The sequence below is a fragment of the Rosa chinensis genome, chromosome 4, assembly GCF_002994745.2.
Source record: "Rosa chinensis cultivar Old Blush chromosome 4, RchiOBHm-V2, whole genome shotgun sequence".
NCBI lineage: Eukaryota > Viridiplantae > Streptophyta > Magnoliopsida > Rosales > Rosaceae > Rosa > Rosa chinensis.
In genome coordinates, this window is record NC_037091.1 from 57,225,151 (window position 1) to 57,297,239 (window position 72,089).

General features: G+C 38.7%; 3 protein-coding genes and 1 non-coding gene across 5 annotated transcripts; 3 read left to right on the forward strand and 1 right to left on the reverse strand.

The window, feature by feature from the left end:
- The first annotated feature begins 16,818 nt into the window (after nucleotides 1-16,818).
- LOC112201224 lies at nucleotides 16,819-16,910 on the forward strand. Its single transcript, XR_002936678.1, has one exon. It is a non-coding gene; the product is annotated as a small nucleolar RNA Z101 (small nucleolar RNA).
- A 3,273-nt stretch (nucleotides 16,911-20,183) lies between these two features.
- On the forward strand, nucleotides 20,184-21,470 carry LOC112199631 (ethylene-responsive transcription factor ESR1). The gene has a single exon (XM_024340612.1). The coding sequence runs from the start codon at nucleotides 20,184-20,186 to the stop codon at nucleotides 21,468-21,470; it is 1,287 nt and encodes a 428-aa protein (XP_024196380.1).
- A 10,336-nt stretch (nucleotides 21,471-31,806) lies between these two features.
- Nucleotides 31,807-34,104, forward strand: LOC121052876. The gene is made up of 2 exons (XM_040518808.1): nucleotides 31,807-31,986; nucleotides 32,136-34,104. The coding sequence occupies exon 2, from the start codon at nucleotides 33,361-33,363 to the stop codon at nucleotides 34,102-34,104; it is 744 nt and encodes a 247-aa protein (XP_040374742.1). The 5' UTR covers nucleotides 31,807-31,986; nucleotides 32,136-33,360.
- A 19,512-nt stretch (nucleotides 34,105-53,616) lies between these two features.
- On the reverse strand, nucleotides 53,617-57,725 carry LOC112197850 (BTB/POZ domain-containing protein At1g67900). Of its 2 annotated transcripts, XM_024338746.2 has the most exons (5): nucleotides 56,979-57,725; nucleotides 56,320-56,455; nucleotides 56,140-56,209; nucleotides 54,773-56,047; nucleotides 53,617-54,303 (listed from the first exon to the last, which is right to left on the reverse strand). In XM_024338746.2, the coding sequence occupies exons 2-5, from the start codon at nucleotides 56,376-56,378 to the stop codon at nucleotides 53,812-53,814; spliced, it is 1,896 nt and encodes a 631-aa protein (XP_024194514.1). In that variant the 5' UTR covers nucleotides 56,379-56,455; nucleotides 56,979-57,725; the 3' UTR covers nucleotides 53,617-53,811. The 2 variants fall into 2 exon arrangements, with proteins under 2 accessions (XP_024194514.1, XP_024194513.1); XM_024338745.2 differs by having other exon boundaries at nucleotides 56,320-57,724.
- Nucleotides 57,726-72,089: the final 14,364 nt, after the last annotated feature.

Here is a 72,089-nt window from a genome sequence, read left to right on the forward strand (position 1 = left end):
AAGTGCATTGAATCATGTTCTGCTATGACATGCAGGACATGCGTGAAATGAGTTGCATTTCTAAGACATTCATTCCCTTCTCGCAACCCCTTCAGAAATACAGAATAAATATTTCTCGCAAACCCATTAATGGATGTTCCGTTTATATTATATACACACTTATTGATATATATATATATATATATATATATATATTAATAAATGTAGAGTCATAAAGTCTCTGGGTTTTTCATTTGCCATCCTTCTGTGAAAAGCTGGTTTTCTCTTCGTCGATGTGATTCTATTGCCTCGCTCTGACAGTGGGGGATCTTCTTGTCGTTAAAATCTTGGCTGCTCAATGCCTCAATCTTCTGGTTTGCACCGGCGTCTCCCATCGTTCTCAAAACCCTCCCTGTAATTAATTAAAGCCTTCACTTCACCGTCGTTTTCTCTCCCTGTCGCAGATATGGGTATTAAATCTGATCCTCTGGGGTCAGTTTCTCATTATAGCCAAAACAAACACCGGATGCTCGTTTAATGAAGTGACCTAAAACAGACAAGGGGAGCCATATATGCATAGTCCCCACCGCTACAGAGTTCCTTGTGCATGAAGATCGATATTGAGTCTTTGATATGATAGCGTCATTGAATAATGAATATCGTGTAGTTTGATATGAACTGTGTGGACATGGATATGTTCATCTCTGGTGAGTTAATATACTTTTCTTTATTGATAACATGGAGAGAAGTAATTTTATTAACATATCTTTAATTTCTTAATACACACTAGCTTTCTTTATACATATTTTTGCTTGTGTATTTTTAAAAAAAAATAAAAAATAAATGAAATAAAACAGTTATTGTAGAGAAAAAATAGTGGGAGAGAAAAGTGGAGTTTGTGGGATATTTTTTTTTTAATTTTTGTAATGAAATTTCATTTTATAATTGTCATATTTATCCTTGTGATTTAATTTATTTTTAAAATTTTTTAATATTTCAGAGTTAAATCTATTAAAATTTTTAATTTTGATTAACAAAACATTTTCTCTTAAAAATAGTATAGATTCCTTAATTATTTTTTGGTCATTTTTGCATCAATTTTCTCTCTTTCTCTGTCCAACGGCGCCAAGCTCTCTTTTGTCAACTTTTCTCCCTTCTCTTCTTCTTTCTTCTTATACCACACCACAACCCTACAAGTCCACAACACCATCTAGATCTAGCGTCATTATTAATTATTAAATTGAAGATCATGAAAAGTACTCAACATGCCAATACAAATACTTGGAAGAAAAATAATACGACATCCAACAATCAGCGTTATACTACTCTCAAATTCTGACGCCTTTTTTCTTCATTGATTCGCACAATTGGGACTGCAACTAAAGCAACAAATCCGAAGGCAGTGGTGCCATAAACAATGTCTTGTTGACATTGGGAGGGCTCCTAGTTGAAGAGAAGCAAGGCCACAGGCCAGCGCTCCTGCTTTACAGGAAAGCTTTGATGATGTTTTCGACCTTTACTAGTTTGATCAATGAGTTCAATTGTTTGTTAAATTAAGTAGTAAATTGGCCAAGAGGATCATGAGCAAATATTTCATTGATATCTTGCCGTTGAGTTGTTAAAGACCTCTCCTCTTCGAGTTCCATCTTGATCTTTTATGTTTCTTCTTTTGAGATGGGGAAAGGGTACGTAGAAAAGGAATTTAAAATTTTACAAAAATGTGGCATGTGTATAATACACTTGGGATGTTCTCTACAGAGAGTTTGATATAGAATATAATTACTCAGTGCCAAGGTCAACAATATTGTGGATTGTATATATTTATCATTTGTTAATTGTAATAAAATCTGCCTTCTAAATCTCTATAGCTTTGTAGGTGGTTGGTTGTCTTCTAGGTGGTGGCGGTGTCTTCTTGAAGTGGGATGGCGGGGTTTGTGGCAAGTTGTGGCGGCGGAGGTGTGGAGGCAGCATGCGACGTTTTTGCACAGGATATGGAGACTGGAATGAGGTTGAGCTGTTGTTTGGGTCTAGGGTTTAGCTGTCCTCTAGGCCTTGGATTGCTAATTGTTTTTTATTTTTAATAATTTCCTACTTGTATGGAGAGATATGCTTGTTAGTTTTTAGTGAGCGTCAATAAGTTTTGGTTATTTTGTCTATTTGCTATGTTGTAGTGTTATCATAGTTTATAAATAGACCTACTCTTCATAAGTGAGCGTCCAATGATCAATGTGTGGACCTAATTCTATGTACCGCTATGGTACCACCACATTTTTCTTATATGTCCATAAACGGCATAGAAAGAATATTCAATGATCATTCTAGTTTGAGTTGAATAAAAAATAGATATGTGTTTAAGTAAATCCCTATTTTATGTTTGGCCAAAACTTTAGGTTACTTGACCTGGTGGTAATAGGGTTTAAAAGGATCTAGATTTTCCTATTTAATATATGATTACATTTCCTTGTATGATTCGGATTCTATGCATTGTAATCCTTTATATAAAGAGACCCCTATTATCAATGAGAATACACATCAATTTTCTCTCGATTTCTGATTCCCTAAAACACGTTATCAGCACGAAGTCCTAACCTTGAAAACCCTAATTTTGTAACGTTCAAAATCCTGCAACCACCGCCCTACATATCGAAACCCTAGTCCCAAGGAGCCCAGAATCGGCGGCGAAACCACCGGAACCAGCCGGAAAACACCTGAACCAACCGTCGGATAATCTGAACCAGCTCTTGCCTTGTGCCTGCCCTGAGCCTGCCTTGTGTCTACCCCTGCACATAGAGGTAGCAAACGGGCCGCTAAACACGAGCACTGTACTGGCCCTGCATGCTTAAAAGAGGCCCGGCACTGCCCAAACCCGTTAGTGGCCCGGCACGACTCGAGCACGTTAGAATAACGGGCCGGGTTGGGCCTAGGAATATTAGCCCATTGGCCTGGCCCGAGCCCGTAATGGGCCCGGCATGGCCCAAGCATGACATATTTGAGCCGGCCCATTTCAAATACAAAATTTCATTTTGTTTTTAAAAATATTAAAAAACCACAATGATGAGATTTGAATATTAGACCTCCTTATTTAAAATCTCATGACAATTCCACCAATGCTATTATTTTATGTTGTCAAAATAGTGAAAAAAATCATTATATCTTTGTTTTGACATAAAGTATTTTTTCTAAATATTAAATATATGTTTATGAATAAAGACTAATCTCATAATAATACAACTATAGAATGAAGGAAAGAATAATATGATACTAAATCTTCATTATATTAATAAAGATTAATCTCACAATAATATACTAAAAGCCATATATTTTGAGTTTTTTTCTTTCTTTCTTTCTTGTAGTGGAATATAAAAAATTATTAGAAAACTAATCTTAAAAAGCTAAGATTGAGAAAAACATTGTAGAACTTAATTTATTTGAATTTTCTAAATAGTTAAATAAAATTATATTTTATTTATTCAAATTAAGATTTTAAAATCGTGCTTTCTAGTGGGTAGGCACGAGCATGGCCCGTTTATTGGCCCTGCTTGAGCACGGCCCAGCAAATTATGGGCTCGGGCCATGGGCCTGACTGGGTTGGACCACGCTTAATGTTTAAGTAAATTGGCCGGCACGAGCCTGGAACGATAATAAATAGACCGGCCCAAACACAGCACGAAGCACGACTAGACCTGCTTAAAATGGGCCGGGCCAACCCGTTTACCACCTCTACCTGCGCATCTGCTGAGCAGCTGTTGAGATCTGCTAAGTCCTGTGCCTGCATCTGCCTAGCATCTGTCGACAGCCCCTGCGAGCCTCTTGCCGAGTCCTGCCGAGCCCCTGCACACACCTGCCGAGAGCTGCCGACAGCCCCGCAACACCTGCCGAGTAGCTGCCGCACGCATGCCGACCCCCTACAGAGATCTGCCGACAGCTTGTGCACCAGCCCCGTAAGCCTCCGCAACTGGCTTGCACCACCCTGCCTAGCTCCGGCCACCACTTCCGGCTACCAATTTCAGGACACTTTTCCGGTGACCATTTTTTTGGCAATCTACAGTAACTTTTTCGGTCAAAATTTCCGGCCACTTTTCAAGGTAAATTTTTCTAAAAGTTCCCCTTTTTGAAGTTCTTTTTTTCATTATTTTTTTCTTTTCTAGTAGACTTGCAACCTCCCTTCTTCTACCCCCATTTTCTTCTCCATAGGGGAGACCAAATAGCTGAACTGTGGGGGTTCGTGCTCACTCAAAGTTTGAAAGTTTGGAGCTTGTAGAGTCCTCCAAACTTAGAGTTTGTTGAGATAAAAAGATCGACTACAAACATCATTGTTTCGATCTAATCCAACCCCTCTTGGAATTGAATTTCTTAAAAGCGAATACGCTCGGAAATTCCTAATTTCTTGGAAGCGACTATGCTTGGAAATTCCTAATTTCTTGGAAGCGACTACGCTCAGAAATTTTTATTGCTTTCGTGGTAGCCTATTTCGCTCGGAAACTAACCCTATTTTCTTGTTGTTTTTCAAGATGAGTAACCTGAACAAGTTGAGCTTCATTCCACTAGAGACAACAGGCGCAGGATACCACAAGTGGGTCCGTGACGTGCGTCAGCATCTTAAGGCTGATGGGATCCTGAGTACGATCCAAGAGCCAAGTCAGGACGTGCTTACTCCTCAACAAGCTGCTGTTTTTGAAGAAAATAGAGTTACGAGAGAGGCGAATGAAGCTAAAGCCATCATTCTCATGACAAGGCACATGAATGACGCGCTCCAAAATGAGTATCTCAATGAGGAAGACCCAAGAAAACTATGGGTAGAACTCGAGCAGCGTTTTGGCAACGTCCGTGACTCCCTGCTTCCAGACTTAGAAGTAAGATGGCATAGCCTCCGCTTCTGTGATTTCAAGTCCGTACTTGACTACAATTCGAAAGCACTTCATATCAAGTCTTTAATGGAATTCTGTGGGTAGAAAATCACTTATACGATGTTGATCGAGAAAACTCTCTCTACCTTCCCCGTCTCTGCATTGATGGTAGCCAAGAACTATCGGATTGATGTCAATGCTAGATGCATCACAAGATTTCATGAGCTCATTAGTGCCATTAATGTGGCTGAAAGGCACAATAACATACTTGTGAAGAACTATAATTCTAGACCTGTGGGAGCCAAGTCAATTCCGGAGTCTAATTATAGTCGCGCCCCTAAGAGAGGTCGCAAGGAGCGAAACCCTAAGGATAGGGATAATTCTCGCCCTAAAGAGGAAGGAAACCGCCAAGATAAGCGTGCACAGAACCGTGGTGGTAAACTTGTGAAGAGAGAGAGAGAGGCCAAGCCTCCGGTTATGGTGGTGACGCCACCAAGGAAAGAAATCGTCCCCAAAACGCTTCCAAATCCCCTCAATCAAGGGAATCTGACCATAAAGATGCTTGTCTTAGATGTGGACTACCTGGACATTAGGCAAGAGCATGTAAAGTATCCCAGAATATTGCAAACGCATACAAGATGTATCGTGAAGCAAGGGAGGCAAATTACATGGAACAAGAAGATCAAGATGGCGATCTCGATCTAAGGGTGGAAGACTACAAGGATCAAGACCCAGAAACTGGAGATTTTGATTAAGTCTTTTCATTTTCCAAGAGATGTAGGCAATTGCCATATTATTTTTGTAGTAGATGCCAATGGTTTAATCTTTCTTCAAAGTAGGCGTATTCAATGTAAATGTGATGTCTAGGAAGGTTTTGAGATTAGTGGTACTTAAGCGAGCCTTGCTCCACCGACATCTCTCTACTCACCTGGTCACATTTGCATTGGAATTACCGAAAGAAGTTAGACGACTGCCATTGTTTTGCATTAGCTAGTTTATTGGATTAGATTTTCTTTGGTCAAAAAAATAATGATGTAATCCCATTAGCTTATTAATAAAAGTAGAGTTCTTTTTTTTATGACTCATTTTTAATTACGAGCTTTTCTTTTAGGAATGGATTCTAGAGAACTACAATGTCTTGCGGATAGTGCAACTACGCACACCATTCTACGCCATAGGTAATTATTCTTAGAGATGTTGCCTGCACATTCCTCTGTGACTACGATGGCTGGGCCATCACGTTTAGTTCAAGGACATGGAATTGCCCAATTCCTATTGCCTAATGGCACCTTGATTAGAGTCGCAGAAGCTCTCTACGCTCCTAAGGCAAATCAAACCTTATTGAGCTTCAAAGATATTAGAGCCAACGGATTCTATGTGGAAACCCATACTGAGAATGGAAAAGAGTTCCTTTGCATTATCTCTAATGATTGCGGACGTAAGCGCATCTTAGAGAAGCTTATGTGTCAATCTAGTGGACTTTATGTCACTACAATTCGACCAATTGAATCCAATAATGTCATAAGAGAATATCTCTTGGATTCTGACACATACTGGCTTTGGCATGACCGACCAGGGCATCTGTATACTAAAGAATTCACACGGACATCCATTCTTCAGAGTGAGAAGAAGTAAGAATCGAAAATTGATTCTCGGACTTAGTAAGACAGCAGTCACTGCAGCATCTGGCGCTGTAACTGTCTAGGGACGTCCAAGTCCCTTGTGACAACGCCATAAATGGCGCTACCCATGGCCATGATGCCATAGATGTCCCTCCCCATGGTCATGACGCCATGGATGATTCTCCCCATGGCCAAGGCGTCATGGATGCCACTTTCCATGGTTCCAACACCATGATGGGTGATGTAGTCACACATTTTTCTTCTACGAGCGCTACAAACAATCAGGCCCAACTAAAATCCTCATTGGTTGCTTCTAAGGCCCCTCGTTCATTTTGCAAAGCCTGTTCATTCGGAAAATTAGGACCGAGACCATCCTCTACGCAAAGGATCCCAAAATACTCATTCCGTTCTTACAAAGAATCCAAGGGGATATATGCGGACCAATTCAACCATCATGCGGACCTTTTAAATATTTTATGGTATTGGTTGATGTGTCGACACGCTGGTCACATGTCGCGCTGTTGTCCACTTGAAATGCTGCTTATGCTAAACTCCTCGCCCAGATTATCTGTCTGCGGGCTCACTACCTTGACCATCCTATTAAGTCAATTTGACTTGATAATGTTGGGGAGTTTACATTGAAAACATTCGCTGACTATTGCTTGTCACTGGGGATTGATGTAGAGCATCCAGTTCCCCATGTTCATACCTAAAATGGTCTAGCAGAAGCCGTTATCAAACGACTACAAATGATAGCACGAACATTGGTTATGCGCACCAATCTTCCCGTTTCTGCTTGGGGATATGCAATATTGCATGCAGCCACGCTAATTCGTCTACGACCCACTGCAACCCAATCTTACTCTGCGTTACAGCTAGTGACTGGGTACGAGCCTGATATCTCGCACTTACGCATTTTTGGGTGTGCCATTTATGTGCCTATTACGCTGCCACAGCGTACTAAGATGGGTCCAAAATGTCGAATTGGCATCTATGTTGGCTATGAATCTCCAACTATCGTCCGCTATCTTGAACCCTTGACAGACAATCTCTTTACCGCTAGATTTGCGGATTGTCACTTTGATGAGACATTCTTCAAAATCGTTTGGGGGAGATAAGAACACAGATGTTCAACAGGAACGACATGAATTGTCGTGGTCTGTCCCCACTATGTCTCATCTCGATCCCAGTACCGCACAGTCCTAACTTGAAGTACGAAGAATAATCCAGCTTCAGAACTTAGCAGACACTCTGCCTGATGGGTTTTCTGATGTTTCCAAAGTGACAAGATCACACATACCTACTGCAAACGTGCCTGCAACGATTGATGTCCTGAATACTGGACATAATGCCACTCCTGTGACACCAGGAGATGGCGCCATTATCCAGAATGGTAATGATGTGGCGTCTATGGCCGCAGGTCCCTCAAGGAAGCGCGGTAGACCGATTGGTTCGAAGGATACTCGCCCTAGAAAGAGAGCGAATGAGGCACAAACAAACCCTTTGATCATCGATACTAAAAATCAGTCCCATGAGAATGTTCCGGATTATGGTTATGTCCAAGAGACAACATTGGGGGACGCTTCAATGTCAGAACCTATCCCTGAGAACGTGGAGATCTTTGTAAATTACACTAGTGTACATGGGACATGGGAAAGAAGCCCATCATCATTGATGATGTATTCGTGTATTCAGTGGCGTGTGAGATTATTGAGACCGATGACATTGAACCACGCTCTGTTAATGAATGTCAACGTAGAGCCGATTGGCCAAAATGGAAAGATACGATTCAGGCAGAACTTGATTCTCTAGCGAAAAGAAAGATATTCGGACCAGTTGTGCCAATATCGCCTAACACCAAACTAGTTAGTCACAAATGGGTATTTGTTAGAAAGCGTAATGAGAGAAATGAGATTGTAAGGTACAAAGCTCGCCTTGTGGCGTAAGGCTTCTCACAATACCTTGGAATCGACTACGAGGAGACTTATTCTCCCGTAATGGAAGTCATAACGTTCCGCTACCTTATCAGTTTGGTAATTTCTGAAAAACTAAACATGCAGCTTATGGATGTGGTTACTGCGTATCTATATGGGGATCTAGATATAGAAATATACATGAATGTCCTAGATGGACTTCAGTTACTCAAATCAAGTGGCTCTAAACCACGGAGTGCGTTTTCGATTAGATTGAAACGCTCACTATATGGATTGAAATAATACGGACGAATGTGGTATAACCGTCTAAGTGACTACTTGATTGGTAAGGGATATGTCAATAATGAACTATGCCCATGTGTGTTAATAAAAAGGACAAGTTCCGGATTTGCAATAGTAGCGGTTTATGTCGATGACATGAATATAATTAGCACCCTTAAAGAGTTGAGGGAAATCGCTGAACACTTGAAATCCGAGTTTGAGATAAAAGATCTTGGGAAAACAAGGTTTTTCCTTGGTTTGGAACTTGAGCACCGTAGAGAAGGTATCCTGATTCATCAATCAGCTTATACCTAAAAAATGCTTAGGCATTTCAACACTGACAAGATTAAGCCTTCAAGCACCCCAATGGTCGTCTGTAGTCTTGATCCAAAAAAGGATCCATTTCATCCAAAAGATGACGATGAAGAAGTGCTGGAGGCAGAAGTGCCCTACCTAAGTGCAATAGGCGCATTATTGTACTTAGCACAATGCACAAGACCGGACATCTCATTCGCTGTGAACTTGCTAGTTAGATATAGCTCTGCGTCAACTGACGCCTTTGGACTGGTATTAAAGATATCTTTCGATACCTAAGTGGTACGATTGATATGAGCTTGTTCTATCCCTACAAAGAGAAGATGGATTCGGACCCATCCAGTGCCAGGGACGCCATACATGGTGGACTGCGTTCCCTCTCCCTATCCCAAAACGATATAAGTGTTTTGGAAGGTTTTGCTGATGTTGGGTACCTCTCTGACCAACACAAAGGTCGCTCCCAAACTGGCTATGTATTCACCATGGGAAAGACCGCAAATCTTGGAGGTCTACAAAGCAGACCTTAGTCGCTACCTCTTCTAATCATGCAGAGATTATTGCTCTTCACGAAGCGGTTCGTGAATGTATATGGCTACGATCCATAGTTATGCATGTTCGAAGCAATTGTGGTTTGAAGTCTACCACAGATGAGCCTACTAGTATTTATGAGGATAATGCTGCTTGCATTGAACAAATGAAGCAAGGCTACATCAAAGGCCACAACACGAAGCATATATAGCCTAAATTCTTCTACAATCAGCAACAACAGAAGTTTCTCAAGATCAAGGTCAACCAAGTTCGATCTGAGGACAATGTGGCAGACTTGTTTACTAAGTCATTGCCCAAATCCACGTTCGAGAAACAAGTAGCAAGAATTGGCTTGCGAAAATTATCCGAACTCCCATGATTGTAGTCATCAGGGGGAGACACAGATATCAGGAGGAGATGTCTACATGTTCGTCTCGAAGCATGAAAGGTGTGTTGTGGTCTTTTCCCCTTCGACCGAGGTTATTTTTGTCCCACTGGGTTTTTGTTACTTGACAAGGTTTTTAGCGAGGCAACGAGAGAAACACCGCGTTTGGGCAACACAAGGGGGAGTGTTTAAGTAAATCTCTATTTTGTGTTTGGCCCAAACTCTAGGTTACTTGACCTAGTGGTAATAGGGTTTAGAAGGATCTAGATTTTCCTATTCAATGTATGATTACATTTCCTTGTATGATTCGGATTCTATGCATTGTAATCCTCTATATAAAGAGGCCCCTATTATCAATGAGAATACATAACAATTTTCTCTCGATTTCTGATTCCTTAAAATAATATGTTTTTATTTTTTTTTAAATAGCACTTCTCGATTTTGCACATTTAAAATTATATTTATTGGTTACCAAATAAACATGTCAAATAAAGATCTTATACTAATTGGTTACCATATCTCTCTCTCTCTCTCTCTCTCAAACCCTAGCCGCGCCATCTCTTATTCGAATAGACGAGTATGGAGTAGGCACATTTTTCTGCCCTCATCTTGGTGATCAACCTTATTTGCGTGCCCTTCAAGGTCTCCTCACAGCATCATGCTTGGGACTTCGGCTTTTGTTCCTCTTTTTGGTCATGGCTGGCTTTGTCCATCACCATCATAAACCATGGCCTGCGACTTTGAGTCTCATCCATTCACTCTCTTCCATGACCGTTGTTTATGGAGTCATTGTGACCATTTTTTTGTTTTTTATTTTTTTTTGAAATTGGCCATTTTTTAGTAGGGTGGTTCTAGTTTGACCTCCAAATTTGATATTTGGACCTCCATCTTTTTTCAATTATTAGTAGACTTTGTCAACTCATGCGAAAAGACAAAGAAAGAAAAAATACTCTTCTTACCTCCCATATTAGTATAAAAAAATTCCTTATATTACTTATATAACTTCATAATTTACCTAAAATAATTAAATAAAAATAATTAAATTTCTATACATGGCCCCATTATTTAATACAAAATTAAATTTAAAATAATCTAATTTAGAATTTTCATAAATTAAATATATTAAATAATGTTATTACTTACTTATTTGAGAACCAAAGTCTTGTCTAGAACCAACTATATTGCAAAACAAACACAAAAACTATGATCTATTATAAACTAGAGAAAAATATAGAGATAGAATAGAAAAACAAATGTAGGAGGAGGTAGAAGTGTGTATTTCATTCTCATTATACCCCTTTATATAGGAGTAGTGTTTACATCATAAGGACATAACTAATGAGTATTTACAGTGGACAGCCACATATATATAATATTTATAACACTCCCCCTTGGATGTCCACCACTAAATGATATGATGTTGGACGCGCTTAATGTTGCCTCGTCAAAAACCTTGCCAGGTAACAAAAATCCAGTGGGACAAAAACAACCCTGGTCGAAGGAAAAAAAAAGTACAACGCGCATATGTCCTAGGTAGCATAATTTTGAATGCTCCCCCTGATGAGAATCTCCCTCTGATTGTTGCAAGCTTCAATCATGTATATAATAAAATACATGCACCATATATATTAGATATGGTGTGTCGATCACATAGGTGAGACTATGTGTGCTTTGCATAAAGGGGACTCATCATGAATTGCAATTCCTGCAAAAGTTAGGGCATTACCAATAAACTATGATAATAATTCTTACCTCAAGTAAAACGAATTTCATATGCTCAAATTATAGATAAAGATATTAGCAAAGAATAACAATATAAAGGAACAACAATTGACACATTTACCTTTATCCGAGCATTGAAATTTAAGTATGACATACTTAGCCATAAATATCAATTTGTGTAATTGATAATTTCATATAGGCTCAATATGAGCTCTAGATAAATTCATAACTTCGCGAAAGTTATAATATGTTGCAACATTATGAGTATGATTCGAATTCGATTTTCTTAGTCTTGTCATAGTACTTATTGAGGCAATAAGTCACTTTGACCGTAATTGAATGAGTATGTATGAGCTTTAGACTTTTGATTCCATGAGTGAGCTTTAAGCTCATTCATTCATGGACTTGCCTTTGGCAATATGAATCGGTCAAGGATTTGATTAAGCAATATGCTTATAATGACACATAGGATTTGGGGATTTGCTTTTAACAATTTTCCTTTAAGATCTTCATATTAGCCAAGATAACATGCCATAAGTCTCTCATCAATATAACACTGTACTTATAGAAAAGTCGTCGCTTGGAAAAGAATGCCCATGTCTCTATACAGAGAATTGTGTCATAGTGATTTCAATTCACTTTAGTACACCCTTTGTAATTTTTTAGGGTAGATAAAGTCCAAGTAAATCATCACGTTTACAATATTTAAATTCATTGGAATTGCTTCTTTCCAATTTGGCCAATAGTATGATTTCTCGACACAATGAAACGTGGTAGTATATAGCCCTTGATGATATTTAGTTGCAACTACAGATGATATATCATCAATGATCATCAATTAGAGATCTATCACACATTCAAAATATATGCATGCATTAGCTATAATAAGCTAATTCATATCCGGTACCTATGCCTCTTTTAGGGCATTTATTGTCTCTCAAAGACAAATTAATTAAAGAATGTGGATCTTTGTATAACCTCATGAAGAGTGTTATATAGGGCTTGTATAATCTTCCCTTATAGGGAGATTAAAACATTGGACTTGGTGGATATATCCCACATAATGCATGCCGTTGCAATAGTATTTCCTCCCCCTAACGGCGGGAAGACCATCTAGTTTGACCATTCGCAAAATATGCGTGCAAAAAATTTGGATTGAAAATCCATTGGTGGGTGGCGAGCCCAAACCAATTTTTAGGTCAAAAACTTGTCTTTAATAAGTGTCACTTTCTCAATTTCTCATAATTGATTGAAACTTTTTCTTAAGATAATAATAAGACATGGTGGATAAATATCACACACCAATTCATATTGTTTTTCATAATATTTCTCCCCCTAATGACTGGAGAATTGTCTTATTAAAGTGACAACTCGCAACTATGCGATAAATTATAATGCCTTTATTAGGAAGGTATGCAACTGTTCTTGTATTATACAACAGTAAAGTATGTATGTATATGAGTCTACATGACATAGTAGATAAAATAAAGACACATTGGTCACGCCAAAATAATTTTTATTTGGCTTAATAAAATTTTTAGTTCATGATACAGTATACAGTAGTATACTCATAGTTGATTAATACAACATAAAGTAGGTGGAAATTTCATCACCAATATATGCAGTGGTATTCCATATATGTAACATAATATGAGCTCAATTGGAGTCGGCCATCAATCAAGATCTGCAGCTCTTGAGATGATTGTTACTTTAGTTTTTTTTTAAGCATCAATTGTGGAAAACTATCAACAATTGCAATGGATCATGTCCATAGTTGCATTATATGCATGCAAGACAACTATGTTTGTCATTATATTTATCATGAACATTCATGGTTCAAATTGAATTTATTAATGAACAGGTTGTTCATATTATTGTTTGACACTGAAAACAAATGTCAAAATTATATACTCAAATTTGAGTCTGGGATAGTAGTCCATATGGGTATAAGCATATACTCCAATAATATTAGATTTATGGACCATAGCCCTCATACTCAAAACATTTGGTTTGAGTCTTCACAATTAGAAGCATGTTCTAAAAGTGGAGTGAACAGAGGTTCATATGTACTCATAAAGAGAATGGACAAATGTCCTGACATAATTGGAGATTAAGAAACAAGGGGTTTCGATCTATTTGATTGTATAACAATCAGTGGAGGAATTTTAAGTCCATATGTAATTGGATCAAAAAACATGTAGTTTCGATCTCATTATAAAATGACAATTTTATATTAAATTATCAGATAAGATAATAAGAGGAAATTAAATTGAAGTTGTCAAACTCATGAAAATACATACCTTGATTCTGTTGAAAATATAATTGATATTTTTGATACCAATATGTGAGTACCATATGCCAAAATAGAGGTTGATTCATTTAGAGTCAGTAATTGAAATATGCATTAATATAACATTATAACAAAATAATCAATAAAACTGTTGTAGTCTAATTGGTTAGAATATTTGGTTCGCATCCAAAAAGACCTTGGGTTCAAGTCCCAGCGATGGAAAAATAATTTTGTTATTTTTCACAAACGACATAATCATATGAGGTAAATATAATCATAAGTAATAAATGTTCATTATGATCGCATAAAATAAATAACTATAGTAAGTATCAAATAATGGTAATAGGATGAGTTACTTAACAATAATTACCGGAGAATGGTAATAAAATTGATAACAAAATGAGTTATTAATAACAATAACTACAAGATAATGGCAATTAAAAATATTATCATGAAAATTGTAACTCTTGCAACAAATTCTCATGACAAATTCAGTTATGAAAGAATTGTAATAAATGTAATTTAAACGTAATAAATATGATTAAACATATAAAGATAAGAAAATGTAATTACGTTTAATAGGTCCCAGAACATAGGCTTAAAATGACTAAACAAAATAAATAGAGACAAAAAAAACGCCTAAACATAGGCTTAAAATTTATCGGTGTCAAGAAAATTGGCGCTGATCATGTCATCAACATGTTCTTCCATTGTCGACAAAAAAATCAGAGACTTTGAGCTTGTTATCTTCACTGACAGATTCTCCACATAATTTTAGTTGGGATGTAATCATATGTATAGCGGAATTGAAAATCAGTGACAGATTTAAAATTCTGAAGGCGCAAAATGCGTCCATTCATATCGTGCTCTAGATAGAACAATGGTTTTCTGGTGAGCAAATCGATCAGCCACTGCTTGCCAAATCTCAAGTGGATCTTTCACCGTAAGGTAATCATCTTTTAGGATCTTATCAAGATGATAACGCAAGAAAATCATACGCTTGGCGGGATCTTACACAGATGACTTATTGTCAACTTTGATGGCATTTTTAGCATCAAATAGTTCTTGCCAGAAATTTTAAGAGGATCAAAGTCCAATTTTGCTAAATGCGTCATCTTTCTACAAAGAGAAAAGATGAGATACATCAAGATCCATAATTATTAGAACAGTATGTTCTATGAAAAATTCATATACGAAACAAAGGTTTCGAAGAGTTCATAAATATGAATAATGGATCCCATAGGGAACACACGAGAAAAACATTCGTGTGATGTCTATAGAACCATAGGTTCTAAGACTACTCAGTCAGAGGACTCGAGTCTTGAGCAATGAAACATGTTGTTCTCATTGTCGTATATGAAATATAAATTTTCAACAATTATATTGTATAAAAGATACATACAAATATGTAAATGATCACATAAAGAAAATTGATATTCATCTAGGAGAGAAAGAAGAAAAACTCATAGATCATTAGCCTTGGTCATAAGCAACTATATTGCACCATAAGGCTTGCGGATCATCATGGAGTTCAAAGAAGAAGAAGAAGAAGAAGAAAAATAAGAGCAAATTCGTGCTGATAACGTATTATAAACTAGAGAAAAATATAGAGATAGAATAGAAAAACAAATGTAGGAGGAGGTAGAAGTGTGTATTTCATTCTCATTATACCCCTTTATATAGGAGTAGTGTTTACATCATAAGGACATAACTAATGAGTATTTATAGTGGACAGCCACATATATATAATATTTATAACATGATCTGGATTAATAGAAAAATCGTTGTAATTGTCCACTTGTTCAGCCCCTCCAAGAATCACTTTCTAATTCCTTCATTGAAAGTACACCAAAAATGTAGGCAGCTCACTCACAAAATTTTTTGTCATTGAATTGATAGAGATAGAAAAATAAAAATAAAACATTGAATTAATAGAGATATAAAAAAAAAATTAGGGCTGGGCAGGTAAAACCGAAATACCGCACCCGTCCCGAACCCGTACCGAAAATAAGCGGGACGGGATGGTATCAAAAATATAAAAATTACTATTCGGCCCGGCCCGTACCGTACCGAACAAGGACGGGCTTCGGTACTAATGTTTGAAATCCCGAACGGGCCCAGCCCGTACCGATTTAGATACATATATGTTTTTTTTATACAAATAAGATCTATATCACTATATGTAGCTTTCTTATCTTGTTATGCGGTCCCCCACTCCCCTCCCTCACTCTGTCTCTTACAACTCTCTCTCTCTCTCTCTCTCTCTCTCTTTGTTCTTCACCTCTTTCTCCCTCTCTCCCTCTTTGTTCACTCTCCTCCCTCCCTTTCTAACCCTATATTCAACCTCTTTTACAGTTTGCATGTCTTGGCACTCTAGACATCACCACCGCACCATCTTCAGTCTACCGAGGAAGCAGCTCCGTCGCCACACTACCCACATGAAACGCTGCCCAGACTTGTTCTCATCAATTTTGATGACCTTTTTGAAGATCTGGGTTTGTCAATTTATGTATGTTCAATGAGGAAAATAGTATTTGTAGGGTAATTTTATATTTTCTTTCTTTTCTTGAGACTTAGGTTTGTAAAAGTTGAATGGAAAAATTGGAATATTTGGTTTATAATTGGATTGTGATGGTTTATGTCTTTCTATATTTTTTCGATTGATCTATGCCTTTGGTGATTCTGGGTTTTGGTTCATCTGCTGTGATTTTGGTCCAATTCCCCCCACTTTCATGTTTCTGTATTTGGTTGTAGTTGAATTGGTTTTAGGAATTTGTGGATCGATGAAAGAAAGTGAAGTGACGATAAAAATTCATATCTTCAATTCACTGACTTACTTTGAATTGGCTGTGCTTATGATCACTTTCTTTCTCATTTTTCCATCTCATTCACGCACACATATGGATCTCAAATTTCTGTCTTCTTTTTCTTTCAATCTGGGCAGCTGATGAGTTTCATGGTATTGTGGGTATTTGCGTCTGAATATTCAATGATGTTTTACTTTCACCTTGGTGATTACTACCCAAGTTTTTTATTTTTTGGTTTCCAAGTTCTATCGAGTTTCTGTTATTTTTGGCTCAATTTTGTGGGATTATCTTTGTTGTAGTGCTCAATTTTGATTTATCAAGTCATTATCTAGCTAACAAAGCAAAGTTTTGATCGTCATAGCTGCATCTCATTCCATTGAAGATCTGGAAATTTTGAATACCTGTTACTTGAGTACTTAAGTGTGGGCAAAAAAAAAAAAGAGAGAGAGAGAGAGTCGGGTATCCCGAATTGGGCCCGGGCTCGACCCGATCCCGTTAGGTTTCGGTACCTTCGGTACCAACTTTGAAAACACATAATCCCGTCTCGGCTCATCCCGAATAATATTTTCGGTACCGGGCTCGATATCACTCAATAACCGGCCCGTCCCGGCCCGTGCCCAGCCCTAAAAAAAATTGTTGAAGATACATATTTAATTATTTAAGGGTGTTTTGGTAAAATTATGGAGTTAGCTTTTTAAGTATTCAAAAAAGTGAATTGGAGATTTCATAAGTAGAAGAGGTTCAAATATATATATATATATATATATATATATTTTTTGAATCAAACCCAAATCGGGTGCCAATATATATATTCATCGCAAGCCAAAATAGGCCGTTATATACCCTTCCGTAGTAGACAAGAAGATAGTGGTAGTATCCACAGTGGTACATACATATAGACCCACACAAATAAATACGTAGACCTAGCGAAAATCCTCCTTTGGTACTACTCCAGAGGCGCTAGAGAGGTAATAGAGTGCACATAAATGTTTACCTTCCTAATACAAGGAAATTATTGTAAATAGATAATCTAAAAACATAGGGATGGGCCTAGGGCAAAACACCCCAGCCCAAATTAGAAAGCCCTAGAGGTCTTAGAGAAGAGGCCCAACTCAAGGCCCATCTAGAAATGGTTGACCCAAGTCCAGACACCATCTCCATCAGCCATTTGCTGCCTGTACATGCCAATGCAGTTCCTCCGCACGACCTCCACCACGAAACCGGAATCACGCTGCCGAGCTCCGCCAAGAGACAAACCAACGCCGCCACGAGCCATCGTCGAAGCAGCACCCTGACATAAGCCTCCCACGAGCCCACTCCGCCGATTCAGCACCGCGCACCGCAGCCAAGAAGCTCCAAAAGCCGCGTCGTCGCTGCATCTGGAAGACTTCCATGAGTGCATCGTCCCTGTATAGAAAAACAACATCCACTCCCAGAGATGCCGCCTGAAACCTTCCACCATCCAACCTGCCAATACCTCGAGCCACAGCCTCTCTCCTGACCTCCCAAGCACTAGCATTCAAGAACCCGTCCGGCAGCGACTCGTTAGCCGCAAGGCGAACCCAAACGGACCTCAAGCCGCCACCGGACGAGTAGAAATTTCTTCAAACCCTAGACCAAGAGATCCGGAAAGTTACATAATCACGCAATTACAAGAGGTTCAAATATATGAATTGACACCCATCTTCCTTTAAATAAAAAAGAAAATATTTTGATCCTTTTTTTGTACATTTTGTACCTTAACCATATTGTATAGCTTTGTACTATGTTTAATTGATAATATGCTCGACGTAGAATAATTATACATGTTGTGGGACTGACAGATATTTACATGTTAATGTATAAGCCAATTTTTATTAAAATTTCGATGGCGTCACTGATTAATATGTAGAGGTTAATTGTAGACAATAATTATCGCACATATAAAATTGCACTGTACAAATAAAAATCCTGTTTACATTGTTATTTGTAACCTCTTAAAGTTTGTACAACTTTACATACATACTATAGTCCTTCGATGTTCCAGAATGGTCTTGAACTTAGAAGTTGCACAACTTGTTTGTTGTGCATGCATGAGCTGGCCTAATTGACATATGTTTCTAGGTTTATTTGTGGGACTGACGGGTTCTTTGGTGCGATCTTATGATATCCTTCTTTAGCAAAAAAGGTTAAAGGATAGACTTCGTATTTTTAATGGAGCAATCCCTATAAGTAAAATTTTCAGAGATATAAACCCATGCTCTTCCCTAATTGGAACGAGGATTTGTTACCATATATCTTTGTGGTTCTTGTTTGAGCTCCAGTTTTGTTATTGGGTTGAAGCTTGGCTAGTCCTCAATTAAAATTGTCTAATTAACTGTTAAACCAAAAAGAGGACAAGCTCTGACTCAAGGAGTACAATCCACAAACAACTTTTAGTCTGCATCTCTCACAACCAACAGAAGCTAAAGGGTCTAGAACCGAAGCCTTTAAAGAGCCTATTAAACCCTCTATATCAGACAGGTCCACGTGACCCTTAAATCCTTGGTTTTTGAAACCCTAACCCGTTTGTAATGCAAAATTAGCAGAATAGCAGCTCCCAGTATCCAAAAAATGGCATATACAGATAAAATTGGCTTGCGTAAATGAAAGCCAGAAGTTATGGCATAACCCAAAGTGGGAGGAACAACTTCTGAGTGCCGGCAGTGTAATCATGCAGATTTATAAACCACAATGCGACAGAGGAAGAAAGAGTTGGAGGCTTGGAGCCCTTCTTCTTCTTCAACTCCCTATAAACACTATTATAATGCTTGTTTATTTTGTTTCTCAATTAACTAAAACAACAAAGCTAACTAGGAAGTCTACCTCATATTCTTGTCCAAAACTCCAGGCTCTTTCCGTAGTTTTACATGTTAGATGGAGAGGTCGTGTGGATTATCTACTATTTTCAGAAATATGGTCACTGTGGTATTTTTTGGTTCTTTGACAATAAGGGAAAAAGGGAAGGTGGAGGTTGAAAAGGAACATGCAATTTTCTACAATGCCCCATAAAATCTTCAATCTACATCAGTCCGTCATGTTTTTTCTTGCTTGCTCTTCGAAATAGTCGAAGGTAATTACTATCCTCCTGAGCTGGCATAGCAAATGCAAACCTACCACACATTTCAGAAACTATGTGATTGAGAGAATTATGTATTAAAAGCCACGCACTTATAATCTTGTTTTTTTTTTTCAGAATAAAAAAAAATGACCACGTACGGTGGGGGCTATGTGATAATGATATGTATGCAGCATTAGGATTACCATTGCCATGTAAACCATGCATGCATGGATGGAATAAATCAATCACTTCAACCTCCTTCATCACTTCGATCCCTTCGCCTATAAATACACCCACAATGCGTTTTATGGACAACAACCGACCTCCATTAGCAGACCCTGCCCTTCCTCCAAAGCAAATATACTTTCAGTTTCTCACTTCGTTCAACCCCTTGAAACCCACAACCAAACAGAAATGGAAGAAGCATTCAGAAAGCTCAACGGCTTCACCCCCACGTCCCAACCCGACCCCACTCCCGTCCCCTCCAAAAAGTCAACCGCCACCGCCTCAACCACCACCAACAAGCGCACCCTCAAGGACGCCCCCGCCGGCTCTGCCTCCACAATGCGATACCGCGGCGTTCGGCGCCGCCCATGGGGACGGTACGCTGCGGAGATCAGGGACCCGCACTCCAAGGAAAGACGGTGGCTCGGAACCTTCGACACCGCCGAGGAGGCTGCATGTGCCTACGACTACGCCGCCCGAACCATGCGCGGCGTCAAGGCCCGCACCAACTTCGTTTACCCCGCCACAACGCACGACCATCTCGTTCCGGCATTCACTTTCCACCACCCGAAGCAATCTCAGCCGTCGTTTAAGAACCAGAGCAACGCTCGCGGCTACGGTCAGTACGTTCCCAACTGGCCACCGTTTGCGACGTATCCAAATGATTTTTCCGGGTCTGGTTCCGACAGGAGTGGCACCACTACTAATACTGCTAACAGTACTGCTGCTTCTTTAAACATGCTTTTCTTGAGGAATTTCATCAATAGTTCTTCTCCATCCCAAAACTCTTCTTCGGTTGTCTCGCCAAACCCTCCTCACTCTCAAGCTCAGTGCTTTAGCCAAAACCAGTTTCAGTACACAAATGGCAGCTCTTCTTCACCTAATTTTTCTTCTGGTGGTTGCAGTTCTTTTGTCAACAACAATACCACTACCTCTGGTACTACGACTAGTCATGGACGCTCATCTTCATCTTTGATGATGAATAGTACTAGTAGTGGTTGTGCTACTCACCATGAGCTTCCAGTCATGGAGAGCTCAAAAAATGCAACCACCACCGCTACTAGTTTTGTTGACTCGGACTTCTTTCCTGTAGAGTCATCAGATACCGGGTTGTTAGAGGAGGTGATTCACCAGTTCTTCCCAAAGCCCTTTTCCAAGGAATCCAACCCTCCGAAATCTGTGGAGTATTATACTCCTACCTCCTTTAATTCAACGTTGGAGGTAAAAGAAGAGCAGCAGCCACATGTGTGTCCCGTTGATTTTGATTACCAGCAACAGCAGCAGCATCAACAACACCAACAACTTGGAAGTTTCAATGGAGTTCAGGAAGTGGCTGAGCAGACCGGACCGTTCTATAATGATCTGCCAGTGAACTTCCAGATGAACAGCGCAGATCACTCAATGGTGGTTATGGATCACAGCATGTTCCAGCAGTACTACTATCCTGACTTTGTGGGTAGCTTGCAGAATGCCTGATCGAGATCTTATGCAACTACTTAATTAATTATACTCTCCAGCTTAAGCCTTGGTTTTGAGGTAGATAACGATCCATCACCTAGAGTTCGTATGTATGCTGCTTCAGTCTTCCGATTAAGAATTTTAACACTAGTATCATTTTATTACGAGAGTATTTATTATGAACTTTTAGTTTTTCTTGTAATCTAGTGATGGGCAAAAAGTTCGAAACTGTCTTGTCCATATTTATTAGAAGAATATTATCTGATATATTATAGAAATTTCAAGTTCATAACCCCTAATACTGTTGCTCAACTGGGTTTGTGGTTCACTTTTCAAATATTGTGAAGGCTAGGACCGTCTTTGACTTTTCAGTACCATGTTCCTTTTGAAAACGATTCTATTTTCGGACAGTTATTCTCCTATCTTCAGTTTTCTGCAATCCATGTAAAACCTCAGCACCCAAGGCGATTTTGATCCTCTCTGAGGGAAGGGATAGGATGGGAGAAAAATTGTGAGTAAAAGTGAACCAGTCGAACTTGGCTAAGTTAGTTACCAGGGTGTTTGGGAAAAGTAACAGTAGAGATCAGGAACGTGGTTGCATTTATCGATCAGGCATGCCTACAATTAAATTTTCTAACAGTCTACAGGAAATTATTGCTTGCCTTTTTGCTTTTGTTCCCATATTCTGAACCAGAACTTACCCAACCCAGGATTTTTACTCAAATTTTGATCCTATTCGATCCCACGAGGCATGAAATGATGCTCAATATACCCGAGTATGCATCTTGGATTTTCAACCATTGAGTTTTTTTTGTTTGTTTGATACGGGATTTTCAACTATTGAGTTTTTTTTTTGTGTGGCTGAAATCAAAGGTTAAGAGAGGCAAAAGAGCCCCCTTAACCATTGAGATTTTATTGGAGAAGGAAAAATACAAGAGGAGGGGAACCAAAAACCCAAAATTTCCCAAACAAAACATAAATAAGCTATAGAAAAAACTAACTAACTAACGAAAACGCAGCATTTCCAAACGGTCACTTTTAGAATGTCTGTCAATAAGGAGTTAAGTCCAACCAAATCAAATCACTAAAAGTCGCACCATAATTCGTCAATGCATCTGCAACTTGAATAAAGATATGTGAATATTGGAATTGCATTTGAGAAATACGATATAAGAAACTACTGAGTTCTTTGTGTCTGCTCTAAGAAAAAATAAATGCAAATCTAATGGTATGATTTACCCAAGTATACAACTTGGATTTTCAACAACTACAAGTAGTCGCCACTATTAATCACCCCCGTTGAAGTTGCTGTGAGTACCTTCAACTGCGTCTCCACCTCTGAAGGTTCTAAATGAATTTATCTCGTTTAATAGGCAGCCGCAATAAGAGGATTATTGTGCACGAAACCAATCTGGTTGCCTCCAGGATCCCATAGTGTGTTCCGTATCTAAGACATGTGAAAACACTCGCGAGCGACGAAACCAATCTGGCTGCCTCCAGGATGGGAGTGTATTCCATGCACTGTCAATGCATGGGTACTTGTAATATGAATGAATGTAATTTTTTTTATATTAAAATATATAAAGAGTGCACAGTCGTTGCATACAATCCTCCCCACTCCAGGATCCCTTAGTGTGTTCCGTATCTAAGACATGCGAAAACACTCGCGAGCGACAAAACCAATAGCCAAACAGCGATACCGCAATCAAAAGATCATCAAAGAAGAATAGGTAGACCACCAGAACCACCAGAAGCACTAAATAATCTCCGTTGCGGCCTAGAAAGCTAGACGCTCAAAATCATAGTGCTAAGGTTTATGATCCCTGGTTAAGGAAGAGCATGCTTGAGCTAAGCGGCAAGGCGGAGCTACCCATTCCCAAAGATTCTAAAAAAATGTTTGTTTACTGTGTTGTTAATAGGATTGAAGGGGTTAGCTATAATAATTATAAAGGTTTGGCTCCCCTTTTCCAAATTCATGACACGTTACAACTTACAATTAGTTTGATTTTGAATTATACAATTCTCTTCTCTCGACTGCCATATTCATCATCAAAATTTAATGAATTCTAGCTTTTGTGAATTTTATTTGCTTTATTAACTATTAGTTCTACATACATTTTTATTTAGTCACGTGCTTATACATAATCTTAAATGAAATTTTATAACAGATAGACAACTTTAGAGTTCAAAATTATGCATAAACAAGAAGTTCAGTATCAATTGATACATAATGCTGTCAATCGATTTGAAATTGTTACATTTTTTTCTTACTTTAAATCTCGACCCCCTTAAACCTACAGTCCTGGCTCTGCCCCTGCTAAGCGGAGTTAAGGTTTATGATCCCTGATTGAGCAAGGCATGCTTAAACTAAGCTGTGTTGAATTAAAAAAATAAAAAAATAACTCAAGGACTTTCGCTCTTTGTACGTGATACTCATAACATTTTACTCATTTAGAACTTCATAACCGTAGTTATTTTTTTATAAGCACCTTAATATTGGCACTATAACCAACCCTATTACATTGTTTAGAGCATCTTTAGTAATGTTAGCTAATTTTTAGTCAAAGTAGCTAAAAAAACTATTTTAACTTTTAACTTTTAACTTTTAAACTATGTCTCCATTAGTTGTTTATATTTTAGCTAGTTTTGAATTTACATTTATTTTTCTAATAAATAAATTTTTTTAAATGTATTTATAAATTACATACAACAACTCAAATAGAAAATTTTAAATTACCAAAACTAATAGAAAGTCACATTTCAGTGATTTCACTCTCTATATATATTGAAATTAAAATAAAACAAAATTTTAGGTAAAAAAATATGCGGGATTACTCTCTCGAGGGGTGGAGAGTTCTGTAGAGTTTTTCTAGCGGCGCTCGAGCAAAATCGGAGAGGTAAGGAATCTTCTACTCTAATGATATCAATTTCTTTTTAAAAAAAATACAAATGAGCTAGGTATATGAGTGAGTCAGTGAGAGAATCACACTGAAGCCCAACTCACCGAATGTGCCCTTGTCTTCAACTAACTAATCTCTTGGTTTAAAGACCTTTTTTAAGTACGTCTTCAGAAAGTAAATATCAATAATTGAGATACATAGATGGTGGACCAGTATTTAATAGAGGAGATGACTTCTACGGTGCATATCAAAGTTCATCAAAACGATGTGGGGAGGGGCTACAATACAATAATTAGTAACTTAACTTTTCAATGAGCTAATGACTTCTTTAATAATGGGGTTAATAACTACCCTTCTTAGAAGCTCCTAGTCATTAGCAATCAAACCGATAGCAGATGCCAGCAATCAGATAGATTAAGATGGAACAAAATCACTTCATAAAATTTGAGTTTAGTTTCATGCACTTTTTTATTTTCTCGATTGATTTGTGTATATATGCAAGTATTCTATAGGTGCATGATTGGTCTGGCCCACTTGGCTACTCCTCAAACCTTAGAATCAATTTAGGCAAAAATATTTGTAAGATAGGGTTTTTTTTTTTTTTTTTTTATTTTTTTTTTATCGAGATTACACGGTTCCTCAAAGGCTTCTTAGGCCTAGAGATTGATCCATGCCGAGAGATCATGTCAGAACGCTTCTTCCCCTCTAGCCACCAAGAATTTATTGAGATTTAACTCTAATAAGCGTTGGCGAAATTCGAATCCAGGTGTGGGAGTTCCACACCTGAAGACTCTTTTTACCAACTTGACCACCTATAATAGTTATCTTTGAGATAGAGTTGATCGACAGAAATTAAATAGATTGATCAATCATCATTATAGAGCAAAATGAATAAGAATCGCGTATGCAAAGAAATTCAAGTGATATCAGAAAACATCGGCGTAATGTTGGACAAATACAAGTGTGAAATTTCAATACAAATGGCTTTGATACTATCAAAAGCGAAGACTTATTCGATCTGTTAATGACTGTTGTGTTCTTTTTCTTATATATATGTACGTGACTATATGAGACTTCTCTTTACACAGTCTTATTTTGCATTCAACTACATAATTATAACAATTTTCATCTCAACTCGAGTCATATTATGGTCTTTTACAATTCTGCTTAGCTTTCTGGTCACTCCACCTATCAAGCCCATTTAAACATGCGAGTTTTCTATGCGCTCCACATTATTTATAATTCTCTACAAATTGGCTATACCTATCCCAAATTTGAGTTGTCGTTCACATGACCTATACGGCATACTCCACCTTGAAATATGTGTTTCAACTAAAGGTGTCTCTGATATCAAGTCTTATGTAACATGTACTTTTATAATATGTACGTTTATCATTAGTAATAGGAAGAAAATGACGATATAAATTGGTTTAGGTGATAAGATTTTTTTTTGGAGGGATAACTTCTTGGGCGGATCCATTAATGATTTCTTCGGTGTCTGTGTTGCATTACAAGACAATCTTCCCGATATGGTTTCGGGTTTTATTAGTAATGGCTCATGGGATTTGCCATAGCTTCTACACTTTTATTTTCCAGCCTTGTGTGATTGGATTAGTCAAGTTCCAATTGCTGTAGATCCTTCAGCAAAAGACAAACTCATTTGGACCGCTTCCTCTTCTGGTAAGTTAACTGCAAAGCATGCTTACATATTTTTGCGGCAGCCTTCTCCTTCAGTAGCATGGGGCAAATCATTATGGTCTAAATTTATCTTGCCTCGAATGTCTCTGCTAGCTTGGAAGGTTCTAAGAGGTAAAGTAATTTCTGATGATTTTTTACAACGAAGGGGAGTAGCTTTGGTCTCTCATTGTGATCTTTGTGGTATCAATTCTGAATCTCTTGATCAATTTTTCTTAATTGCTCTTTTACGGCTACAATATGGAGTCATTTTACTTCTCTCTTTGAGTTGGGTGGCATTCCTCCCTCAATTTTAGAGGGTTTACAAGTGGGTATGGCTTTAGGAAGAGGTTCCCAGCTCAAAGACTTATGGTTGATTTGTTTCACTTCAATATTGTGGTTTGTATGGAATGCTAGAAACAAAATGAGACATGAGGACAAGGTATTTTCAGTTGCTACTATTTGTAGACTTATCTCTTGTCATATTCAAGCAGCTAGTCGTTTGACAACAGGTACCATGCACAATTCCATCCATGATCTTCGCATTTTGAAAGCCTTTGGGGCCCAATGCATATTGCGTCGTGCCCCTAGAGTGATAGAGGTGAATTGGCATCCCCTATTGATTGGTTGGGTTAAGATTAATTCTGATGGAGCTTGGAAACATGATGTGGGGGTTGGAGGTTATGGAGCTGTGTTTAGGGATCATATGGGACGTTTTCTTGGAGCTTTTGGTTCTAATCTTGAGATTCCTAGTTTCATTGCGGCAGAGGTGATGGTTATGATTAAGGCAATGGAGCTGGCCTAGGTTCGTGATTGGAAGCACATATGGTTAGAAGTTGACTTTTTTCTTATTCTGGATTTTATTAAGTCTCCTTTGTTGGTCCCCTGACAATTTCATATTAGCTGGCTCAATTGTTTGTACAAGATTTCTCAAATGATTTTTCGTGTATCACATATTTTTCGTGAAGGTAATAAGGTAGATGATGCTTTGGCGAATTATGGTACGACTTCTCCTAATATGGTGTGGTGGGATGTTCTACCATCTTTTATTTTATTGCATTGTCAGAGTGACCAATTGGGTATTCTCCAATTTCGGTTACGGTAGCTTGTTTCTTTTTCGTTGCTTTTGTAGGAGGTTTGGTTTGGTCCCCCTCCTAAGTTCCTTCTTTTCTTTTTACTTTTTTAATAAATTTAAGTAAGGAGAAGGCCCCCTTATTTGCTTCTGCAAAAAAAAAAAAATTAAAGAAAAAAATGTTATACTCAATACTCTTAATCACTAAAATTATAAACAAATGCCACCTTATAAAGTATAGACCAAACCTTAGTTACTGTTAAACACGGATATGTAAGAAGTTCCGAGCTCAACTCACGCACAACTAATCATTGTGTAATAATAATTGAAAAAAGAGAAAAATTCAGTGTCAGTGCCAAAACTCTAGTGCTAAGGGCAATTTAATATCCAAACTCTCAACTATACCAAAGTGATACCTGAAGTCTTATTTTGATATCAACGTGATGTCTCCGTTCAATTTCCGCGACGGCTCCGTCAAATTGATGACATGACAAACACATGTCACACCTTATTAAGGGCAAAATTATCTTTCTTTACTAACTAATTTAAAAAAAATATTCTTTTCTTTTTAATTTTTTTCCTTTCTTCTTCTTCTCGTTTACTTTGTTCTACTCCTGTCCTCATCTTTTCTCTTGGTCTTCAACCCCTAAAACTAGGGCTGAGATTGGGCCTGGCCTGTGTAAAATTTATAGAGCCCGGACTCGGACCAGAATTTTTGGGCCGGGCCTAAATAACATTTTTTCATTTTTGGAATCGAGTTGGGCCTGAACCATTTTTTTGGGGTAGGGTTTTCCTGCTTTTCGGGCCCAAAAGGTTTAAAAAAAAAACAGTAGATCTCAGATCTGCTCCAAACCCAAATTCGTCCCCCCCAAAAGCCGCCTAACAACCACCATCCAAAGTCTGGGTTTATCTGTACTGATCATTAATTAGTATACAAAATAATCAGTTTATTGCTTGATGTGAACAAGGGTTCTGAGACTACTTAAGGAGGAGAATCCAAAAGCTGGGAGCAAGAAGATACATGGATGAAACCAGTTGAAAGGGAATCTTAGCATATGCAGAGAGAAGGTGGCAAACCAAGTGAAAAAATCAGCTAAGAACCGTTCAATTACAAAGGGAGGGAGCGCGAGAGGGATACTGAGGTGCTAGGAATCTCTCTAATAATCTACAATTGATCTGATGGGAAGGAGGAATAGGAAGAGAAGGGAAAAGAAAAGAAAGAGAAAGGAGGCGTATGGGAAGAAGAAGAAGATAAGAAGAGAGCAGAAAAAAAAAAAAAAAAAAAGAAGGAGAAAATGAATCTCTTGAAAGAAGAGGAGAATGTGTGAATGGAGAACAAAGAAGAGAGAAAAGAGTAAAATAGTTGTAACAGAAAAAAAAAAAAAAAAATTAGAGAATAAAACACTATTACATGATTCGGGCCTTTAGGCTTTTTTTTCCTTCTAATTCTAAGGCCCGAGTTCGGCCTGTTATATAATGATTTTGGACTGGGTTTTATAAAACTGACAAATTTTTTTAAATGGCCCGGACCGTTCGGGTCAGTCCTGGGCTGGATCCGGGCTAGGTTTCGAGTTTTCGGGCTAAATGTCCAGCCCTACCTAAAACCAAACCAAAAACCCACAATCGAAATCCAAATCCCTAAAACCTCTTTTCCACAAGTTAAACCCAAGACATTACACCAATCAATTATTCAATAAATCCAATTGTTCATCGATAATTATGTGTTCAAACGATGAATTTCAACAGTCAAAGATATGAACCATATGATCTCTTTTTCTGACCATGAAGCTTTTGATCATTTTGTGGCATGTCTTATTGTGGTTTCTTCAAAAGATGATCAACCCATCAACAGATTTTTCAACCACTCTAACTTGAACAAGTTGCCCTGCTCCCTGCTGAACAGTTGGGCAATGGATCCAAATATTTTGAAGCATTACTTATTGGTGCATGATAGTCAAGATGGTTCTTCAGACTTTCAGAGAAGGCAACTAAAACATTAACTGAAATGAGGAGCACCAAATAAAAAATTTGGAGAAAAGGAAAAGAAGACGTGGTGGATTCACCCATGGCCCTACGTATACCTTTAGCTCCATTGAATCTCAGATTATTTGTTCTCATACTGCACTTGGTTGCTTAAATGATGCTTCGATTGTTTACAATGAAATGGAGTTGTCTAATGTGAAGGGAATGCAAGATGCCGGGTTCAAAACACGTATCAACCAAGTTTGCGACTTCCTTTGGTTTCAAGTGAAATCAGAGATGGGTTTGACTGAATATAGGTCAATTGATTGGAAGCATGAAGCTTACCTAGAATACCAAGACTTCTCAGTTCTTCCTTTCTTCTGTACCATGGAGTCGCCGAGAAAGTCCTCGAGCTTCGGAATCGGCTGGTTCTGGGTTTGTGGGTCGATGAAGCTCGTAAGCGAATCAGAGTGGGTCTGAGGAGAGAGAAAACAAATCGGCGTAGCGTACCCAGATCGATATTTTTCTTTTTGTAGAGGAAGAGCGAAAAAATCCCAGAAGAAGAAGAAGAAAACAAAGAAGAAGAAGAAGAAAAGAAAAAAAAATGAATTAACAAGCCGATTCTGAAGAAAAAAAATGAAAAGGGTAAATTGGTCATTTTTTTAAATATTTTTTTTATCTCCACTCTCCCCGTGCTTGCCATGTCATCAATTTGACGGAGACGTTATGGAAATTGAACGGATGTATCACGTCGATATCAAAATAAGACTTTAGGATCTTTTTTTCTTTTTTTTTCTCTGAAAAAAAAGACCAAAAAATCTTCTTATTGGTCTAAATCTTAGGTGTCTGGTCTTCCCGTAAGAGTGCATGCCCGATCCGACGGCACACCCTCGCGGTGGCGTCGTCGAACGGGCCAGAAGGGACACTATTTCCTATGATGTGTGGTGCAGTCGAAGGTAGGTTGGCGGGGTGACGGCGCCGCTGCTATGGGCTCGTGAAGACTCTAACAGAGAGAGGCGGCTGCGAATCCAAGGCCGGATGGTGGGGCTGGTGTCGCAGAACCCTAGGGAGGAGTGCGGACAATCTGTTTGGTGGGATCAGAGATCGTCGAACGGTCTGTTTGGCGCGGATCCGGATCCGGATGGCGTTGTCTGCTGGTCAGGTGGCTACGATCGGTTCAGACGGATCAGATTTCGTCTGGGTGGTCCAGATCTTGTCTGGGGAGGGACGGCAGTTCAAGTGGGAGGGTGTTAGGGGACGATGATGGTGCTGCCGGTGGTGGCACGACGTGGGAGCTTCTCGCTTGCGCGTGGCGTCGTGGTTTCTGTGCTGTAAACCTGGGGCTTGGGCCGTTTGATAATGTGGTCTGGGCTTTGCCCCTTGGCCTACTTTACTTTTACTTTTCTGTTTTGTCTAATTATTTTGTACTTTTAGTAAGACGTGGCTTTATGCCAGCAATAAGTCCCAACCTTTTGTGGGTAGGGCGACGTGGGCTTTATCCTGGACTACGCACCTTGTGTGCCTTGTCTACTCTGGTTAGGCGGCGAGTTCCTTGCTTGGTCAAATAGTTGCAATCTCCCAGTGGCAGGGTGAGACTAAGTGTCGCCAGATCTATTCTCTGGTGGCAACATAGGAGGAAAGCTGTGCTAAAGCTGGTAATTATGCTATGTTGTAATCGGGTTACATATCGAGTTATCTTTCCGCTGTGTCACTGCTATGTTAAAGCAAATTGAGTAGCTAATTGTGCACTTTTTGCTAGTTGGTGCTTGTTAGAATACAAGTCTCCTGTAGAGATTTCTGATATTATTTCAGAACATACTTTAGACGCTTATTGTAATCAGGGGTTTAGACTCAATGTCCCCCCTTGTATTCGATAGTTTTATTAATCAAGGTTTGAGGGCAGTCGCACCAGCCCTTTATTCAAAAAAAAAAAAAAAACTTCAGGTATCACATTGGTATAGTTGAGAGTTTGGATATCAAATTGGCATTGGCACTAGAGTTTGGATACTGACATTGAATTTTTTTCTTAAAAAAATGACGAAGAAAAAACCTGAATCACACTGAAAAATTAATATTGAAGAATGAATCAAGTTGTGGGTTGGTGATTTTTGACAAGCCCAATGGAGCCACAATTTCAAACAGATCGTTTCCAAAGTTCAGTGGGCCACTTGAAGCCCCAGCTAGACAGGCTTACAATTACAGATATTTGTCCAGCTTAGTATCCAATAATTACCAAAATGAGGAGTCATGAGGTTCTTAAATGTCTAACATTGCATCAAAGAAGTTTCCACTGGTCACAACTTGCAGTGTCACAGTGTTTCTGTGAATCCCATACTTTTTCCTAACAAGCTGGCATTTGATGGCTCATCTCCCAAAGCAAAAAGATAAAAAAAAAAGACAAGCACCCACGAGAATGTGTATCATGAATTTGTGGGCATACCCCGAATAGAGGTATCTTTCAGATCATACCATCTATCTCCATTTAATGCAATTATACGGAATTAAGGACGTGATTCACTGTTGTAAAAACTGAGGTCGTTTGAGATAGAACTCGGCAAACATTTATGGAAGTATTGGGCTTATTGTAATCTTTCTTTTTCACAGGCTACAACTTTCGGCTCCGAAGTATTGCCCGGTTTTGGTCCTTTAACATTCTCATTGACCATGTCCTTGCTGCATCCCAAATACCGGGGATGGATCCGGATTAGTAGTAGATTTATCCTGGTCTTTTGGACAATAACAGTTCTCCATCTTATGGATGATGATGATAGTAGAAAGTGGTTAGAGCATTACCAAAAGTGATAGAGATGTAAGTGGGACGTTAATGGATTTGAATATCACACCCGTGAGAAAAAAAGAGATAGAGAAACAAATAATTAAAAGTTACTGCATCCCCATTGCCCCATCATCAAGGTTTTAAATCACAGTGAGTATCAAGTGCCTCACCCTTTTGCCATCTTTATCTATCTTGTCTAGCTCTTTCTTTCTTTCTTTCTATCCATACCTAAAAAGCAAGAAGCTTTTGGTATCATGTATTTGCATGTAGAAGCTGTTTTTATGAAATGAAAAACGCAGGGAACTGAAGAGGAAGAGTAGAAGATTGATATAATGGAAGATCCTCAGAACGAGACCAGCAACAAGGATTTCATCATGGAGGTGGAGATTCCGGTGGATGATCCGTCGAGTACTCCACGTGAAATGGCATGTGGTCATCACCATGGGCTTACAAGGCAGCAGAGTATGTCTAGGACGCCGAGTGCTAGCTGCCTTTGCTCCCCAACCACTCACGTAGGTTCATTCCGGTGCCGGCTCCACCGTTCTCCCAGCCTCAATAAGTCTTCGAGCTTCCAGAACAGACCGAGCCTCCAGAGAACAAAGAGCAGCATGGAATATGGATCATCATCGCCGCGCCAAGGAAGAATCGAGGCCACATCCAAGCCTGCTGCAGGCTAGCAAGCTAATACTTGCTCATTTACAAACTTCATGAGCATGATCATAATAATGTCAAAAATAAGAATACTATAATTCAGTTTTTAATTATGAGCAAAATAAGTACCCTGTCGTTGTTACTATTCTCATATTCACATCTCTATGGTTTTTTAGGTAGAGTTTCTGAGACATTGCATTCTCTTTAATTGTATTCATCATCCATAATTTTTATTGAGCAATTAAGCTGGAAATGTAATTCATGGTCCGGGGTCCTGATATGAGACCAATACATTAGTTTTGCATGCAGCAGCTACCAGCTTGGTAGCAATGCTTTCAGACACTCAAAGCAAACGCAACTTTTGGCCGGAATAATATAAATGTGCTCTTCGAGTTATGAAAGCATTTTTTAAGAGTATTCTGAGAAACCGAAGTGTTAAAGATAATCAATCTTCCTCAATCACTAGCCATTGATATTGTTGAGCATTAATCTAGGATCAGTTTTGCTATTGTTACAAATATCGATAGATGTAGCCTATACTGCTGTGCATCAATCTAGGATTAATAGTTTTGATATTGTTTTAAATGTAGTTATTATAGCATTGCAAAACTGATGCTATTTCTCCTATATATTGTAAACATTGTATATGTACAAATCAATGAATTACAATTTCTACATGGTATCAATAGTCTAAGGTGTCAAATTTACCTCCTGTGTCTTCTTCCTCCTTCCCTATCTCCATGGCCTCTTCCTCGTCCAACCCTCCCTCCCAAAATACTGCTTAGTTCACCAAACTTACAGAAACAAATTATCTTGTATGGCTTCGTCAGCTAAAACCATATCTTCATGGTGCGAAACTCTGGGGATATATAGATGGGTCTATCCCTGAACCTTCTGCCACCAAAACACAACCTGCTAGTGAATAAGGCACACCTGCTGCAACCATTCCCAATCCTGAGCATGAAACCTGCTTCACTACTGACCATCAAATCGTTAGCATCCTCACCACTTCCCTTTCTGAAAATGTGGCGCGTCTCACCATTGGCTTTGATACATCAAAAGGGATATGGGACTACCTCGCCCGCCATTTCTCCCAAAAATCTGTCGCCAGTGCCACAACCCTCAAACTTCGGGTCTTTGATCTTCAAAAGGGTTATCAATCTGTTGTTTCACCTCCAACAAGCCAAGTCCATTGATGATTCCCTAGCCTCTATTAATCAACCTGTCTCTGATGCTGATCTGGTTGTGGCCACACTTCATGGACTTGGACCAGATTACCTGATGCTTCGTACTGCCCTTGCTCAGTCTTCCTCTCTTCCAGATTTCTCTGACCTTCGAGCCCGGATCCTCGCTTTTGAGGCTCAGCAAACCCAATCACTAGATTCTACTACTACCGCGGACTTGTTTCACCATGGCTCCAACCCAGCTGCACTGCCTCGTGCCCTAACCCAGGATGCAACTGCACAGCCCCGTGGCCCTTCTCCTCGCCGTGAATGCCGCCGGCCCTCATATGGCGGTCGCAACAACCAGCGCTACCGTCGTGGTGGTGGAGCACGTTCCCAGTTCCAAAACTTTGCGTTTAATCCAAATGCAAATTTTGAGAAAAGGGAATATTGATTAAATGATGATTGATATTTACTGATAATAATACAGAATATTTATACAAGAGAAGCCTAACGTGCTACAATACTACTACTACAATCTAGGAGTACAAACAAGGTAGGTGATCATATTACATCTCCGGGTAATCCTACGACATCTCCTAATTGAATTACAATTATGAAACATGATATTCTCTACACTCCCCCTCAAGTTGGAGAGTGAATGTCTCGAGCTCCCAACTTGCGGATCAAAGGAATGAATACGTCCTTTCCCAATGCCTTCGTGAAAACATCAGCCAATTGGTATGAAGAGCTCACATACTTTGTAGCTACTGAACCATCTTGAATCTTATCCCTGATATAATGACAATCCATTTCTATATGTCTAGTCCTTTCATGAAAGACAGGGTTAGCGGCAATGTGCAAAGCTGCTTTATTGTCACAATACAACAAAGCAGGCTTTGAATGAAGAATATTTAAATCTCTGAGAAGATTCTTTAACCATGTCAACTCACAACAAGTACCTGTCATTGCTCTATATTCAGCCTCAGCTGAAGAGAGTGAAACCGTCTTTTGTCTCTTTGACTTCCAAGAAATTAGCGAAGAACCAAAGAAGACACAATAGCCCGTAGTGGACCTCCGAGTCATGGGACAACCAGCCCAATCTGAATCACAATAAGCTCGAAGTCTAAAATCACTTTGTGAAGAAAAGAACAAACCTTGCCCTGGCGTGTTCTTGAGATAGCGAACAACTCGTAACGCTGCCTCCATATGAGGTTTACGTGGCTCATGCATAAACCTGCTCAACACATGCACTGAGTAGGTTATATCAGGCCTTGAGATGGTGAGATAGATCAATCTGCCAACTAATCTCCTGTAGCATGAAGCATCCTTAAGAAGATCTCCTTTATCTGATAATTTCAATCCACGCTCCATAGGAGTATCAATGGGAGCTGCTCCCAATAAACCTGCATCACTGATGATTTCCAATGCATACTTTCTCTGAGAAATATAAATCCCACTGGTGGAACGAGAAACTTCTATGCCAAGAAAGTACTTTAAATCACCAAGATCCTTAATACGAAAGCGACTGTTGAGAAAATTCTTTAAACCAGAAATAGTGATAGGATCATTACCGGTGATTAATATATCATCGACATATATCAATAAAGCAGTGAATGACTTCCCCTGTTTGCGAGTGAACAATGAGTAATCTGCTTTAGATTGAACATACCCTGCTGATTGAATAGCATCAGAGAATTTTGCAAACCATTGCCGAGAGGCTTGTTTTAAACCATATAAAGACTTGTTAAGGCGACAAACTAAGTTCTCCCCCTGTCGCCGAAGACCAGGAGGAGGTGACATGAAAATTTCCTCATCAAGGTCACCATGTAAGAAAGCATTATTGACATCTAACTGATGAATGGACCAATTTTGAGCAGCAGCCAAGGATAATAAACAACGAACAGAAATAATCTTTGCAGTAGGGGAGAAAGTCTCATGATAATCGATACCTTCCATCTGAGTGAAGCCCTTGGCAACCAAACGGGCTTTGTACCGTTCAATAGAACCATCTGAGCGATGCTTGATCTTGTAAACCCAACGACAAGCAATAGGTGTTTTCCCAGCCGGCAAAGAAGTGAGAGTCCAAGTATGATTGTCCTCCAATGCTCGCAATTCAGAACGCATGGCGTCCTGCCATTCTGGGTGGGATGCAGCTTCAGCATAACTGCTGGGTTCTGTGGCCTGGGTAATCTGAGCAATAAAGGAGCGATGCGAAGGAGTGCAACGATGATATGAGAGATAATTACACAGAGGATAGCGCATACCTTTGACAGAACCTGGAGAAGAAGAAGACGACGAGTTTGGGAAGGCAGAGGTAACCTGGGAACACACATAATCACGTAATCGAACGGAAGGCTGAGTAGGCCGGGCAGAGCGACGGAGAGGTTGTGGATTGGGGTCAGGCGGCTGGAGGTCTGGTATAGGAGGTTGCGGGTCGGGTTGGGGTGGCGGAAACTCCTGAATGGGTGGGGGCGGCACAACCGCAGACGATGGTGGCGTTTGGGAGGCAGCGACGCAATCTGGAGCAGCAGCAGGACCAACTGGTTGTGGGTGTGGTAGGGACGGGGAGACACCAGGTTGCAGGGGTGGTAAACGAGGGGAAGTCGGACTAGAAGGAGAAGGAGGGTTGACGCGGCGCGGTGATTGAGTGGAGGGCGAACTGGAACCGTGAGGTGGGTCAACGGGGTGGACGATGGGATTAGACTGAGCATGGGTGGGCTGATGAGTAGGGCCTGTTATTTGGGCCAAAGGGTGGACGTGAAGGGAGTGCAGCTCCGGGTCAGAACGATCAGCAAGTTTAAAGGGGAAAAAAGTTTCATGGAAAACAACATCACGACTAGTAAAAATCTTGTGACTAGAGAGATCATAGAGTTTATAGGCCTTCTGACCAGTAGGATAACCGATGAATATGCACTTGACCGCTCTAGGAGCAAATTTATGGGTGACATTAACATTGGTAGCATAAGCTAAACAACCAAAAACACGGAGGTGACGAAAGGAAGGAGGTGAGGAATAAAGACGCTCAAAAGGAGTTTTAAAAGAAAGAATTGGAGTGGGTAAACGATTAATAACATGAACAGCAGTGAGTACACATTCACCCCAAAATTTGGAAGGAAGATTAGCTTGAAATTTAAAAGCGCGTGCAACTTGGAGGATGTGACGATGCTTGCGTTCGACTACCCCATTTTGTTGAGGCGTATAAACACAAGAACGTTGAAAAAGCACACCATTTTCCTGGAAAAAATTTTGAAGAGAAAGGAACTCAGCCCCATTATCACTGCGTACACTTTTAATAGGAGATGAAAACTGAGTAGATACAAAAGCAAAAAAACGCTTGACCAAAGAGTGAGTTTCATGTTTATGTTGCATCAAAAAAATCCAAGTGAAGCGGGAATAGTCATCCACAATAGTAAGAAAGTAATGAGCACCAGAAAGAGAAGGATGCTTATAAGGGCCCCAAATATCACAATGAATAAGATCAAAAGGTTTAACAGATGAAATATAACTAGTACCAAAAGAAAGACGACTTTGCTTTGCCGCTGCATTGAATTACAATTATGAAACATGATATTCTCTACAAATTCCTCCTTTTCTCCTACTTCATGGTCAGCTCGCCTAGCATGGTCAAATGGGTTTCTTGGCCCAGACCCACAATGGTGTTTTAATTGCAACACTAATCAGCATGGATTGAATCAGTGTCCCCATCGTTATTCCGGTCCAACCACTGCTACTCCATTCGCAGGTGCACATTTCCTTGGTGATACAAATTGGTATCCCAATACCGGAGCTACCCATTACACGACCTCCATGCCTCTTCAAAATTCTCAGCCTTATGGTGGTCCACACAATGTCTATATGGGTAACGGTGATTCAATGCCAGTTTCCCATTATGGTAACTTTCCTTTTTCCTTAGGCAACTCAAAATTCTTCCTTGAAAATGTCTTAAGAATTCCCTCCATTCGTAAAAACTTATTGTCTGTTGCCCGTTTCAATAAAGATAATCTTGTCTATTTTATATTTGCTCCTGACTTTTATCAAATTCGTTGCTTACGCATTGGTTGTCTATTGTTTCAGGGCCCCTGTAAAGATGGCCTCTACCCCCTTTTTTGTTGCCCGTTCCCACCATTCCTCAAGCTCTTACCACCGTTCACTCCTCACTTTGGCATAATCGGTTGGGTCACCCTTCTTCTTTTGTCTTAGCTCGATTAGGATCAACTCTTGGTTCTCACGTTTCTTCTCAAGAATTCTGTAATAATTGTGCGTTGAGTAAATCGCATCAATTACCTTTCTATTCAAATAATGATCCTGCTACTTCTCTTTTCCATATAATTCATAGTGATGTGTGGCTTCCAATCCGGTGTTCCATGCCCGCACCAAGCACATTGAGCTTGACTACCACTATGTGCGTGAAAAGGTTGCTCGTGGCAGTCACAGAGTTTGCTTCATTCCTTCCCAAGATCAACTTGCTGACTTATTCACAAAGCTGCTTCACAAGTCTCGACATCTTCTTTTCACTGGCAAACTTGTCCATCCAAGCCGGTCAAATTTGAGGGGGGATGTTAATGATAATCAATCTTCCCCAATCACTAGCCATTGATATTGTTGTGCATTAATCTAGGATCAGTTTTGCTCACTACAACAATACTAGGCAACAACCACTTACCCATTGCCACATAATGAATGAACTGTGGGAATTAGGGTCATACCCATTGCTCTTCAACATGTTGGTGTCCATATCTCTCACGTACATGCATGAAGTGTGGCTGATGTATTATTTTATATATTTGTTCAACTGTTCTTTCCTGGAAATAGGTACGACAGGGCCCATCACTACTACAAATTTTGCTTAAGGCTCGGTTTACGATGGAAACTCTATCTCATTTTATTTTTATTGCTTATATATATATATATATATATAGGAAAGAGAAACCCTTTGTCTCCCTTGCTTCTCTCTCCGTAGCAAGAGGGCCGACTCTTTTTTCTTCTCCATCTGAACCACCAAATTGATGGCCACTATGATTCTTGTTTCTCTAATTCTCAGCACTACTAGAAAAACATGATATAAGGACATTGAAACAGAGTCCTCTAATACATACAAGGACTCTTTAAAAAAGAGTCCTCTATCTGGGAGTCATTATAAGTCTCAAAAAAGGATACTGGAAACGTGTCTTCTTTTCTATACAAGGACACAGTTTATGTGTCCTAAAAGCTCTGGATGTGATGTCCTTAAATCCATAAGAGGACACCTAAATTGCATTCTCATATCATCTAATATGTGTCCTCTTTTCCATACTAGGACATACAAACTGTGTCCTAAAAGGTCTAGAAATGGAGTCCTTAAATCCATGAGAGGACACAAAAAAAAAAAACTCATATGTGTCCTTAAAACTAAAACAAGACACTTAAAAAGAGTCATGTATACTCAAACACAATGTCCTTGAATATAATAGAGGACATTCAAAAAGTGTCCTTAAAACTTATAAAGAATCCAAAAAAAAAAAAAATTAATAAAAGTAATCTTCCTCCAATTATACACTGCTCAAAATACAACACCAAATGCATTATTAACTGAACCAGAATATCATATTCATACATATACAAACAAATTTTTAAAGTGTAACAAATTACAATTCAACTCTAGTCAAGTAATTCAATCTACTGCACCTTGTAGGTTTATAGTTGCTTAATCTGATTCCCAATATCTTTAATCACAACCTGATAAATATAGCACAGAACCAATTGTTTAACAAATTTCATAGGACATGGTTATGAAGTTGCAGATCAAATTAAGGTAGTTAATCTAATAATAAGATCAAACATATGACATGGAAATGAATTCTAAGAGATGTATAGTTACCTTCTGTAGATAGAAATTTGTCCAGGCACGACATGACATTCATGAAATTCACATTTCTAACAAGTATTGCAATCTGTTCAGAGTAAGATCTTCAAGATCAGAAATACTTCCTTCCAATTTGTTGAAATTGAGATTTCTGTAAAACAATAAGAGGATATTATAAGAACCCAAAGCTTACTATTTGGAGGCTTAACTGAGTAGATGAACCTCGTTAATCAAACTACTATTGAGAAAGTATTAATTAACTGTGCCTTATGTACTTTAAATAAAAATAGTAGAAAGAAAGATAGAAAGTAATGAAATAGCATTATTACATGATATTCAATGCTGTCATTGCTGATAAATTAGGAATACATCAAGATAAATTACAGCTCCTCAGCATTCTGCAACATGACTCCATATTAGCATTCTTGAGGATAAGCAAGGATTAGTCTAAAACTATGATGAACAAAAATACAACATCTTTCGGACTTACAATCTCAGCAAGCTTGTCATATTACTTAAGTTTGGAAACACTGAACCCCTCCATTTAAGTCGCTGATCCTTCTACATAAATGGCATCAGAAATTATTGATAATCCAAAAAAAAAAAAATCCCTGTGATATAAAGCTATAGTGTAAAAATTGTTAACTGTAGATTACAGTTTCTAATGTCAATGCAACTGAGAGTTGGATGCGGAACTCACAGTTCTATTAAATTATTCAAGACAAAAATGCTAGATGGAATAGGGCCTTGTAAACCTCTAGCTTGGATCTCTCTGTCAAACCATAATTCAGAGAACAGAGGTTAGACCAGAATTATTATTATTTTTTTTTATTAATTCGGTTTTGGATATGTGAGAATATTCACCGGCAACACTCATGTGGGATTGTTTATACTAGTAATGCTGTAGACACTAGAGCCAACTTATCAGTTGGTACTTGCTTATTCAACTAGGCTACCAACACTGGAATAGCATAATGTGCACTCTAGACCAACAAAAAATTTCAAAATACTGATTCACAAGATAGTCTCAGCAAAGTGAGAGAGAAGAAAATAAAACTAACCAATCTTTTAAGAACTGCGTCATCTAGTTCTTGAGGCTTATTAGTAGCACCCTCAAGAATATAAAAACAGTATTAGAGAGGCATGCTAAAATCTATTCATTTTTTGGCATGATCAGAATGAAAATATAAAATGAAAAAATATATATATATATATATATATGTATAATAGCCTTCGAAACTCATCTAAGAAATTAAGTCAGAAATTTATTCCGTGTCACCCTTTTATCCCTTGACTTATTTAATTCAACTAATTCTAAGAGATGAACAAAGTTTGTTTCTAAGGTTTTATTAACAATCCAAGTGAACTTATTTTCCTTTATCAAAATCCGTAACATATTACAATGATTAGAAATAAGCAAGGCATTATCTGACAAGTTGGCATTGTTGAAGCTAACCAGCCAACATTGACCATCGATTTCTGGCATGGCAACACTACTTATTTAAATTCATAAGCTTTGATTGAAGTGAGATATAAAGCTTACCAATCACAATTACTAGATCATTAGGATTAGATATCACTCCATCAAACCGTAAAGTCTGCACCTCTTATTTCCCATAAAAGCTCCGGAGAAAACCACATATCGGGCACCTCAGCTGTTCTATAATAAGGTGGTTTCTTGGCCAAGATCTTGTCCCCAGAATAAAACCTTTTCATTTGTAGTCAAACAAAAATAAACAAGCATGTTACAAAGCTGAAATGATAAATAGACTCAACAAGGAATCCAAGTTAGAGCATCTATGACAGTACTAAATTTCAAGGGTTAACGTCTCCTTGTGCCGCATAAAATACCAACAAATTAATTGGTTTTTACATTGGACTACCATCAAGCACTTACGTATTTTATAAAATATGGAGCAGCACCAAGCAATAAGCCAACATAATCAACACCAAAGCAAACTATACATTTATTTACTAGACCAGAAAAACAAAAGCCGTTATTTGCATAGGCAATGGAGTAGAAAAAACTTTGATGGTACTCCAATCAATCGAAGTATAATTTATTTGTGAGGTTTAGGATGGTGTAGGGTTTTAAGGTTCTTTGGCTAGCAAAAAGAAACAATCCTTACATTAATCAGCAGCAATACATAACTAGTATGGGGTACCACATTGTCACACAGCCACGGTTCCTTCAATCAGTCATAATACCTAACTAGCAATGTTCCCAAAAGGCTTTGGTTGAAGTGAGATATATATAAAGCTTACCAATTCACAATTACTCGATCATTAGGATTAGATGTCACTCCATCAAACTGAATTAGAAACTCTGACTTCAATCTTCTACTTGCATCATTTTCGTTTACCTGCCTTGTTGACATGATACTATCAATCTGTCAATAAACAAACAACAGAGACCATTAAACTGTTGTTTTTATGTTAAAAAGTAGAAACAGCGACACACCTTCCATTTTGAGACTTGAGTACCACCAATGCAGCTATGAGTACCACGCAGAAAGAACCTACTAAGAAATTAAACATGAAAAAAGATGGTAACTCTGAATGTACAGAGTAGATGCCACCAATGCAGTGGAGTAGGTTCTCATGCAGGTTACATTAAGTTTCTTCTATATTCAAACTGATCCAGCTATTGGACATCTAATGATGTCAACTAATGAAGTGATCAAACAAATAGAATATTGCAGAAGCATCAGACTAAATATGAGCTCCTAGGCAAAAACTAGACTCATATTCCACATAGAATACCTATTTATGAAGAAAAGTACATATACTTGATTTTTCACTACAGAATCATACTATACATGCATCTAATCCTCTTATAAAGCACTTTAAACCCTTAAGAAGCTAAAATCCCATAACAAAGCAAAAAATGATGCTTCCAACACACTTATCAAAGTAGAATTGACAATAAAAGAGACAAATAAAAACATCCAATATTTCAATTAGATGCTAGTTCTACAAAGATTAACCTTTTCCAGTAATCACAGAGAAAAAAGAGAGCAAAACCTGTTAGAAATAACGTAGAACAAGTTTCCTTCTTTGACATTGGCTTCGGATTAACCACATAATTCGTCAATGATCCACTACTCCTCCTCCGGTGTGTGCGGTAAGCAACTTTCCTCGTTCTCCATCATGAAACCCGAATCCGGAATCGTCATAATTGACGAGATGACGATTTAAACAAACCTAACCACAACAGATTAATTCCACTAATCAACAAATCCACCTTAACAAAGATCTCAAAATTTAATATCCTGGATTGTTCCAAAAAAAAAAAAAAAATGAGAACTTGGTGTTGATAAAGGAATGTATTGGGTGAAGCTAGCTCGATAGGAATTCTATACCTTTGGCTTGCACATGACGGGTTAGTTCGAGACCCAGATCTATTCTCCAGCTACAAGAGGATTCAAAGAAGTAATTACTCTTCAAGTCGAGAGTATCCATGAAATGAAAATAAAGTGTAATCCCCAACCATAAACCCATAAATCTGAGTACCCACCCATTGAAAATTAGGGAAATAACAGTACCTAAACGTCCGCATCTTCTATAGTTCTGATTTTGGAGTTATTGAGTCCTCAACCTTCTATCTGGGTTGATAGAACGAAATTAGGTCAGGGTGAGCATAACACGAAAGTCAGGAAACCAATTTTCTCAACCCAGAATATGTCACCTCACTACGAGTTGAACCCAGAATCTCTCAAATCCAGTGATTGTTACGAGTCGCCGCCTTCTCCGCCGTGTCGAATCAGATCGACTATGTTTTCAGCTCAAGTTTATTTTTTTCTTTCTATCACAACTGAAAAATGGAAATGGAAGGAATGAAACAACAACTTTTCTCTTATGGTGGGTTTCAATTGAAGAGGGAAGTCGAAAATTGGGGGAGGAGGGAAGTGAAATTTAGGAGGAAAGTGAAATTTGGGGAGAGGGAAAACGCGCAGCGTGTTTTGTTATTTTCAATTGGATTTTAGTTTTTCAATTGGAGCCGAATTAGGACACATAATGGACATCATGTGTCGTTGAAAGACTCTCCCCTCCGCTACAAATTTTCATTTACCCGGATGAGTGTCCTTGCAAACTTTCAAGGACTCCACACAATTTATGTGTCCTTATTAGGAGTCCTTATATCCGTTTTTTCTAGTAGTGCAGTGATTCTTTTTGTTGTCTATTCATTTATTCAATTTTTATTTCCTCTTCTTACAAATTTCTTCCTCTGGGTGGAGTTAGGGTTCGGAGGACAGGAAGAAAGTAAAGAAGCATATGATCTGAAAGAAAAATTCGGATTACACGCGCACTTCGTCTTCCACTGGATATGCAAATTAGTTTCTATTTCCACCAACTTGTTGATCTTCTCTGTATGTTTTTAAAGCTTCAATTTTTAAGCTTGCATGTTACAGATCTTGAATGTTTAACTTTGATGGAATTTTATTTATGTGTTTTTGAGAATTTGGGTATTATTTGATTTAGGTTTATGGTAAATTGAAGTTTTGATTTGCTTGATTTTGGGGGAGAGAGTTGCATCGGTCGGATTGAATGTTTGCATCGGTCGATGATTTCGAAGACGATGACGGCGAGGAATAGGATGAGGTAATTAGCTGAATCTTTTCCTTTTCCATTCTGTCCTTATTTGGTAAACTAGCTTTCAGTATTTTGACTACTTTCTGGTTGAAAATTTTCAGATCTGGTACTATTTGTTGTTTCTTTTTAGTATATGGAATTATTTGATCTGATTTCATTTTTCCATATCTGTTTTGTTTGTAGACTGTAAAGAGATCAAGTTAACGAATCTGAGGAGCTTTTGGATATATTTTAGGCTCCTCTGATAATGTTCTTGTTTTTGTATAGGATAAAGATCAAGGTTGATTTCAATCTAACATTCTGCATAATCATGTTGCCCAAGTTCCTGGTGTACTAGTGCAAAAAAGAGGTGTTCATTAAATTTGAGATACAAGCAATAAGAGAACAAGAGGCTGAGATTGACACGATTCGGAAGGACAGCCAAGAAAAGGAAGATAAACTAAGGGGGAAATGAATATGGTTTGTCTAGGATGGAAAAGCTTTTACAACAATTAAATTCATGATTGACCCAAAAAATAAATAAATAAATTTAAGGCAAGGACCCACCAGATGGTGTAATTAAATTAAAAAAGAAGCAATTAACTTTCAATTGCTAGACGGTAGACACACACTTTCGTGGGTTATTCAATTACATGGCCCACCATTCTTACAAACTCATCGTAGCCCACAGATTGACATAAACGTGACTGATGTAAACAAAGCAACTGGGCTACAGTGCACGGACCCAACAAAATGTGGCTGTAATGTGGCAATGGGTGATAGACATGCACATGTGTGGCCTTTGGCCCAAACTTGTCACCAATAGTGTATGTGGCTATTGCCCATAATTGTAGTGGTGGCTATTGTTACAAATATAGATAGTTATAGCCTATACTGCTGTGCATCAATCTAGGATCAGTTTTGATATTGTTTTAAATGTAGTTATTACAGCATTGCAAAACTGATGCTGTTTCTCCTATGTATTGTAAACATTGTAAATGTATAAATCAATGAATTACAATTTCTACACGCAACACCCAGTTATCGATCCCTGCTCAAGAAGCGTTTCCGAGTACATTTATAACAAGCACTTGTATTAGCAAAAACTGTTACGCAGCAAATGTGCTTCTTACAAAAGCACTGCAAAAACGAATATTGTGGGTTCAAAACTGGAAAAGAAAAGAGGATATTCTCTGATGTGCAAGTTGTTATAATCACGTCTGATTAACGGATACGGAAGTGCAGCACCCGATATATGCTTGCTTAGGAGTTTCTTTGGAGTACAGTTACAAGAAGCGCACTTCTGTTAGCGAAAGTGTTAGCTAGCAAATGTTTTTCTTCTACAAGCACTGCTAAACAGATGCTTCAGGTTCGGAATGCGACAAAACTAAACCCCATCTTGTTTGGTTTTCTGATGTATAATGTATACATAAGCCCATTGATTAGAGAATTTTGCAAAAGACCATAGAATGTTGAATTAATCAACTGAAAGATGAGGGGAGGACTATAATGGCAATGATGACTGTAATGATGTGGAAAGGACATGGATCACCACCACAATGATGAAGCAAAGCACCAAACCCGATGCTACATAAAATAAGCAATGAACAAAAATTCAGTCCAGCCATCCCTGTACTAATTTCCCTAGAACAGTGACATGTCCGTTTCAGCATGCAAGTTTGATCTCAATGATTCATGTGGGCAAACGACTTGGTACACCTACCGCTCTAACAATGGCAACTCCATACATGTTGCCGTTAATTCTTTTTGGTTGATAGACATGGAACTTTACTTATCAGCTGAACAATGAAACTATGAAAGTGACCCTGTACCATTTAATTTGTGTCTGCAATTGCAAGTCAATTACATTGCCAGATATGGGGAAGGCGGCAAGGATCTAAACAAGCAACAGAAGGCAAGCGATTATTTGTTTTCGTATCGTAATAATTGATGTAACCTTGTGGTGGAGGTCATTGGTAACTTCTTATATATTGTTAGTTCTGTTGAATGATGTCGACATAATATGTGCCTTTTCAAACTAGGGTTTAGAGTTGTAATAGGAAAGTGTTCTAGGTATTCAATTGTATTCGGATGCTATTACCTTTTGTGTACCTTGTAACTCCTTATATAAAGGGCTCCTATTATCAATAATAAACATACGATTACAATTCTCTACAACACGTTATCAGCACGAGCTTTAACCCTAGCCGAAAAAAAAAAACCTAAAAACCAAAACCCTAAAAGCTTCCCTCACCTTGCCGAAAACCCTAGCCGCAAGCCTAGCCCCTGCTGCAGCCTCCAGCCTTCCTGCCACAGCTTCCCTACAGCCTCCAGCCATCATCGCAGCTTCCCTGTAGTTTCCTGCCGCAAGCCGCAAGCCTGCAGCCCTCCTGCTGCAAACCTGCAACATACTTGCGCACTGCTGCTGCACCCGCTGCACACCGCTTGCCGCTGCTGCTGCTATTTACTGCTGCCCTAACACGCCTGCTCCTACACGCGCGTGTTCACAAGCCTTGAACCATCATGTAAGTTTTTGTGATTAAAGTTGCAGCTTTCTTGTATTTTTAAATTCTTTTATTTATTGCAGAATTGTGAAATATATGAACATGATTGTGAGTATTTTATAAGCGGAATTGTGGGGATTCACGCTCAACGAACTAAGAGTGTTCATAATAAATGAACTAAGAGTGCTCATAATAAACGAACTAAGAGCGTTCGTATGAACTAAGAGTGTTCATAATGCTCGGACTAAGAGCATCCGTAAGTATTAAATTGTGACCATATTAAAACATAATTGTTTGGTCTAATCCAAAAGAGATTCTTGGAAATTAATTTCTTGGTAGCATAGCTCGAAAATTCTACTATTTTAGTTTTCGTGGAAGTTTAGCTCCGAAACTAATATATATTCTCTTCTTATTTTCAGGATGTTGAATGAACCTAGACTCGACTTTCCCATGCTTGACTCAACAGGCTCGGATTACCACAGTTGGGTAACCGATGTTGAGAACCACCTCACTTCAAAGGGAATATCACCCATAATCCAGGCATCTAACCCAGATCTTGTGTTCGTGTGAACACCTACAAAGCATGCTCAAGCAGTTATCTTGATGTGACGCCATAAGGACAAGGCACTCAGATTGGAGTATATGTCGATCAAGGATGCAAGAGAGTTATGGGTAGCGCTAGAAGAGCGCTTTGGCAATGTCCAAGATTCCCTCCTCCCTGACTTGAAGGTTCAATGGAACAATCTGCACTTTGTTGATTTCAAGTCTGTTGCTGAATATAATTCAGAAGCTCTTCGCCTACAGTCCATGTTGAGGTTTTGTGGACAACCTGTCACAGAGCAAGAGTTAATTGAGAAAACTCTCTCCACCTTCCCCGTTTTAGCCATTGTGGTTTCAAAGCAATACCGTACTGAAGTCAATGTTGGACAAATCACGAGGTTTCATCAGCTTATCAATATCATATCTGTAGCTGAGAAACATGATAACATACTCGTGAGGAATTATAATTCAATGTCCATTGGAACTAAGAGCGTTCATGAGGCGAATTATAATGCACCCAAAGGAAGGTGCAAGGAGCGGAACCCTAAGAATAAGGGATATGAGGGACGTATGAGTCTATATAACTGCCCTAACCAGGAAGGGAACTGCAAGTTTGGTGCGGATACACGTGGTGGCAATGCCACACGTGGGAGAGGGGGTTGTGGCAACCCTAGCCGTGGTGGTGGCGCCAACCCTCCTAGGGAACATCCACAACGTGCACCTTAATTGAAGGGAGGCAACCACAATGACATGTGTCATCGATATGGATCAAGTGAGCATTGGTTCAAGCAATGCAAGGCAAGCGAGCAACTAGCTGCAAGATACAGGGCATATAGGGACCTGAGGGAGCAAGAAGTGTACCTTGCAGAAGAAGCAGAAGATGGTGGAGATGTCAATCTCACTATAGAGGACTTCAAAGCTGAAGATGAAGTGCACAAGGATGCTGCAGACTTTGATTAGAATAGTCCTTTTTATTTTCCAAGAATTTTGTAATGGCAATATGCCTTAGTCAATAAATGACAATTGTATTAACTCTTTCTCATGTGGCGTACCCAATGAAATATGATGTCTAGGAAAGTCATTGAGATTAATGGTACTTAAGAGAGCCTCGCTTCACCAACATCTCTCTCTACATTCCTGGTCATATTTGATTGGAGTTACCAAACGGATAGAGTGACTACAATGTGTCTTAGTTTGATTTTATTTTGGATTAGACTTTTTGGAAGCTTTGATGTAATCATTGGTTATTTTTATTAATAAAGTATTGTATTATTTTTCGATGTCATGGACATGTTTTAATTCCGAACTTTATTATTTTTCAGTATGTTTTCTGGAGAGTTGGAATGTCTTGTTGATAGTGGCACCACATATACTATATTGCGACATAGGCAACTATTTTTATGGATGGTGCCTAGTCGATCTTCTGTGACTACGATGGCTGGACCATCACAATTGATTCATGGTCGAGGACCAGCTCAATTTATGTTGCCAAATGGCACAAGTATTAATGTCACTGAAGCTCTATATGCTCCTAGGGCTGGAAGAACCCTATTGAGTTTTAAAGATATAAGAGCCAATTGTTTTCATGTGGAAACACATTGTGAGAATGGACAAGAGCTCCTTTGCACCACCTCTAATGACTACGGACATAAACGAGTATTAGAGAAACTTATGTGTCGCTCTAGTGGGTTGTATGCAACTACTATTCGAATTATTGAATCCAACCATGTCATGAGAGATGACTTATGGGATTCTGACACATATAGGCTTTAGCATGACTGTTTTGGACATCCAGGTCGTGATATGATGATCCGTATATTAAAGACTTCACACGGACATCCATTTTTCAAAACGAAAAGAAGTCAGAACCGAAATTCGATCCAAAATAGGGCTGGCGCTGCCTACCCCCTGCGGCCCAAAAGTGGTATTGACGCCTCCTTAGTTCCTTTTTCTACTTCTAAAGTCAATTGTGACTTCGTGGCTCAACCGGATTCTTCCCTGGTTGCTTCTAAAGCCCATCTTTCATTTTGCAAAGCCTGCTCTTTAGCAAAATTAGGATCGAGACCATCCTATGCAAAGGACACTAAGGAAAATATTTCATTCTTGCAAAGAATCCAAGGTGATATTTGTGGACCTATTCAACCAACTTGCGGGCCATTTAGATATTTTATGGTGTTGGTTGATGCATCGACTCGATGGTCACATGTCATGATCTGGTCCACAAGAAATGCTGCATTTGCTAAACTCTTAGTACAAATCATTAAATTAAGGGCTCACCACCTTGATCATCCCATTAAGTCAATTCGTTTTGACAATGCTGGAGAGTTTACATCAAAAACGTTTAATGACTATTGCATGTCCATTGGGATTGAGGTTGAACACCTTGTTCCTCATGTTCACACCCAAAATGGTCTAGCAGAAGCTACCATTAAAAGACTTCAAATGGTCGCTAGAGCATTGGTTATGCGCACCAATCTCCATGTTTCTGCTTGGGGCTATGCAATATTGCATTCAGCTGTGCTCATTCGTCTGAGGCCTACTGCCACTCAACCCTTTTCTGCGTCCCAGATGGTTACTGGATATGAGCCTGATGTCTCACACTTACGCATATTTGGGTGTGCAGTTTATGTGCCAATTGCGCCGCCACAGCGCACCAAAATGGGTCTTCAAAGACGATTAGGCATTTATGTTGGATATGACTCTCCAAGCATTATTCGCTACTTAGAACCCTTGACAAGCGATCTATTTACCGCTAGATTTGCGGATTGTCACTTTGATGAGACAGTCTTCCCATCGTTAGGGGGAGATAAGAACAAAAATATTCAACAGGAACAACAAGAATTGTCGTGGTCTGTCCCCACTTTGTCTCATCTTGATCCCCGAACCGCACAGTCTGAAATTGAAGTGCGGAGAATTCTCGATCTTCAGAACGTACTAGACTCTATGCCTGATGCGTTTTCTGATATCGCTAAAGTAACAAGCTCACATATACCTGCTGCAAACGTGCCTGCAAGGATTGATGTCCCTAAAAATCATGGACATGGCGCCACCCCTAGAGGGATTGGGCATGGCGCTGCCACCATTAATGGTGATGGCAATGTGGCTCAGGCTGGGCTCCCAGTAAGGAAACGTGGGAGGCCCAAAGGTTCGATAGATTCTCGCCCAAGAAAGAAAGCGAGCTTGGCACAAAAAGATCCATTAATCATCGACATAAATGACTCGTCTCATGAAGATATTCCGGATTATGGTTATGTCCAAGAGACATCATTGGGGGACACTCCAATGTTAGAACTAATTCTAGAGAATAGGGAGATCTCCATGAATTACACTAGTGTACATGAGACATTGAATCGAGATTCTATTATCCTTGATGATGTGTTTATATATTCTGTCGCTCAAGGAATTATAGAACACGATGATATCGAACCTCGTTCCATTGAAGAATGTCAACGAAGAGCAGACTGGCCTAAATGGAAAAATGTGATCCAGGTTGAATTGGATTCACTAACAAAGAGACAGGTATTTGGGCCTATAACGCTGACACCCCCAAATATAAAGAATGTTGGTCATAAATGGGTCTTTGTTAGAAAGCGTATTGAGAAAAATGAGGTTGTCAGATACAAAACCCACCTTGTGGCGCAAGGTTTCTCACAACGCCCTGGAATCGACTACGAGGAGACATACTCTCCTGTAATGGACGTTATAAAGTTTCGCTACCTTGTTAGTTTGGTAGTTTCTGAAAAACTTGACATGCAACTTATGGATGTGGTTACAACATATCTTTATGGGGATCTAGATTCAGAGATATATATGAAGGTTCCAGATGGACTTCAATTACCCAAGTCAAGTGGCTCTAAACCACGGAGCGCGTTTTCAATAAGATTGAGAAGCTTACTATATGGATTGAAACAATCCGGACGGATGTGGTATAACCGTCTAAGTGACTAATTGATTGGGAAGGGATATGTCAACAATGAAATATGCCCATGCGTGTTTATAAAAAGGACAAGTTCCGGATTTGCAATTGTAGCAGTTTATGTTGATGACATGAACCTAATTGGAACTCTAGATGAGTTAAAGGAAACTGCTAAGTACTTGAAATCCGAATTTGAGATGAAAGATCTTGGGAAAACACGGTTTTGTCTCAGACTAGAGCTCAAGCACCGTAGTGATAGGATTATGATCCATCAGTCAGCATATACTCAAAAATTACTAAGGCGCTTTAATGAAGATAAAGCAAAGTCTGTGAGTACTCCCATGATCGGCCGTAGTCTTGAGCCCGGAAAAGATCCATTTCGTCCAAGGGATGAGGACGAAGACTTATTAAAGGCTGAAGTGCCCTATCTAAGTGCAACAGGCCCATTATTGTACTTAGCTCAATGCACAAGACTGAATATCTCATTTACAGTGAACTTGTTAGCTCGACATAGTTCTGCCCCAACACGCCGCCATTGGATTGGTATAAAGACAATCTTTCGATACCTGAGAGGTACAATTGATATGAGCTTGTTCTATCCCTACAAAGAGAAAAGAAATAACGGAAGTGTGGGATCAGACTCCACAAGGCAAAATGTCACCTTCTGTGCTCCTCCTCCCCTCCATCAAAATGACAACGATGTCTTGATGGGTTTTTCTGATGCAGGGTATCTCTCTGACCCTCACAAAGGTCGCTTCCAAACAGGTTATGTCTTTACCATGGGAAGCACTGCGATATCTTGGAGGTCTACGAAGCAGACCCTTGTTATTACTTCCTCAAATCATGCAAAGATTATTGCTCTACATGAAGCCATGCGAGAATGCATATGGCTAAGATCTATAGTCAGACACATTCAAGGAACTTGTGGTTTGAAGTCTACCACAGATGAACCTACATGCATTTATGAAGATAATGCAGCTTGTATTGAGCAAATGAAGTTAGGTTTCATCAAGGGCGACAACACCAAGCATATATCGCCTAAGTTCTTTTATAATCAACAACAACAGGCACTTCTAAATATTGAAGTGAACCAAATCTGATCTGAGGATAATGTAGCGGACTTATTTACTAAGTCGTTACCAAAATCCATCTTCGAGAAACATGTGAAGAGCATCGGATTGAGAAATTTATCCGAACTCCCATGATTGTAGCAATCAGGGGGAGATATTGACATCAGGGGGAGACATGATGTCTACATGTTCGATCTCGAAGAGTGAAGGACGTGTTGTGCTCTTTTTGTCCTTTGACCAAGGTTATTTTTGTCCCACAGGATTTTTGTTACCTGACAACGTTTTTAACGAGACAACAATCAAAGCGTCATCACCAAGTTTGAGCAGCACAAGGGGGAGTGTTGAAGGATGTCGACATAATGTGTGCCTCTTCAAACTAGGGTTCAGAGTTGTAATAGGAAAGTGTTCTACGTATTCAATTATATTCGGATGCTATTACCTTGTAACTCCTTATATAAAAGGCTCTTATTATCAATAATAAACATACGATTACAATTCTCTACAACAAGTTCATTATTTCTTACAATTTAAACTTTTAATTTGTGTTATAATGATTGTCTAACATGGTATCAGAGTTTCTTTTAAAAAAAGTTTTAAACAATTGATGCAGCCTTGTGGTGGAGGTCATTGATAACTTCCTATATATTTGTTTATTTCTTACAATTTAAACTTTTATGTTGTGTTATAATGATTTTTTAACTTGGTATCAGAGTTTCTTTTGAAAGAAGTTTTGATTTCGAATCCTACATTGTTCAACTTGTGCATACCTAACCATAATATGGACTACTAACATTCCCTAATAACTCTAAAATTTGGAGCACAACAGATATCTTACAACTCATTAGTTGTTTGGATCTACCAGTTCTGACCCATTTTGACTAGGATATGCACCTTCTCGAACAATAATAACGAGGTGGGAGGCATGTCTCTAGTCACTTTTGTTGTGGGATATTGATGCTGACTTGGGAGTAGCATTTTCCTAGTTGCCAAACATCTTTTGGTTTTGGGGTTGTTACATTATGACCAATTCCATTTAGTATCACAGTCCCAGGTAGGTTAACGTCCAATCCAGCTTGAATAATGCAAAAGCAAAGCTAATATCTACTGTGGAGTGTGGACTGTCGAGTGTGAAGTAAAAAACTTGGAACATAACAACGTATTTGATATGGTGTAATTGTTGATTCAAGGTAATGAGTTTTGTCTCTTCTTGTTCGTGGTGCATTTGTTTATAGTATCTTGTTGTCTCAACTTTCAAACAGAATTCTCTAGCAAATAAGAAAACCACTTCTGTCTTGAATCTATTATTTCTGGGAAATCAAATTTTGATTTGATTAATGATTTAATTCCAGTACTGCAGAAGTGTATTATGTCAGATACATGAACTCACTCCCGAGAATAAAATCTGGTTAGCAGGGTGAGGATCCAATGAGTTGCAGCAAAGAGACAAGGACTGGTGTTCCAGATTTGTAGACAAAGACACAAAATTGGTCCCACATTGGTCATTTACAACTACTAGAGATATTCTCACCCAAAGATTTTGATCACTGAAAATCTTCTTTCTTATTATAAGACATTACATGAACAATGCACATTGGGATTCTTAATCTTTGTTCCTAGTAAGTTACAAGGAAAATATGAAGAAGAAGAAGAAGCATAGTATATGGTTACTCTTTGGACTTGACCATACCCATCTTGAAAATTAAACAAAAATCACTCAGTTCTTTTCACTTGCAGTAGTGCTACTTCTGTTGATGGACCACAACTTACTGAGCATTCTTTTGGGTCTTGTAGGCAGTAAGCAGAGAGCCTTAAGCCTTGAGCTTCTCCCAATCCCATTGTCATCAAGATCATCGTCTTCCTCTAGCTTCATTCGTAGCGTTGACATCTTCGATTTGGGTGACTTAAGGCCCGAGACGCTCCATTGATCCTCTGCAGGAATGATGCTAGAGGCACTTAAGGGCGGTGGAGGCCGTGTTGGGTCAATGTCATGTGAAGCTAGCAGAGCCCTTATGTTGCTCGGCAACTCGGTCACTTTGCCGCCCGCCATGGCGGCTCTAGCTTGCTCGAAGAAGAGAACTTGGACCACCACTCTTAGTGGAAGTAGCTCATTTTGTGCAGCATGCATGCAGGCCTCCATTGACAGCTTTTTGCAGTCTAGGATTCTACACAGCCTTTTCCTTTCACTCTTGTTCAGGTCTGGATGTGCCTGATTTGATGTTTAAGTATATAACAACTTTAATCAATAAATGTAAAGTTACATCACTCAACATCAGCAAGAATCAGACTAAATTCCATCACAATTTGTTTGATCCAAAATTGTAAATCTGGGGATGCACAAAAATGTTATCAACAAATTGTGGACTGATTCCTGCTAAATAATTGGTGGGTCAACCTAATCCTGTTAGTAATAAATTATGAATGTGACGTGATTTTAAGGTCAAGATGGTTGGTTATCTACTGGTAATGCTGACCCGCAACCTAAAATGTGACGGTGAAACTAATTTTGCACAGAAACCTAGACACTTGAGTAATGGAAAATTGAGAAGCTAATCCTGTCATTTACCTTAAGAACATCCTAAACTGTGATGGTGAAATATGCCCAGAAGTCCAAACATAAACACAAAGAAAATTGGAATGATGGTAAAATTAAGAACCAAGTAGTAAATTGTAATTACCTTTAGGTAAATGTCAATTGCTTTGTAGAGGTCATCATGATCAACCCTGGCAAATTCTGGTAATGCCTCAGCAATCGCAAGAAACTTAGCCAGAGGCAAATTTACATCCCTGCCAATTTCCTGAAGATACACATCCACAAGCTTTGCCACTTTCAGCTTTGAGCTATGTGATGCTGAAGATGATCTTCGGCTCTCCTGAAACTCGAAATCAATGTTCTCAGCCGACCTAGACCTCCTCCTCTGGAAATTACCAAGCTTGGACCTTGGAGGACTAGTAGGGGGACTCTGCCCTTGTAACTTGAACTGCTCCAAAATGGTCATAACCATGTCTACATCGTAGCGAGTACCCTTAGCTTCATATGGTACAGATGGTATTAACAAGTCTCCAACTGTTGCCTCCTCTAATTGAAGCCCAACTCTTCTAGCTAATTCCATTTTGGAAGAGGAAGAGGCATTGAGAATATTGGCTGCCTTCAACAGTTTGAGCAAGAAACTGCTAGAAGTAGCACCTTTCTCAGCCGGAACTAAGCTCACAATTGTCTCCAAGATCAGCCTATGCTTTGAAGTCAAATCATTCCCCGAGTCTGAATCCGAATCAGATGTCGATGCTGCTTGTTTGCTGTACTCATTTTTTGATATGTTGGGTAGCCATTTTGCTGCGTAGATTTTCAATGCATCACCTATGAGATTAGAGGGTATTCTTCCACCAGATTTAATACCAATCATGGTCCTCCAGAAAAGGTCTATTCCCAATTCTGCAATATCCTCAGCCCACCACCCCTTGTTTCCAGGTTTGCCATGCCTCAGACTCTCGGCACCATTGCAGGACACGTCGTCTCTTCCCCTCCGGGAGTAGCTATGTGACAAGCTAACCTTTGAAGGGTGTGTTAGGACTTTGGAGGCAATTGTGTCTATACATCTGCCTGTGATTCCAAGGTCCTCAGACCACAGAGGAAAGGCCTTGGTGCTTTGCAGAGTGGCAATTGAGTCCCTCCAGCCATGAAGTATGCAAGAGTTGAAGAAGACCTCAAGCTTATATATCAAGTTTCCCTTCTCAACTTCCTCAGTCATCTGCAAGTACTCTGCGGCGCAGCGAGCAGCTACAATGTTGTGGGCACTGAGCGTGATTGTGATTCCATAGCAGAATTTTGCGCAGAGCTCGAATGCCTCAACTCCACTTGGAAAATCATGCAGTTGGATTATCTGGTGTTGCGAGGTTTCCGCATATTCAGAGCAGAGCCTCTGCAGCCTCAAACACTTTGACAGAAGTGGAAACTGTGTGACATGTGAAAATGAATGAATTAATTTCAAGAAGACATTCATCTGCAATAATCAATTGGAATTTGTGAGGAACTTATACAGTGTACCTTGTGGAGCAAATATCTGCTTCCCTTAACTTGAATTATGAGATCACTTGAAACTTCAGAAGAAACTGACCTGAATTGTGCAGAAAAGGAGTAGGAACAACTTTTGGTAACAACCTTCAATTCATTAATGACAACAGCATATCTTAAAAGCAGTAGATATTTAATCAGGTGTACTCTTACCTTATAGCCTCAGAAGTGTAGAAAGTATCTGGCCTAGATCCAAGTTTCATAAACTTCATGACTGATTCCTTAGTTTTCTTCACATCAGATTCTCCTTAACATAATTGAATTGGACAATCCAATTTGTTGGGTTCTTCTAGAATTGTTGTTCCAAAATGAGCTCAACCCCGAAAAATGAAATTTCACAACATAAAAAGGGAAAAGATTGGAAGAAGATTTTTCTTGGATGAGAGAGGATATCCAAGAACAAAGGAAAACCAAGAGCTCTTGTTAAGGAGGGTGGGATACTAAATGAGTTTCATATATAGAATATATTTATACATCAGAAAGAGTCAAAATGACAAAAACACTTAGAGGATCAAAAACACCAGAGTCCAGGTCCTATCAGTCAAATTCTATACCCCATGTGACTTGGACAGGCAAACAAAGAACCCAAAGTAACTGCAATCCCAACCAAGTCCTCCAGCCAGGTCAATCAAATAAAAAGAACACCAGCTTAAACAGCTAAAGCTGCTCTAAACCCAAGTAAACAAAACCACTAAAAAGGATGATTCTTTAAGATCAAAACCTGAATTTAAACTAAAACCCAGAAACATAAACTGCCAGGAAAATCGAATATTGTCGACCCTGAAAAATGAAAAATGTGAAGAACTGCGAACCTTCCTTCTCTGTTACTTGAAGAAGAAAAATGGATTGAGGCCTTCTTCTCTAGCGAGTAGTATGGACATGCCAGCGTGCAAATCAAAAGGCAACTCCCACGTGCTTGTCTAGAGCCCACTTGTGCCCTTCCTTCTCATCATTGCCACTCCATTTTTTATTGCAATTTTAAGCCCCCTGATTTTTCTTTTTGTCAAACTCTATTTTATACACAACATCATGATCGAATTGCCATTGTTAATTTCCAAAACTGAATATCAGAGGAAAAAGAAGCTAAAGATGGATGTATATATACATTCCGAAAGAATACAAAACAAGTAAAGGATAGGGGAAGAATAGGATATGTGTATCACTATCAAAGAGATAGGCTTTTGAGGCTTTAAGCCCTTTTAGGCTTTTAGCCATTCTCCACCACCACCATATCATACATATGAGCAAATGCCATAACTGTCCCTTGTGATTCGCTGCAATATCGAGACTAGCCCTTTTTGTAGTAATGGCATCTGGCCCATGACTGAAGCCCTTGAATACTATTGGTGTGATGGTGAAGACAAGATGCATATGAATGATGTTAGAATGAGGGCAACTGAAAGCTTTTTTGGTCCTAAACTTTGATAAATGCAGGGCTAGAAATGCATAATTGCAGTTGAAGGTCATCTTCCACATATTGCAGACCGGATTATTTATGCGATTTGCAGCTTTGGGATATTTTTTTTGTTCATATTTATAAATTTGATGCATGATAGTTACGCCAATGAGTTGAACATTGACAAGCAGCAATGCAGGCCACATTTTGTAAAAGTATATCTTATGATTCTAACTTTCTAGATACGGATACGTATATATACTTATTCATACGTATCATACAAGTTTAATGCATGATATAGTGCAACTGAGCACTGAGCAACAATAATGTAGACGCCATATTGTAGTATACAAATACAAACAAACAAAAAAAATTTTAAAAAGGGACTTAAGACCTAAATTGAAGATGACTAGAATTAATCGAACTATTTATGTGAGTGTGAAAAGTCTCGTATTTGTCAAGTTTCACATCAAATGAGGTGTGTTTTCTTGGGTTTGTTAAGAAAAATAGGGCAGAATGTCTACATCTTCAACTTCCGGGAAGCAAGATAACCCCACCTCATCTGTGAATTCTGATGCAAGTTGAAGCCACAAAGTTCAATAAGAGCTAGGGTTCACATATATCACTAAATCGCGTTTTCTACAATCATTTATGGTTGTCTACCAGCTTGCAGAACCCTTTGGAAAAAAAAAAATTAGCAACTTTGCAAGTCTCAACTGGTACGGTGCGCATGAGAAGTAGTTGAAGACCACGAGTATCCATTTGGAAGGGAAAACGAAAACAAGCAAGCAATTGATGAAACGTATGTATGTTAGGGACACTTCCATCGAAAAAGAAAGAACATGTACACGGGCTGCTAGTGTCTACTCAAAGTGCTGCACCATATTCAGGCATAATCGGGCAGAGAATGAGACCCGTTACATGTTTAGTCTCGATCAATGTCCTCCACATAAGAACTTAAGCTTGTCTTGGCTCGATCGATGCCTCACTGGTTTTCAATTCATTTACCTCAAATCTAGGCAATTGGCAATTTGGCCGGTTAGATATTTGGGGCTTTCACCTTCTGGTTTCCTACCTATATATGTTTTAGGCATTGTGTTTGTTTAATCTAATTTTTTTTTTGTCGTTGTTAGAAATATATACAACATGCCATCTATCCTAATTCTAATTAACTTACCGACTCTATCGTCACAACTTGTGATTGGAACCCATTCTAATCTGAACTCATCTTCTAACCCGTCCACACAACTTGGGCTAACTATGCAGGCAAGTCTGATATTCTACGAGTAGCCGAGGGTAAGCTGTGGGAAGAAATCGAGTGGTGTCGAACAAAAAGAAAGAAAGAGAGGCGTATATTTGGCGTGGAAAAGCTGATGTCCACCCTACAAGGTGATCGAGAGAGAGGAGAGAGGGTGAATCAAACAGTTCCACAAATAATATTATTGCCGTAATGGTCCTCACCGTGCTGCCCAACGGGGTGGCCAACCGACAGTTTGGGACCCCAAACGACCCCACCGTGACAGCCCAGATAATTGAGTCCTTTACAGTTTTCATACCAAATCCAAAAAAGCTTAGGCGGTTTGGAATTGCTTACTTCTAAAAAAAAATCAGTTTTTATCTAAAATTTTAAGTTTTATAATGTTTGATAAGTAAATAAAAAGTAGTTCTCATTTCTTCTCAAAAAAAAAAAAAGTAGTTCTCATTGAAAATTATAGATTAGTGACAACAGATTTTAGATTCAACTCAAATATTACTTTTAAAAGCTGTTTTCGATCAAAATACGCTATGAAGTTGTTTTTTTAGACTGATAGCACTTTTAAAAGTATTGTTTACCAAATACAAAAAACTGTTTTAATTCACAGCTGATTATTCTCACAACACAACAGCAACAGATTTTTTAAAAAAGTCACAGCAATCTCAAACGAATTCTTAGTTTTAGCCATACTAGACCTTGGCCCCATGCATAGTGTGATCGAATAACATTGTCGAGCAAGACCGGACAGAGGTAAAGCCAATTAGACCGGCGCCATGGCTTCTTCATTTCGTTTTACTTGCAAATACAAAAATTCTATTATACACACATGTATTACATATAGAAATCTGACGGTTAGTGATGAGAGATTAATGCTACTTATGATTACACATTATCAGATTCCGTTTGTATGTTACGCATGTGTATAGTAAAACTTCACAACTCTATATTTATGTTTTATTTTGTATTTTAGCCTCGCACAAAACAAAAAAAAGGACTTTGCCACTATTTCCACCGGGAGGGTCAAGTATGTTGTAAGGTTATAAATTTTAGTTAAAGCTAGATATTCTTAAGAAACACAAGGAGCCCACAAAATTGGATGCATAGAGATCCTGCTATGAAATTCCAAGCTAGCTAGGGTACGAATTTGATGAGGGAATAGAGAGGGGAAAGGGGGGCACCACAATCCCACATTGGAAAAAGCTGAAAGGGATTTCGGTCGTCAGTGAATAGCCGGTACATATAAATGTGAATGTTACAATTCATAACAAGCAAGCATCGATCTCGAACACATAACACAACAAGCTAAGCATCGGAATCGTTTATGTGGCTCAGACAGTGCACTATGCAACTGTGGATGTGTATATACACATAACTACAAAATTTGAATCCCCAAAGAGAATAAATCAGAATAATCATGTAAGCAGAGACATATCGAGACAGTGATTACTAAAGTCATGCGATATTAATTTGATGTTTCCTCTGCCTAATATGAATCACAGTGATTATTGGGGATCGATATTCTCAATAAACTCTTTTTTAATCATCACCTATTGTACACAAGTATGTTTCTATCTCTAAACTTATGCTAGGGTTAGCAGTACTTTTCCTCCCGCTGGTAAAAGGGTTATTCCGTTAGGAATTTTTCTACCATATCTCTCTTTCTCTCTGATGAGATACTATGGAAGCCATAAAGGTGCTTGATGATACTGCAGTCTCGATCCAGCATATATAATCTCTTTTTTTCTATATCTTTTTTAGCTGGTAAATAAATGAACAGAGGAAACTGTACTAATCACTGCATATATCATGCTTAATAATTAATTTTGTATGTTCATATCATGCCAATCTGTTATATGTAACAGTACGTTGATTGTAATTTTGTCATATAATATGATCACGTTAATTATAACAATCTTCCCCAAGTTGGTATTGTTTTTCGTAACTATTTCTGTCCGACAGAGGACCAAACATGAAATAAACCAGAAAAGACTAAATTCCAAACTTGAACAATTAAGCATCTGAGGGATCCCACCTGGCTACCAATAAGCACAGCAAAGCCTGCTACAATTATCCCATTTTCGTACGTACAAATAGCAGATTCTGTTTTAATGTCATCACTAAGAGTAAGAGTGCTCTTCTTGTTGGCCTGCACTGCATGTCATCACGTTGTTTTGGAAAGCCTCCATCCAACTCTTTGATTGAGATCGAGTTTAGGCTGAAAATGCTTTTCTTAAGCATTTTCTCTTTGTTTCATACCCCAAGGCCTATTTGCCACATTAGGTCAAAAGGGCAAAAATTAAGTATGATTTGGTTTGAGCTCTCTGTCGGATAATCTAGTACATCAACTAAGCGGGTCTGAAAAGTTAGAATGCCAATGAATCTTATTAACATTTTCTTTTTGCCGTTGTCTCTTATCAATTCATTTAATTTTATTACCGAAACAACAAAATAAAAAATTATTTAGTATAGCTATCTAAAATCAAATAAATGTAGGAATAATTTTAACCAACAGAAAAATTTAGTCATGTTCAAGTAAATCTAGAATATGTGTCTGGCCTAAAATTAGTGGTAATATCGGAGGATGTTGGAGATATCCAATCAATGTAATATTATGAATCCTTATACAACTCTGATTCTATGCTTTGTAATTCTCTATATAAAGAGCCCCCTATTATCAATGAAAACACAACTCAATTCTCTCCCAATTTCAGTTTTCCTTAAACACGTTATCAGCACGAAGCCCTAACCCTGGAAGCCTTAAAACCAAAACGCAAAAACCCTAGCCACCGCCGACACCTCCATTGCCTGTAGCTCGTGCAAGCCTCGCCACCGCCTGTGCACCCTCGCTGCCCCTGTGCGTCAAGGACCCCTCCTCGGCCCCTCAACCCTCGGTAGCAGCTCCGCACACAATTTGCGACAACCAGGATTGAAGCAACTTCTGCAATCCCGTAACCAGGATTGAAGTTCAATTGTACGTAACCAGGATTGAACCAGCCTCTGCAATCCCGTAACCAAGATTGAAGTTCTACTGCACAGAATCAAGATTGAAGCAGCTTCTGCAATCCCGACCAAGGATCGAAAGCTCGTCTACAATCCTGTAGCAAGGATCAAAGGCACATTGCAACCCTAAGAGGTATGTTATACTAAAAGTTCATGTTTTTGAGTTTTTTTCAATTTCACTTCTTTTTCTTGGGGACTTGCAAACTCCTTTCTTCTACCCTCTTTTCTTCATCATATGGCAGACCTAATTAAGCCGAACTGTGGGGGTTCGTGCTCACTCCAAGCTTGGAGCTTGTTGAGATCTCCAAACTTAGAGTTTGTAGAGAATTTATGATCAACCACTTACGTCATTGTTTCGATCTAGTCCAATACCTCTTGGAATTGAATTTCTTGGAAGCGATTACGTTCAGAAATTCCTAATTTCTTGGGAGCGATTATGCTCAGAAATTTTATATGTTTTTGTGGTAGCTTTTTCCTTTCTGAAACTAACCTTTTTTCTTGTTCTCTTTCAGGATGAGTAATTTGAACAAATTGGACTTTGCTCCATTAGGAACAACTGGCTCTAGATATCACAGGTGGGTTCGTGATATCCACCAGCATCTCAAGGCCGATGGAATCCTGGATACAATTCTCGAAAGTGCTAACTGTTGAGCAAGCTCAAGCTTTGGAAGCAAATAGAGCAGCCTTAGAGGCAAATAAGGTGAAAGCCATCATCTTAATGACTCATCATATGGATGATTTGCGCAAGTACGAGTATATGAATAAAGAAGACCCCAGAAGGCTATGGGTCTCACTCGAAGAAAGATTTGGCAAAGTTCGTTACTCCCTACTTCCTGACCTAAAAGTGAGATGACATAGCCTCTGATCCTATGATTTCAAGTCAGTTCTTGACTACAACTCGAAAGCACTTCGCATTAAATCCTTAATGGAATTCTGTAGTAAAGAGATCACTGATGTGATGTTGATTGAGAAGATTATCTCTATATTCTCTATCTCTGCATTGATGGTTGCTAAGAACTATCGAATCAATGTTACTGTAGGACGGATCACAAGGTTTCATGAGCTCATTGGAGTTATGAATGTCGCTAAAAAGTATGACAACATCCTTGTGAAGAACTATAATTAGAGATAGGTGGAAACTGAGCATATTCCGGAATCCAATTATAGTCGCACCCCTAATAGAGGGCACCAAGAGCGAAACCCTAATCTTAGGGATACTTCTGGATGTTCTGGCCCATATAATTGCTCTATTTGTGAAGGTAACCGCCAAAATAGGTGAACACGAAACCGAAGAGGTCAACATGGAAAGAGAGAGGGAGGTAACGCCTCTGGCCATGTTGGTGGCGTCACCAACACTAAGAGCCATCTAAATGACGCTTTCAAAGCGCCTCAATCAATGGAGTTTGAGCAAAGAGATGTATGTTCTCGATGTGGAGTATCCGGTCATTGGGCACACATTTGTAGAGCTCGTGAAGAAATTGTCACCGCCTACAAAGCATAATGTGAAGCAAGAGAAGCTCACTATGTGGAACAAGATTATCAAGAAGATGATCTAGAGTGAAGGGTTGAAGACCACAAATCTAGCTGAGATCAATATATAGTCAATTCTGTTAAAGTCTTTATTTTTCCAAGAGATGTAAAACGCAATTGCCATATACTTTGTAGTAAATGCCATTGGTTTAGTTTTTCTTCACATAGGCTCATCCAAAATCAGTATGATATCTAGGAAGGTTTTGAGAAAAGTGGTACTTAAGCGAGCTTTGCTCCACCGACATCTCTCTACTCACCTGGTCATATTTACTTTGGAGTTACCGAAAGAAGTCAAAAGACTACCTTTGTTTTGCATTAGCTAGCATTTGGATTAGATTCTCCTAATGGTTAAGAGATAATGATGTACTCCGTTGGCTTATGAATAAAACTTCGAGTTCTTTATGAATCTATTTTGATTCTGAGCATATTACTTTGTGACTACGATGTCTGGGTCATCAGTATTAATTCAAGGACATGGAATAGCCCAAGCTCCCATTGCCAAATGGCACCTTGAAACTCTCTGCGCTCCTAGGAAAAATCGCACCTTATGAATAGCCAACGGATACCATGCGAAAATGCATGCAGAGAACATAAATGAGTTCCTTTGCAATACCTCTAACGATTGCGAACAAAGGCGCATCTTAGAGAAGTTTATGTGTCTCTCTAGTGGACTCTATGTCACTATTCGAGCTATTAAATCCAATAAAGTTATGAGAGAATGCCTCTTGGATTTAGACACATATTGGCTTTGTCACGACAGGATAGGTCATTCTGGTCATGATATGATGATCCGTCTACTAAAGACTTCACATGGACATCATTTCTTTCGAGCGAAACGAAGCATGAATCAAAAGTTCATTCCTGAACTAAGTGTAACCGCCGCCGCAGTCCACCACCAGCCTAAGGCTGGCACAATCCTTATCCATGATGCCATGGATAGTGTACATCATGGTGATGACGCCCTAGGTGATGTTGCAATCACCAACTTTGCTTCAAATAGCGTTTCAGACACTTAGGCCAACCAAAATCCTCATTGGTTGCTTCTAAAGCCTCTCGCTCGTTTTACAAAGCCTGTTCCTTAGGAAAATTAAGACTGAGACCGTCCTATGCAAATGATATGAAATACGAATTCTGTTCTTACATAGAATCCATGGAGATTCTATGGACTAATTCAACCAACTTGCGGACGTTTAAATATCTCATGATGTTGGGTGATAAGCAAACATGTTGTTCACTTGTTGTGCCATTGTCCACTTATAATGCTGCTTATACTACACTCCTAGAAAATATCACATGACAACGGGCTCACTCCTCGAATCATCCTATTCAATCAATTAGATTTGAGAATACTAGAGTGTTTACATCGAAAGACTTTCGATGGTTATTGCGATGGGACTGATGTAGGACATCATATTCCTATGTACATACCCAAATGGTATGGAAACGACTACGATGGTAGTTAGGACATTGGTAATGCGCAGCAATCTCCTTATATCCGCTTGGGGTGATGCAATATCTCATGCAGTTATGCTAATTTGTCTACGACCTACTGCCACTCAATGTATCTTTGCATTACAGCTAGTGACTGGGTACAAGTATTTCGTACTTACGCACATTTGAGTGAGCCATTTATGTGCCAATTGCGCCACCATAGCACACTATGATAGGTCCTTATAGACTAATGGGCAACTACGTTGGATTTGAGACTCCAACAATCGTCCGCCACTTAATGCCCTTGCAAGGGGATCTCTTTACCGTTATATTTGCGGGTTGTCACTTTGATGAGACATTCTTCCCGTCGTTATGGGGAGATAAGAACATGAATGTTCACTAGGAACGACAGGAATTGTCGTGGTCTGTCCCCACTATGTCTCATCTCGATCCCTGTTAAAGTGACGAGATCACACATATCTGCTGCAAATATGCCTGCAAGGAAGGACGTTCGTACAAGAAGACGTAGCCCCACCCTACACAGAGGTAGGCATGGAGCCAATGCCAAAGAGAGTGACACTTTGGCGTTATAGGTCATGGCCCTAGGTAGGATGGGTGGGAGGCCCGTAGGTTCGAAAGATACTTTGGCACATTCCGATCCTTTGATCATCAACACTCAAAATCTGTCTCATGCGATTCTTCCGGATTATGGTTATCATTGGGGGACGCCTCGACGCCAGAACCTATTCTTGAGAATATATAGCTCTATGAAAATTGCACTAGTGTATATGAGATGTGGGATAAAAACTCCATCATAATTGATGATGTAATCGCGCATTTCGTCTCGCATGAGTTTGTTGAGTCCGATGATATCGAACCACGCTCCATTGATGAATGAATGCCAATGTAGAGAGATTTGGCCTAAATGGAAAGATGCAATCCAAGTTAAGTTGGATCCTCTAACGACGAGAAAAGTTTTCGAGCTAGTGATGCCAACACCTCCTAACATAAAACCTATTGACTAATGGGTCTTCGTTAGAAAGCGTGATGAGAAAAAGATATAGTAATCTCGCCTTATGGCACAAGGCTTCTCACAAAACGCCCTGAAATTGACTACGATGAGATATATTCTCTGGTAATCAATGTCATTGCACTCCACTACCCTGTTAGTTTGGTACTTTCCGAATAACTGAACATGCAGCTTACAAATGTGGTCACTACGTATCTCTATGGGGATCTAAATACTTAATATACTTGAAGGTTCATGGTGAACTTCATTTACCCAAGTCAAGTGGCTCTAGACCACGGAGCGCATTTGCAATAAGGTTGAAACACTCACTAAAGTGACTACTTGATTGAGAAGGGATATGCCCGCTCTGTTCCATAACTAGTTTCAGATTCTATCACGGTTCATGTTGGACATGATCTTCATTAGAAGCCCTTAAAGAGTTAAGGAAAACCGCTGAACACTTGAAATCTGAGTTTGAGATGAAGGATTTTGGGAGAACACGATTGTGTCTCAGTTTGGAACTTGAGCATCGTGTTGATAGATGCTTAGGCATTTTTGACAAGGTCAAACCTTCAAACACCCCTATGATCGTCTATAGTCTTGATCCTGAAAATGATTCTCTTCATCTAAAGTATGATGACAAATATGTGGTAGAAGCAGAAGTGCCTTGCTTAAGTACAATAGGCGCATTATTGTAGTTAGCTCAATGCACAAGACCAGACATTTCATTTGCAGTGAACTTGTTAGCTAAGGTATAGCTCTGTGACAACACGACGTCATTGGATTGGTGTAAAAGATATATTTTGATACTTGAGATGTATGATTGATATGAGCTTGTTCTATCCCTCCAGAGAGACGATGGATTCGAACCCATCACACACCAGGAATGCCGCCAACACTGGCCTACGTCCTCTATCCTCATCCCAAAACGACATGTGTTTTGGAAGGTTTTGCTGATGTTGGGTATCTCTCTGACCCACACAAAGGTCATTCCCAAACTGGTTAAATGTTCACCATGAGTAAGACCGCGATATCTTAGAGGTCTATAGAATAGAACCTAGTCTCTACTTCTTCGAACCATGTAGAGATTATTGCTCTTCACGAAGCAATTTGTGAATGTATATGGATTGGATCCATAATTCCGCATGTTCGAACAATTGTGGTTTGAAGTCTACCACATGTAAGCCTACGAGCATTTAGGATAATGCTGATTGTTTTGAACAAATGAAGCAAGACTACATCAAAAGTGACAACACCAAGCATAATCAGCAACAACAGACTCTCCTTAAGATCAAAGTGAACTAAGTTCGATCTGAGGATAGTGTGGCAGACTTTCTCACTAAGTCATTGCCTAAATTCATGTCATCAAGGGGATGTGTCTACATGTATGGTCTCCAAAAATGAAGGGTGTGTTGAGCTATTTTTCCCTTTCGACCGAGGTTATTTTTGTCCCACTGGGTTTTTGTTACTCGGCAAGGTTTTTAATGAGGCAACGAGAGGAGCACCACGTTTGGGCGACACAAGGGGGAGTGTTCAAGTAAATCTAGAATATCTGTCTGGCCCAAACTCTAGGTTACTTAACCTAGTGGTAATAGGGTTAAAATTAGAGATAATATCGGAGGATCTTGGAGACATCCAATCAATGTAATATTACGTTTCCCTGTACAACTCTGATTCTATGTCTTGTAATCCTCTATATAAAGAGACCCCTATTATTAATGAAAACACGACTCAATTCTCTCCCAATTTCAGTTTTCCTTAAACAAGTCCCTGATAAATTTCTATTAATAATCACAGATATATCATATATGGCAACAAACTTTTGATTTTGATAGATATTTTGATTTTTATATATTAAGAATCATATTTAGTGATTATAGACACAATTTCATTTATGATTTTTGCGTAGAGAAGATGCTTAATATTTCTTTGAGCTTCGTCGTGCTAGTATATGGGGTCGTTGCTCGATTAAGGATGTGACATTTGCACTGATATGTTCAACTTTTCGCGAGTTTGCGGTGAAGATTACATTTTTCTTTGTCAATATTTTTTTTCTCTTTTCATATCATTTTTCTCTAAATATTCTTTTTTCCTTCTTCTTCTTCTTCTTTTTTTTTTTTTTTTGTGACAAAGAAGTTCCTTACACTTCTCTCAAATGCATGCATATTTCTCTAAGCTTCCAGATACCATACAATAGTTTGGTCTATGATTTTCAGGATTAGGTAGGTTAACAGCAAACAAGTAATGGATAGGTCCAAGGGGCAATTAGTCAAATAGATCAAGAGGTTCAAGATCACAAATTTTAGTTGGTAAACCTAAAATGATTAAGGGAACATCTCGCTTCCCCAAGATACCCACCCTCCTCCATTTGTCAAAGACAAATAATCGCGTGCAACGCATGTTTTCGGCAGGATGAGTATTGAAATGACAAATGTGTTTCAGTAAAGCTTTATCATATTATTGACTGTAATCAAAGGTAACAAGCTTCTGTTTATATGCATGATGATGATGATTAGTACTAATCGAATTATCATAATTAAGCATGCTTTTTCTAGGAATTGCTTTGACAATTGACATGAAAGATATACATCATCATATACCATTTCCCTTTTGCTGTTTGGTGGCTTTAAATTCACTCACAGACTCGAGAAAAGATCGTTTCTTTTGGGCATAGTCTCATTTTTTCCACTTGAATAGATACCAAGACAAATATGTCTTTGTTCATTGATTTGATCAGAGGCGAATAATTTCTTTTCCTTTTCTTCTTTTCACAAAGCTGATTCTCATTTATACGGGAGCTGAGGAGCAGGGTAGAAAAGTACTTGGAGATTTGTCTTATTTCCCTCATTCCATGTTTGGTTCATTCCCGATCTTTGTCTTGATCTTGTACCTTCCCGTTTAGGCATGGTGAAATCTTGATATGATATGCTGTTTAGTTTAAAATTTATATATTGAAGTCGGAGCTATAGGCACTAGGTGCATTATCATTGCTCTAATCTTTAGTCTTACCTAAACTTAGGTTCTTTTGTTTTTTGGGCAAATTCAGTTGAGGTTTTCTAAAGCTTGGGCAATTATTCAATCATAAGCATACCGGAAAGTTTATGAAACCGGAAACTGAGCAACAACAATAGGTGTTCAGTGAAACGACTATTTATTGATATATTTCTATCATATGCTATCGGTCAACACACCTCTTTTTTTTTGTTAGACATCGATCTCCAAACCGATATAATTACATGGCTTATCTTGCATGAAAACGTGTTAAATTGTCAAAGAAAAAGAAAAGATTGCGAAGCCTAAAGTGGAGGCTGAGGGGAAATCTTGTTATGCCTTCGAGAAATTGCACAATATATAGTATAAACTGAAGGTGCACACTCCCTATTTCCACAACCCTAATTTTGCATATGCTTTTCAACGGGTGAAAAGAAAAGAAATGAAAAGAAAACGCCAGTCAAGCTGGTATGGATTATTAATATCAACTTTATCAAAGGTGTTATAGATTAACATAATCTTGACGAAGCAATAACAATTCCTTTCTCTGTTTTGGGATCAGTTAAGATAAGCAACTCAGATATTCATAATGATCTCAACGATACGTGTCAAATAAAACTTCTCCTTCACTTTTGTATCGAAAGTTCATCAATTATTTCATCATTCATGGGTAACGATATTTCTCTTGATAATGTCCAAAAGCGAAATCGGCCAAAAATAAAAAATTGATCAAAAGGGGGCGTTTTGAAGTTGGCAGCTGGGTTTTGAAAACAACTGCTTTTTTAAGTTTTAAGCACTAAGGTTGCTATAGAATAAGATGTTCTAAATTCTAATCCTATGGGCCAGCTATTGCCTACTGGCATATAATATTAAGAACAAAGCATATACCAGAATAAAAATCGATAATGGTAATCATTCAGGCCCCATATATAGCAATGAGCACCAGAGCAAGTCTAGGTCAACTTTGAGATGGAGTTGAGAGAAGGAAAAGAAAAGAATCAAAGAAAGAAAGCATTAAAAGGGTTTGGAGTACCACTGTTAATTGAGGTTGATGAGATCGACTTTAGGTGCTGTACATTGATGATATGAGTAGTTTTCCTTTCTCTCTTTCTTACTTCTTAGTTTCTTTGATATAAGGTTTAGGGTTAGCCTTTTCAGCAAGTTATATGATATCATTGTTGGCAGCGGAACTTGTGGCCAAAGTTACATATACAGATCGTAGTAGTGATTAATTATTAGGTCAGCCAAGGATGATGTGGTTGATGAATTCTATTGGACCGCCTTGCGTACGGGCAAGTTTTTGCAACGAGTGTATACCGTAATAAAGTGATCCACACTTCCATGTACTCAAAGGTGATCTAGTAACTTCAGTTTGGGGTTGATTCAATTTCTCTGTTTCACCATTGAAGTAGATAATAAACTTTGGTATAGGTAACAGAAAGATGAAATTGTTATATATATATATATATATACAGATCTTATCCAGAGCGAGGCATCGCTACAAAATTTCAGCCAAATTGATGGTCATTAAGGCATTGATAACTGCCTTAAAGCTAGTACGGTTCAGGTTGGACAGATTCAGTTCGTCCATTGGTTTAAGCGAGTTAGATACCTTAAAGACCATCAATTTCGTTGAAATTTTGCAGAGATGATCTATACATTAATACCTAGAAACTGAACGGTTGAGATGCGGATATGCGACCGAAAAGTGACCCTAAACCCTAACCTCGCTCTGAAATTTCAAAGCGATGCCTCGCTCTGGATAGGATCTGATATATATATATATATATATATATATATATATATATCATGGCGTTAGTGAGGGAATTTTTTTTTTTTTGGGTCATTTTAAGGGATTGATTGTTTGACCATTTTTCGATCACTTATCAACATCTCCACCGTTCAGTTGTTAGGTCTATATAAATAGATCAATTCTAAAAATTTTCAGCCAAAGATAATCATTAAGGCAATCAAAATTCAAAACTGTGATTTATAATTTTAAACATCAACGGTTCATGTTTGACAGATTTGGTTTGTCCATTAATTTACTTTAGTTCTACACCTTAACAGTCACCAATTTGGCTGAAAATTTTCAAAAGTGATCTATTCATTGAGTCCTAAGACAACGGTCGAGATGCCGATATGTAATCGAAAAGTGAGTCCCACAAAGAATCCCTTAAAATGACCAAAAAAAATGAATTTCTTAGTGGGATGGCCCTATATACACACACACACAGTGGGAGACATTAGTGCTTAATTAACCCAGCTAAAGACATAGCATGTAGATGCAGTAAGAGAGTATATATTAGGTCAAATGAGACTCACTTTTCAATCACATTTTGACAAATTAACCTTTAGATATTTAGATTATTTCTGTAAATTTTCAACCAAATTGAAAATTGTTAAAATATTTATAATCATGATTTATTATTTATGAACAAGAAAGGTTCAGATTTGATAAATTTGCTTCGTTAATTAATTTGATCATTCTGTACCTTAACTATTAGTGAAGAAAATTTTCAGAAGTGATTTACTCATACACACATAAACATCTAACAGTTTATTAACCGGAATATAATTGAAAAGTAGGACTCACAACCATTGATTAGAAAGTTCTCATGAAGTCTTCATTTTTAAGGTCCTCATTAGAACTTTAGATGCTATCTACAAAGAAATTAAAATGTGTAAAAAATTTGAATCCAAAACTTTTTGGAACTTAGATTGATCAAATGCTTTGTTGGAAAAATCATCAAACTCAATTGGCTTAGACAATCACCGAAACCTAAAATAACCATAAAAACTTAGCTAATCTGCACCATTAATCGTTAGCACCTGACGATTAATACAAAAAGCTGTTTGTTCATCCTAAACCAAACATTACTTTTTCCCATTAATCAAGAAACAACAAATTCAATCGTATTATGAATCCGATACTAAACACAAGGCAACAAGAGGAAGGGGACGAGTGGTGAAGCAGAAGCAGATTGATCAGAGAGAATTACATGCATGACAGATAACAGATAAGTGGCTCCATGACACAGTAAAGAAACGCTGTAGATGCCCAGATAAGTGGGTGACAACACTTAGCCCCATCAGCCTTAAATATATGTTTCTTGTATGCATATAAGTGATGTAAAACTATTGTCAGGAAAACTGAGCAGACAGAGAGACCCAACTAAGAACACATATATGCATGCACATTATCTAGCTATCTTAATTTGTTAGCCAAATACAAGCTCTCTCTCCCTCGACCATAGCTTTCAGTAGGAGCCAGGCGGCCAGTTGGTAAGGGAACAATGACAAACCTCTAT

Excerpts from the sequence above, each read along its gene's own strand:
- LOC112199631 (XM_024340612.1), top strand. The coding sequence starts at position 20,184 with ATGGAAGAAGCATTCAGAAAGCTCAACGGCTTCACCCCCACGTCCCAA.
- LOC121052876 (XM_040518808.1), top strand. The coding sequence starts at position 33,361 with ATGGGTCTATCCCTGAACCTTCTGCCACCAAAACACAACCTGCTAGTG.
- LOC112197850 (XM_024338746.2), bottom strand. The coding sequence starts at position 56,378 with ATGAAGTTTATGAAACTTGGATCTAGGCCAGATACTTTCTACACTTCT. Across the intron at positions 56,210-56,319 it reads TACACTTCTGAGGCTATAAG|GTCAGTTTCTTCTGAAGTTT; the intron begins GTAAGAGTACAC and ends TGCACAATTCAG. Across the intron at positions 54,304-54,772 it reads CAATTGACATTTACCTAAAG|GCACATCCAGACCTGAACAA; the intron begins GTAATTACAATT and ends ACATCAAATCAG.